Here is a 60,948-nt window from a genome sequence, read left to right as displayed (position 1 = left end):
ATCTGCAATCACCCTTGCTCCCATCATCTATAATTGAACTTGATGCCAGAAATCGTTCTTATCTTTCACACTTTAAGGATTTAAACAAACTCCATTAAGAATTCTAAGTTTGGATGGATGTGCCATGCAAGAAGTCTTCAAGGTATTCTCCTTGTATTTCATGTGCTTTAGACTTCAGTTATAAATATACGTTGTGCTTCTATACTGATGCAGAGTAATTAGTTTCTCCTTGCTAATTTGAGTATGGACTTGGTATGGACCATATTAACTTTTGATGTTCTATTGCATCTTTTGTAAATTAAACCCTACAAATGTGATCTCTCTAGTTTATTTAGTAGAGAACTTTTTAGAATTTCTCATTACAAGATGGGTTTTCAAAAGAATCTTAAGAATGGTATATAGTGTACCAAAACTTAGCAATTAAAAAAAAAAACTATTTTTGAGAAACAATTTGATCCAAACCATGTTGTCTAATAAATAAGTGGTGATAAACACATCATTGGATCAGATTAAGTAAAAAAGCATGCAACTAGACTTTTTGAAGTGGTCCACACTGGGTATGTATTCAAACTCGGGAGGATAGACCAATTACTACACTGATACATTCATATTTTTCTGATACAGGAGACCAGGTTTGAACATCTAGAAGAGTTTAGCATTTCGAGTGCCACTCAACGGACTTTGTCTTTTGTGTTTCCAAGAGTGTCCACAAGCAAGCCCTTGCACATCAACGAGTTGTCTGCAAATGGGGATTACTTTGAAGATGATCCCCTACTCCTTCGTATTCAAGTCATGGTAGGTAGCCAAGTGGTTGTCGAGACAAAACGGCAAGTTAATGTGGACCAAACAATTGAAGGAGGTCACCTTATAGCACGCTTTTGGCTCCTTTTTAAAAAGGATGATGAGGTCAATATGAATCTGCGGGATGGAAATGACAGCTGTGGGAAGGCATTGATACAAGTCTTTTTCAGAGATCATGTGTGGTAGACCACTGCTATGGGATGCTAGTATGCAGCTTCAGGCTTTTCAAATAAAGGATTCATTTTTCTCTTCTTTTCTTTTTTTCTCTCTTTTCATTTGGTATTTAGTTCCAGTTTTACATCCCAATTACCATTGTTGGTCTTGCCTCATCTTTTTTGTTGCCTTTGGTTTGCAAGTTACTTTGGAGAAGAAACTATACTTGCCTTTCAAAAAAAGAAACTATACTGCTGGATGGCTTTCTAGTTAACCATACTGGCTTGGTTTGCTCTCTCTCTCTCTCTCTCTCTCTCTCTCTCTCTCTCTCTCGTAGGGCCAGTAAACAAGCAGAATGAACCCAACAGCACTGCTCGGGCTAGGCTCGTCTAGCTCGTGCAAGCAAAGCTGAGTTCAAGTCCAAATACATTCATTTCATCATAGAAAAATGCGTTGTTGCCCAGGAATACCAGTCAATTTCCTTTCCTTTTGACCCTTGTGTTCAAGCTCCTCATTTTTTACTTTATTTTCTTCACTCGCTCTAATGTGTAATGTTGCATTCAGCTGAACCATTTTCCTTCTCTTTTTAGTCCTTGCAATGCATATGTTAAATGTACTCAAGGGCATCAACTACTTGCCCATCTGAAACTTTTCGGCAGCACTCTCTTATCGCTCGATGTAATTGTGGATTCCTTGGTGAAGCAAGGGTGTACTCCACATTTGGCTGGTTCAGCCTTGGGAAAGGAACCATACCATTGTTTTGTACCCAGCATGACTTCAGATTTGTTTCAGGTAATATGTTATTTCAACTATTGATTCCTCTGCTCTTTCATGAATAGTTAGGGCCATCTTGAGATTCTAATACCCCCCTAACCATGCCTATCAAACTGAAAAAATAAAGAAAGAAATATGTATATAATGCCAGTAAGAATAAAAACTGAGGCGGAAGGCGTAGCGTTTCTTAGTGACTGAAAACAAGCCACTGACAGTAAAACCAAACTGAGTTGAGCGTCAACTTCCAAAGTTCTATATGCCCGTGAACAAGTTTCAGCCCATGGCAAATCCTGAGCGTTAATACAGCCTCTTGACCAGCTCCCAGGTCATTATCCTCCACCATTTGCGACAAGGAACATGACCATGACCTTGATCACATGAAATGGCAAAGATTCCAGGAGACTCAAAATTCACTGGCCCAAGAAGTCCCGTGCCATAAAGCAGGAACATAGTTTGGTAATTAACCAAGTATTTCAGATATATTCCAGTATTTTTTAGATACATGATCAGCAATATTGAGTTATTCACCAGACTGTGACAAATCAACCAAGCTGCTGTGCTTCCTGAAATACCCAAGACTGCAGTGTGATTTGGATTTAAAAGATTGTTAAACTCAGGGAAGAAAGCAGACCTTCGATATTATAAATTCAAAGAAAAACCATTCAGCAAATATGACAAGTACAGCAGTCTCGTATGCCAAAGAAATACAACGGATATTATCAAAAGCCACAGCAATGTATGCTGCTTATTTATGTCAACAGAGTGCCACTAACAAACTTCACTACAACTACAACGTCACAAAACATTTGGTTAGGATACTAATCAAGCACTTATTCCTGCACAAGAAAGAGAAAATAAGATTGTCAAATACGTGAATAGAACTAGAAGTCATCTTAGCTAGGATGAAATAATACATGAAGAAAAAATAAATTTAAGATATAACGGCCATAGGCCCATAGAGCATCCTGATTATGGTCAACATAAATCAGTTAAAAACACCACAAAGAAACCACAGAGACAAAAAAGAGCAGCCTTCAGGCACTGACTGACTAGGGAACAAACATAAATATGGAGCATCCACCCTGTCAAATTATGACCATAAGACTTAAGGCACTGTTTGATTTATTTTTATTTACTTTTCAACAATAAACAGAAATCAGGTTCATAAACAAAATCTTGTTTTGGTTTAAAAACAAAACAAGAGCACTGTTTGGATGTAAATCATTTACAAGCAAAGAAAGAGAATAGAGAGAAACTAGGAGGAAAAAAAGGAGGTAGAATACAGGTGGTGGTGGAGGTAGTGGTGGTCATAGTGTATGGTGGTGGTGGATGCAGAAAAGGGTATTGTTGTTGAGAGCTTTCTCCAAAATAAATAAAAACAAAAAGAGGCCCTCCCATCCAAAGTTCCAAACATCAATTTACGTATTTAAAATAAATTAAAAATAAAAGTAGCTTGTTTAAAAACACTAGCATTTAAAAAGTATCTTGAGAACAATAAATCCTACGATATCAGCTTCATTTCATCCATCAGCATCTTATACAATGTGCTCAACCTAAAACATTTCCACTAAAGCATCCTATTTCTTTTCTTTTTCCCTTCTAACAATTTTAAGTAGAGTAGGTATGTGGATTTATAGCTTTCTGCTATCCTAATTCCACTAAAAATCCTATTTTTTTTCTTTTACCTTCTAACAATTTGAAGTAAAGTAGGTATGTGGATTTATAGCTTTCTGTTATCTTAATCAGGGGTGTAAGTTCAAAATCCCATTGGGAGCCACATATCCAGAAAAGGTAAGACAGTAAATTTACAACCTCAGTAGACCAGTACTCATCGCTAGTCTACTTCTATAGGAAAGTTTCATATTATTTAATTATTTAACATGCTAAAACCAGATTCAGTGAAAGCCACACATCTTAGGTATGTCGTATTGACAAATGATATGATAGTAACTCCTAAATTTACTGATTATCCCAGTGAAAGGCTATCTTGTGCCCAACTGTTTATTCCCATAATACCAACACACAACAAGCAAGATCAGAGTAGAACTCATTAGCTGGCAAGATAAAAACATAGTAACACCACAATGAATGAACATCTCCTTTCATTCCTCGATTTTCTTTAAGCTTAACTGTTGCATCACACCAACAAATTCCTTTCCATGGATCACATTTAGGAAAAAAAAGGGCCAAAAGGAAGATTAAGATCCCTTCAAGTGAACCAAAATAGTTTGAAGCAGCTCTTGTTTGTCAATGAGTGACACTAAGGGTACGCTTGGTTGCATCTCATGTGATTTGAAATCACGTGAGATTTAAAAAGTGAATCTCATTTGGACAAACTTTTTTGGCGCAGAACTCCGAAAGCAAGCCTCGTAAATAGTCAGTTGGCACAAACCCCAAAAGTGAGATTTAGAAAGTGGTCTCATGAGATTTTGAAAGTGAATCTCTTTTGAAGAGTATTTTCACTTTTCACCAAAAACACAACCAAACGTACCTTAAAGTTCAATCAAACTTTCAACAACGTCAGACCATACTACAAAATACTGGCAACAACAATGCAGGGTTTAGCATAGACAAACCCCAACTCAACAGAGAAAATCATCCCATCTGTAAAGTATCAGCAATCACTGAAAAGAAACAGGAGATTCAAAACTCAAAATATCTATAGATCGAGAGCAAAGAGTACATGAGACATCATGTAACATAAAAGACAACTTCACCAGAATTGAGCCTAGTTTTTTATAAATGATAAATCAGCTAAAAACTGCACTGTGAGCATGAACAAAACCAGGAAACTTTAGACTTAACTAACATGCAAACAATATCTCTTCATCCTCTCACAGAACGGTATGGATCTAAATTCTGTCAGCACCCAATAACAAGCTTCCTTTTTTACATGTTAAGTCATAAAAACTGAAGGCAAGAAAGTGAATTATTTTGTATTTCTACCTTTGGACACCATCAGGATTAGAACAAAACCAGACTGATAACAAGCCATTGGAAATCCACCACTAAGGATTTTAGGAAAGTGACTGATTTATCTAACCAATACAAGGTTTCAATGTTTCAAGAACTGCTAATCTATTTAAAGATGTCCCAACTCCCAACCAAATCAAGAGGTATAAAAATCAATATTGAGTGTATTATTTCATAGGATTGATTTTTGGCCAAAAGGTACAGGTTCCATAAAAATCTTATTTTTTTTCATCCACAATGAACAAAAAAACAGTGATTAAACTAAAAACTTAATGGACTATTACTATGCTACTGCTTATTCAGAAAATTTGGCTAAACTGAGATGTTAGATTGTGTCCTATAAATGCAATTTCCAAATTACCTATGGGACTGGATAAGTGGGTGTGCTCAAATGCCCTGAAAGAATGCCTTACCTCATCACTCGCTTCTTCGCCATCTTCTTTGGTTTGCTTGAGCCGAGTGGTGCCACCCTCCTTATTAAACGGCAACTTCATTGGTCCAAAGGGTGTGTCCACATCCAGATTCCCCTTCATGGAGTATCCAGTTCCCCTGCCCCTGATCATATCCCAGAGCGCAGATCCAAAGTCCTTTGGCCGGAACACGATTGGAATCTCCACAAGTGTGTTACCATTCTTGTCTATCTTTGTAGTCTTCTCGAGCTCTGCAACTCCAATGCTCACATCAGCAAGCCACATCTCATAGTCAAGCTTGTTGAGCCCCATATCAAAGTCATTCTTGTTCTCTACTTTCAAATGCAGAGTTGCAACAGTTTCTTCAAATGAAAACTTGTCGAATTTAATCTTCTCCAGGTCAACATCAGGCTTGTATGGCACTGGAATCTCACCAGTCTTCTCTAAGGGAATTGTCAATCGGCCAAAAACAGGGACATCAACAATGAGGGAAATCTTCACCCTGTAAGGAATTATGCTTCCAGGCTTGATGTCAATATAAGTCTGTTTGATGTCATCATACAACAGAGAGACAGGTATCTTGATTGTTTCAGAGCCATGGGCATGGATAGTCCCTGCATCAGGGATCAACCCAGAGACAAGCTTCCGTCCATCGCTCTCAACAAGGTAATCAATATCAATCAACGGAATTGGAATGGGGTTCGGATTTGTTACAAGCACATCAACAACAATGTCAGCCTTCTTAAGATTGATGGTGGGGATGTGAATCCCTGCAATATCCGCAGTTGGTTTTCCAAAACCAATGGTTTCTTCAATCTTCTCTCCAACCGTGTGGATGAAATCCTTGACCTTGTCAAAGAAACCACCTTGTTCATCTTTATCTTCCTCCTTTTTGTTATCTTTGACTTTCCTCTCAATGACTTTTGGTTCATCTGACGATGCCATACCTTGCAGGTAGTCATGGTGGTATATAGGTGAGCATCAATATCAAGACCAAAATCGGTTATGTTCTCCAATTAGAAGGAGAAAAAATAATACAAAATTAAACAAAGTATTTAGATGGTGATAAACGGAGTATTAGTATCAAGATCAAAATTGGTTGTGTTGTCCAAAGAATTAGAAGCGAAAAAAAAATGAAGAATATGAGAGAAAGTAATAAAGAACAATGGGTGACAAACAATTGCAGCCCATTGCACTGATGCAGGACATAAGTCCATTTTAGACTCTCATGGAAGATTCGGGGATTCGAGCTGCTCAATATTATGATCCATAGAGCTACCAAAGTCACCAAAGGTAAGAAAAGAAAGAGAAGTCATAAGACTGCAATGGCCACAGATGGTTTCTGTTGAGTCACAGCAATTGGCAGCTATTTTACTGAATCAGATCATAGATTTATAGCAGATTATAACTGAAGGTTACGTAAAACAGGACACCAACTGCTGTGATCCCACAAGCCAACATGAATAAATGAATCAAGCCAAAGCCAAATTCGAGTGGCCTCATGGTAGTTTGCAGCTCCATGAACTGAATCAGGTCACACATCCATTGCAAACTCAAATCGAAGATTCAGGTCCATATCACAAATCTCTCTGAAAAAACAAAACACGAGAAACTATCCAATTTCGTAGCAACTTTGGCGCCATAAAAACAATTTCTGCATTATTTTCACAGTATCCATACTCATTTATATTTTCCTATGCGGTTCTTACGCTTTTCACATGTTATCCATGTCAATAATCCCAAATGTTTTCCCAAGAAAAACTCGATTTTGCCAAGTTGTCGCGAGATTTTTGCCGAGATTTTCGGGGAACAAGATTTCTGTCATTGAATTTAAGGAAATGAGCTGCTAAGAGCGGCGATCCACACAGGGACCATGATCAAGAGCAACTCCCATTGTTGCACTGAATCAGATCATGGGTGGTTGTGGGTTGACTCCCTGCAGTTGGCAGTCCATTGCACTTAGTATCAGGCCATAGATCCGCATTGCAGTTGAAGATTCATGTAAATGGGGAGCAAGCTGCTTTGATCTACGCAGCCATCATAGCCAAAAAGAACAACCCCATAAAAGACCCAAGAGAAAAATAAGCGTCAGATAGGAACTGATCCGACCACCATGCACCAACTTGTCCAGAAAAAATGGGATAAACCAGTATCTCACATTACGGGTAAAGAACTGCAGTATCACCACTCATCCCAAACAAAAGGATATATATATATATATATATATATATATATATATATATAGAGAGAGAGAGAGAGAGAGAGAGAGAGAGAGAGAGAGAGAGAGAGAGAGAGAGAGAGAGAGTTACCTTGATCGTGTGAGGGGCGTAGGGATGAGACTCAGATACCAGAAGACGAGGAGAATGGTCTAAATTTCTCAGAGAGGAGCAATTGCTGCAGCAGATCAGATGGGTTGATCTTAAAGGGGGAGGGAATGGGCGCTCGCACGTCCCTTGAATGTTTAAGAAGTCAAAATGTATGTCAGATCTTTCATTTCCACTTTTATTAATTACAAAAATTTTATTTAGGTCCAATTATTTTCCATATTTTGAAAAGAGGGATTCACATCTTTGAATTTCTTGATGTTGTGTTGTTTTTTTAACTGCCACAACATATACTTATTCCTACCATTGGCCATTAACTCAGATTAAGTGACATTTAAATTGAGTTAAATGATAACAATAATAATACCATCAAATGAGTAAAATATGTAACTTTTTTTCCATGATGGTAAATAAGTATTTTTCAATTTCGAATGCGATATGGAAAACCCAAAAGAAGCTCCTTCCTTTGGAAGTTAAGGTGATGTTTCTGTTTGGCAGTTATCAGGAAACCTGTGGTCCTATCAAAAAATTAAGAAAACTGAAGTCTTGTCTTGAAATTAGGGCCGAAAGGTGGCCACCTTAAATAGAGTTTTTTCCTTCCATATTTTACTTTAGACCCTTTTCATTTTCTCAAAGACAGAAAACGCTTGCACTTCTTAGTCTACCTTTTTTCAGGTTTTTAGTTCTGTTTGGAAACTGATAGGTGGGAACGACAGTCACTGCATTTGACAAAACCTAGTCGAACTACCCTTTGTTCCATAACAGAGCTGGGCAATTAGGGCTCCCTCCTTTTTAGATAGGAGGCGTTTGGAAGCAAGACAATTTCTTATAGTAAAAGAAAATTTTGCTTATGAAAAGTTTTGATAAGATAAATTTTTTAAATGAAAAATGTTTACTTGTTTGTGTAACACGAGAAAAATTAAATGAAAAATGTGAGAGAGACATTAAAAAGTGGGGGTTTCAATTATTGACAACAATTTTGTGAAGAGAAAGATTGACTTACTCAGATTCATAAAATACTTTTTGAAAGATATGAGAATGCTGTTTGCAAGTCTTGACCGCCCTTTACTAGAAGAAAAGGTAAAGCTCTGAAAGGTCTACGCCGACCACTCCACATAAATGCCTATGTGAAAAAACGATACCCTGAGGAGAGAGATGGGGATCCTCTCTCTCTCTCTCTCTGCCGGACGGACGTGGATGGATAATGGGATAAGAACCAACAAAATATAAGGATGGTTGGCCAAGGGGGCGAGAGTTTTTTGTTTTTGCAGATTTTCATACCAATACCTGCTGTTTTACCCTTAATTCCTGGCAAGGTACCAAGTTTCTTACCATTTGATTTGCTTGATTGATTCATATATATATATATATATATATATATATATATATATATATATATATATATATATATATATATATATATATATATATATAAGTTAAATATCTAAACAGTTATGAATTGAGATTTTTATAATTTTTTATTTTATTTTATTGTATTAATGCGATTTAGATATATGGTTTTAAAGAAATAAACTCTTGTATCATCCTATTGAGATGTATAAGGATCTTTCAAGGCTTGAAAATCAATCCCTTAAATTTTTTATAAATATGTAAGCATAAAAAGTAGTATTTTTTTATTCGATTATGATGATTCAATTGTAGATTTCAAGCAAAATGAACTACGCCGAATGCTTCTTCAAGGTTAAATTTGCAAAAAAAACTATAAAAACCTCGGTTTATACCAGCTTACATATGTTGTTAGTTTATATATTTAAGTTTTTCTATCTATATATATAAAGGCACCAACGGAGGGCTTCACCTGATTGGTACTAGCTTTTAGTGCACGTCTCCCTGTGGTGGGATGGTGCAGGTTCAAAACCCAGTGGTATGTTGAATAATAACTGGTGGGGGTCGGTCTAACCTCGGCTTGCCTTTCAAAAAAAAAGTGTATATAATGGAACACAGAGCAGCAATTAAAATGGAGTATCAGTGTAGCATAGATAGGAACCTCAACCACCTCCTCATGAAACCGTTCCCATTAAGGTGAAGGACTCTGAGTACCGTTCCCCCCCTGTCCACTGAAAAGAGGTTCTCATTGGGATGAATATAGTCTTAATCATGGCATATCTGTAATTAGATCCATCTTCTTAGATGGCCATGGCTGTTGAGATTGGATCATTGAGTCTAATTAAACATTTGGATATATGCCTGGTCATTACCTTTTATACGAAACCAAACCAAGTGAGTGCCTACAATATGGACACAACCTACGTTTTTATTCGAGTGTGAAAAAGGAAATGACACGGTTCCATCTTAAGTTAGACCCGAATTTAAATCTAGATTAAAGAAGCCTAATATACATCAAGTGTGCCCGTCCATTTTACCAACCAACTTAGAAAAGCCTAATGTGCATCAAGTGGGCTTTGCCTTCTTAAAAATTTCAAGGTAGGGGGATGCATGGCTTAAGCTGATTCTCCATGTCAAAGGTCAAGATTGATAGCCCCAAGAGGGGTTGGCATAGTGGGGTGGAGACTTGGCTGCTAAATGGGCAATCAAGGTTCCATTATCATGGGGGTCGCTCCTCTGTGCAAGCCAACACATAGCATAGGCCCTCAGGGCAGGGCTCCTATAGCCTCGGAGTTTTATGCTTTCGGCGCGATGACTGTAGGTATGATAGGCTGAGCCCGCACGATCAGGTCTTCGAGCCGGGTGTGGTTTATTTGGATTATAAATAAAAACAAAAGTCAGGATTGATATATGATAGTGCTAGATTTGGGTTAGGTTGGGCCCGGTTTGGTTAAACTTGAGGCTAGCCCAACAACGACTTGAACCAAGTTGGGTTCGGTTGAGATTAATCTTGTCTTGCAAACCAAGACCCCAAACTGGACCCAGTTGGGTTTGGCCGTTTAATTAATATATTATTTCCTCATAAAATGCGTACCAATAAGCTCATGCAAACGAACTCATAAATATTAGAAGAAAATTCAAATCTTTGATCAGGTTGGGCTGGTGTCACCCAAACCCGTAACAAACCTGAAATTTGAATGGGTCCATAATTTGAATCCTTGAATCATATTGGACCCAGAACCGTAACAATCTTTCTGTACATGAATATGCAATAACTGGGTGCTGAGATCCAACCCCAAACCAGTATCCTAACTGGATAATGTAAACAACGCAACAAAGGTTGTAGGATCCACAAAAAGATTGGAAATGCCTTACCTGCACTGGAATGCCAAATAATCGGATCAGATCCACCCAAAGAAGATCATACCCTATTGAGAACCCTGTCACTGTGGCCCAAGACCATACTGGATCGGACCGGGTCAGGCCATAATCTTTGTATTGAGGAGGTCCATAAGAAAGTAGAGGACATCAATGTAATATTTTGGAATCTGAAGCATAAAAGCGTAATTTGGTACAGTTTACGTTGGCTGGTCAGTTTCATAGTTGCACTTCTGTACGTAGGAGTCCAGCTCACGCGAGGACCGAGCGAGGAGCCGGCACGTGACAGCTGTAGTACAATTAAATGACCTACCTATTAACATAAAATATCAATAACGCCACTACATGGGAAAGAAAATTTTCCCACCAATTGCTAGCTTCTTAAGACCCATGCAACCTAGCACACTTGACCGGGTCATAAGTCCTAAGCTCGAGATAAGAAGGTTCCACTGGGCTCGTCTCAGTCCTACCAAACCACTTGATCCCTTGTCAGGCTCTAGAAATCTGAAAACCGACCAAACTTAGTTGATGTCGCAAGTTAGCTGAAGTGCAGAGAAAATCGGTCAACTCAAGTTGCCATTAGTATCACCAACTTGGTTCATCGCACTTTGATCAATTCAATTGATTCTTACAGCCGGTACACATAAAACCAACCACGTATATTGAGTGAGTAAAATGTTGGTCCAAGTTAGTCCATTCCTAGTTCTAACCAAGTTAAGCGCTTAATATCAACAATCACATTCATAACATGTTTCGGTGAATCACAGGTGAAGAGAGCGGTTTGATCCCCATGATCACCAAAGTTCAAACCATTCGAGCTGAGTCAAAGTCAACTTTCCATCATCCCCATCTTTGCAAGTGTGGACCACTACTCCTTGGATCAAGCCCCAAGAGGCTAGTAGACCAGGCAACGAGGAGCACCAAGCAAAGCTCGAGTAGTGGCAAAACTGATATTTTGGGTAAAAGTAGGGGAATTTATGAAGCTCTCACATGAACAAATGTGGGAACGAAATCTGAGGAGGAAGAGGGGAGTTTCGCGGGCAATCGTGATTTGGGACACGGCGGGACGTCGGAATTCCGTTTCCCGGCACCGTCTTCTCGTTCTCGTGCGGATCTCCAAACTCAACCTAATAAGGGAAAATCGAGGCGTTTCGATTTTGAGGTTTCATGGGGTTCGCGATCTCCGGGCGCGAAATCGGGATCTCGTTCGTGATCTTGGACGCCGGGGTGGATGGGCACATTTGGCAGTGGGCTGCTAGGGTTGAAGGGGAGGAGCGAGGGATGTGATGGTGAGCGTTTGGGGTGGAGAGGAGGACGGATTCTCTGCGGCAACTCGTTTGGCGGATCTTCTTCTTCTTCTTGATTTTGTTCGTGTTCGCATGGTGGTGGTGTTTGGCTCTGCGAGATGTCTCGGCAGGCCACTCCCGCACAGTTTCACAACAAATCGAAGACTCTCAATGACAAATATGTGAGGAAGATCTCTCTCTCTCTCTCTCTCTCTTTTAGGGGGATGCATGCGTGGAAATTGGAAATTAGGGTTTGTGAGGAAGAATTTTGTTGAATTTTCCTGTTTTTTCTTTGAATTATGGGGAAAGGAAGGTTTTTTCGAAGTTCCGGATCACTCGTTCGGAACGGTTGGCTGGTGTTTGGTAGTCAGGGTTTAGGAATGTTGCGGAACTCTCGAAAAAGATAGTGATCTATTGCGGAAACGAAGATTTTTGGGGTGCTTTGATCCCTCTTTCTGAGTGTCTGACTGGTGTTTCATATTTATAGTAGCTGTTTAGGATTCGAGTTTTGTTATTCACAATGTGGCTGGATTCATGGGAAAGCTGATGATATTCTTTGTGGAATGGAAGATTTTCTAAGTTCTTCGATCCCTCTACTTGGATGCGTGGCTGGTGTTTGATAGTCGGGGTTTCGAATTTGAGTTTTCTTCTTCCTAAGGTCACTGAATCATTAAAAAGAACTATAATAGTCTCTTTAGGGAAAGGAAGAATTTTGAAGTTCTCCTGTTCTCTGAACTTTGGTGATCAGGGTTTAGGATTGAGTTCTGTTCTTCATAATATCGCTGAATTCAAGAAAAAAATAATGCTCTCTCTCTCTCTCTGTGCATTTTGGAGAACTTCATTTTTGATGACTTGTTTTTTGGAATTGGTTTGAAATAGATGCTTGGAGATGAAATCGGCAAGGGAGCGTACGGACGCGTCTATAAGGGACTGGATTTGGAGAACGGGAACTATGTTGCCATCAAACAAGTTTCTCTGGAAAACATTCCCCAGGAAGACCTTAACATCATCATGGTCGGTTCCTCTTAACTTAATACTTTACGCATTAAACTTGTGATGCGCATTCTATCGTTTGCTCATTGAGTTCTATAGTGTTAATGCTAAACAAGTCAGCCACATTAAAGCCATTTTTAGGTTTTAGATGCGTGTGTGGTTTCTTAGCTGCAAAATGCAAATGCTCTGCTGAAAAAAAGGAAAAAAACCCATGTCTAATTTGTTTATTTTCTAATAATTTGGTTTTCCCTCTCCCACTCCACTGCTAAATATACCAATTGCTCATTTTATTTCTTAAAATGTTAAGAAAAGCATGTCTAATCACAAGAAACAGTTTGTGTTGTGTATGAAACTCTTCTAGAGTTTAACTTAGAATCAATATAATTAATATGTGTTCTTATGAAGAGTATTTTCCTGGATTCCTCAAGTAAATTCATAACGTTTGGCAAATGTCAAACAGCTATATTTAGTGTCCTTCATCGAAACATCCTCCTAGGTTTTTCTAATACCTGTATGCCAGTTATCTGAATGGAAGCGGCATTGGCCTTTTGTGGATGGAAAGTTTTAAGCCTCTTTAACATTTGTCTGTTTGGCTTTGTGTGACTGCAAATCTTACATGGTTTTGTTTTTCTACTGTCATGATTCGTGGTGATGGTGGCTGTGATTGATGTGCTTCAGCAAGAGATTGATCTACTTAAGGTTTGTCCCACACTTTTCAGATGATAATTGCTGCTTGCAGCAGGAAATGTAATCAAATGTTTTCTTTTGAGATCTAATTTAATGATAGTACATTTTGGTGGCAGAATCTGAACCATAAAAATATTGTGAAGTATCTTGGATCTTTCAAGACAAAGACCCACCTCTATATTATTCTTGAGTAAGTATCTTTGCCATAGTCAATTAGTGTGAACTTAATAGAAGTATATGTCATATGTTATTTGCTTTTCCGATTCTCTTCCAAAATAGTATTTTTATGCTTTTGGGAGTTCACAAGGACTTTGGTTATAATTATGAACATTCTTTCACTTTCACTAGTATAGTAGTATATCAATTGATACTTTTCTATTTTCATAGATATGTAGAAAATGGCTCACTTGCTAGCATTGTTAAGCCGAATAAATTTGGACCATTCCCAGAATCTCTGGTGGCTGTTTACATAGCTCAGGTTTGTACAGGATTTAGTGGCTTTTATGCCTCCTTTTTTTATTTCTTTTTTTTCTCTTCCTCACTTTTCAATAATTACACCAAACAGGTATTGGAAGGCTTGGTATACCTTCATGAACAAGGGGTTATTCATCGGGATATCAAGGGTGCAAATATATTAACAACAAAAGAGGTAACCTTGAAATATGAGATGTCATCTGTTTCTTTTGATACTATTTATGAGTCAATTCCCTCTTGAATTTCATTTTATCTACTTAAATGGTACTTGCTTCCTGATACTCATGTTACTTGATATTGGTGTCATTGTTGTAAAAGCATATTCAAATTTCAATAATTATAATTGTTAAGGTTCCTACACTTGTTGTCGATATATAGAGAGATTCTATGGTTATTCCTCTTGGGAGGATGATTTGCACTCCTGAATGCAGATCCTGTGTTTTAATTATTGATACATGTTTCCAACTAGATGACGTGATGTGTGTGTGTGTGTGTGTGTGTGTGTGTGTGTGTGTGTGTGTGTGTGTGTGTGTGTGTGTGTTCATCAATGGGGCTATTTTACAGTACTATATAGAGTAGGAATATTGTAAGCAATGAAGGAGGGCCCATGATGTATATTTAAACATAAAAAAATGAAACTAGTCAATATTGTATCTGTTCTTCACGTGATGGATGCATGTAAAGCTTTAACCTTATAAAATCGTCTACATGATAGTCAAGAAATCAAATGCATTTGTTGATATCTCTATACAAGCCAACATGCCCAACAACAAGCAAAACAAGAGTTAATTAAGTTTTAATGCTTACAAAATGGATGCACATACAGTTTGCAGCAAAACCCATAAATTCCTTTTTCCATTGATTTGAAGCTTCAAATCGTGTTATTCATGTTCACTTATTCAAGAAAATAAGCTACGTTGATATTCAAGTCACAGCTTTCAACAAATATGTTCTCACTATGGTTGTTCCCATAACAGGTCCCTTACCAATAATTCCTTCACTTGTCACTGAAACTTCAATAATGTAGCTGTATCGGTATCTTATCATTATTTACCATGTCATGTTCAGTGTCATTCTTATTTTTTATGAAACTTGTATGAGCTACTGAAATTTCTTACATGTCAGCTGAAGCACCTTCAGGTTTCAACAACTCCATTGTTTCTGGTGATTTCTTGTCACCATAGCCCTACTTACCTGGGCACTGATATTGGTGTTGGTGTTGGACACTGGTACAGAATATCCGATACATCGAGCTTTAAAAAATTTGATATGTGAACACAACTATATAAATGTATGTATGTACATGGGAAACTATAGTGGTTTAAACCACAATACCACATGGTGGTGCACACTTTTGTTTGCATGGATTTAGCCACCAAATGGTAGATCTAACTGTAAAGATGTCTTTAATATGGTTTATATACTATATTAGTAGGTTTAATCATTATCCAATCTATAATAAGTTAATAACTAATAAGATACACTTTCCAAGCTGGTGAAAATTTGATGGCTTGCAATCCATGAAGATGAGGAATGAGGATGGTCTAACAATGACCCAAAGCACCATGTTGGAGTCAACTTTGACATGTGAAAATAGTAAATAGAACATGCTCAACATGATCGAAAAGGTAGTTTTTGTTTTTATAGATTAGATCTACGTAAATCAAGAATCCACTACCTCTAGTTATGGTAGTTCAGTACCACAAAATATTGACTCATTATTTCTGGTTATCACTATGTTATCAACATACAATAGAATGACGGTAGCCTCCAGAAACACTAAAGAATAGTCAACATTTCTACATATGCAACAATGAGATCTTAGAACTTTGCAGAAGCTGTCAAACCAAGCTCTCAAGTCTTGTTTTAGTCCAAAAATGGCCTTCTTAAATTGTAAGACTTTGAATTCGAGTTTCCTTCAACATAGCTCTGGGGTTGCTTCATATACACTTCTTTCTTGTGGTCGTTCCCATTGTCACATTGGAACTGAATATCATGCTCCTGAGTGTAGCTCTTTTGGAACCAATGTGGTCTTGATCGATTAATAATTGACTTGTCTCCCTGGATAATGTATTTAGTTTTCCAATCTAGCTTTAAAATGATGTTGATGCCCATCAACCCAAAGTGGTGATTTTTCTGTGGCAAAATCCTAATTGTTGCCACTGTCTTGCAAATCACATAACTAGATGAGTGATCTTGCCCTTTTCTATAAACTTTAAAGTTGAGTAATACATTAAACTGCACATCATCAACTAGCTTGAGGCAAAATGTGATGCACCGGATCATAAACTAGGTTCTTCCACTTAAGTCATGCACAATCACTGTTAATGTGAGAATGCAGTGAAACTCGAATTTGGGTTATTACTACTCTATGAAAAGGTTTCCCAAGAAATCCATTGTCTATTTTTTACTGATTGTTGTCCAAAATTGAAATATAATATTAGCATTTCTTTTATGTCTAATTTTTGGGCTACAATTATTTATCTTATTGGATCCATGCCTTGCAGAATATGATTAGGTATTTTTTCTGGTCTTCTTCATGGGATTGAAATTTCTTTTGGTGGCTTGTGTAGCATGTCTTATTTGCAACACAGTAAATCGGCAAGAATCAATGTTTTGATGTTTTAAGCTGGTCATGATAATAGCGTTGGACTCAATATCTCCATATGTATCCTGGACCAATATATGTATCTAATGAATTGATTATGTCACAGATATGAATTTGGTTCACAGTCTGACATGCCAAAGTTCTGTTCTTTTGTATGTTTTTCCATAATTCAGGAGGTTATCAAAGCCTATATGTAATATTGAACTGATGTAATACTGCTTAACCTAAAATGCACTGATTACATTCAGAAAACATGTAAATAAAATTGCTACAATTAGCAAATCTCCTGCCATCCTTCTGTTCCCTTGTATCCATCTTATTTTGAGTCAATTTTTAATTCCTTGCCTTCAATTTTCAGATGTTCTGCATACTCCATTTTGTTTGTCGTTCAATTAGATCCTAGCATAAGAAAATGCTGCTTTGTTTATGTGGTGTTGTCCATATTGATTGTTTGCTATTACTTTGCTTATTAATTGAGTTTTCAACTTTGTATTCATGTATATGTACAATATCTTTGATGTTCATATATCTGCAGGGTCTAGTTAAACTTGCTGATTTTGGGGTGGCAACAAAACTCACTGAAGCAGATGTTAACACACACTCAGTTGTTGGAACTCCTTACTGGATGGCCCCTGAGGTACATCTCCTTCAGTATTGGAATTTGACACAAAATAGGTTCTCAGTTGTGGACAAGTTAATATCTTTGTTTCATTAATATAAGAACTAATTTTCATATGCTTAGTTGGCATAATTGCATAGTCAACAGCAGACAGATCCGTACTGGATTTTGGAATAGATAATAGACCTGATCTGGTGCATGGTTTGTGGTTCCTTATGGGATAAGTTCTTTGGCACTTGTCAACCGGTTGAGGAACATTTGAACTGCCCACCATTGTATTAATGGTGCTTATGTGTGTGTGTGTCTCTAGAGAGAGAGAGAGAGATTAGTTCCTCTTGACATTTTTTTAAACTAACTTTAAAGATGTGATCTACATGGTCTGTTTAGTAGAAATAGGCCTTTGGATCATTTGATTATGACATGTAAATAGGTTTTTATAAGGCTTAAAAATCGACGATTCGGAATTCATAAATATAAAATCATATTTTTTTATCGAAAAAATATGAATCAATAGTCGATTCCTAGCAAATGCAATATGCTAAACCAGAGTTACCGGAAGCGCCTAGGTAAAAGGGGAAGCGCGAAACATCGCGCTTCCGAAGCATGCGGGGAAGCACCACTTTTAAATGGGAAGCACACTTCCCTTTAATGGGAAGCACATTTCCTTTTAATGGGAAGCACACTTCCCCCACGCTTGCCCCTCGCTTCCCCAATTTTTTTCAATTTTTTTGTATTTTTGTATTTTTATTTTTTTCGCTTCCCCTTCGCTTCCTAGGTCGCTTCTGCTTCGCTTCCTAGGTCGCTTCCGAGACGATTCCCGACTCGCTCCTAAGTGGTCCCACACTTCCCGCTTCCTAAAATTTTGAAAGTGCCTCGCTTCACGCTCCCGCTTCCTCAACTGGCAACCATGTGCTAAACACATCTGTGAGGTCAGATTTGCCAAACATGGCTTGCAACATAAGAAATCAACACTGTCCACACCGTATGGACGGTTAGGAGGATTGCCTATATATATAAAACTATAATTACTATTACAGTGAGAATGAGTCACCCTATGTAATGAGTCTAGTAGATTACAAGTTCATATCCTTTCGACTTAATGCATCCACAGGTGATAAGCATCTTTGCTGTGAGTATAGCCTACACTTTCTGTACTATGAGCATAGCCTAACAGTGAGTTTCATCTACGCGAAGCAAGCCCGCATGACACATTTATAGCCTATCCTGCTGCTTCACAAGCTGGAACTGGCTTTTGGCTGTATTGTTCAGGCGGTGACATCTCTTTCTCCTCCCTTACCACACTTCCCCAATAGCCGATTTGTTAAGATCCTGTCGGCCTAAAAAGTGAGGTGACAGTCTTAGTTAAGCAAGCAGCTCCTCAAACTGCACTACAACCAGCACAAGTTAACTGTGAAGATCCATAGATGATGCTAGACTCAGATAGAGGCCCTTTTTGGTTTCTTCAAGACTGAGCCACTTATAGGAACAAATCTAATTTCAATATTGATGTATATGTAAATATTATGAACTTATTGTTGATCTCTAATTGCCAAGCCAATTTTTTTATTGTCAATTGTTGCTAGGCTAGTTTGAGGGTGATGCCAGATCCATATGTAAAGGAGCTGGAAAGGTAGATAGGACTTAGAATAATTGTTAGCATTGACTAATCATAAGATCTTTTTGCCACAAAGTTTGGGTGCAGAGGTTGCTCCCTTTTGAGGTTCCTCTGAAGGAGTTGGGGAATTTGGTTAGTATGTTGATGATAAGATCTTTCTCTGAGGTGCTCGGTTGTAGAGGGATTGCAGCAAAGGCCTAACCTCCAAATCTCTAGATGGAACATTCTTAACCCGATTGGTCATCCTCTCTTGATTTAAAAGGCTATCCAATTATTCTCCTTTGGTTAGAAAAGGCTATCAATAAGAGAGCAATGAACAAGATTGATACTAGCAACTATTTAAGTGCCCATAGAGCCCTTTCTTCTTAGTAAAAAAAACTCATAGAGCCCGATGGTGAGCATGATGGGTTGCCACTTCATGGGACCCATTTGTTGCTTTGCGGATTATCCTTCACAACACCAATTATTGGATGGAAAGGGGGTCATGCTTGAAGAGTCACTCCCATTCATTGGGCATGGTTTGATATGGGCAATGAGGTGTTATCTCAGCTTTGCACGCCTTAGAGCCCTATTTCTTCTTTGATGACTGGACTAATAAAATCTCATAGAAATGGATAAAGAAGTACTGTGGAAATAAGAAAGTATTGGAGATGACATGAGCATGCTTATAGGAGATTCTATATAGGGTTGAACATAGGAAGGTGATAGAACAAAAATGGATCCTTGATTGGGACAAGTAGAAAATAATAGGAGGTAACAAATGGAATGAAATGCTATTCCACAGTATTTGGATCCCTCTCTCCTAATCCAAAAAGCTATTTGTCCTTTCCTCTTTACTAAGAAAAATCCAGTGTTCAATGCCCAATGGCATGGGAGTTGACTCGACAATTATGTTACTTGGACAGTGACACAAGTGTTGGTGCCGAACACAACAAGACGAGACAATTCGTCAAAATTGTGAAAAAGGAGAGTTAGTTCTTAAATGGGATTGAACAATGCTCAACTGTGGTCACAACGAGAGAATATTTTTACCAACTAGCTCAACTCCACAAATTTAAGAGAGAGAGAGAGAGAGAGAGAGAGAGAGAGAGAGAGAGAGAGAGAGACCTTTCTGTACAATAATGGGGTATGCCTACTCATTTTCGTGGAATTAGGACCTAATAAAATATATGGAGATAAAATAAGTTTAAACAAGGTTGATACAAAGTATTCAACATGAACACTTTGTGTTTAAGACACTCAAAAGTGTCGGACACATGATATGGAGTGTCAATTTTTTTCTTGGACCCTTATATGTTTTAGGGTTGGGCCTCCCTCTCTTTCTCTACTAATTTGGGCCAAATGGGGGCTTTGACCCCCATTTGACCCAAGATGCAAAAGGTATACGCCTCAAGTTGAAGTGCGCCTCGCCCTGAGGCATACACCTCATGTACGCCTCAGGCCTCATATGCTTTTTAGATGCACGTCAAGGCACAAGGGGCCTTGCCTTGGGGCGAGGCACTCCTTTTGCGCCTTGAGGCGTGTTTTTAACAACACTGACACCAAGCAATAATACTCTTACAATAAGGCCCACACCAGCAAGCTTAGGTAGAATTATAGTTGAAAAAGCAATGAGACAAGGAAGGGTTTAGTAAAAAATTTAAAATGCATCAAAATATTCAAACCATAGCTTTAATCTTAAATTATAAAAGTAAAGGTGAAAAAAATGCTGAGGTCATAACCAACTAAAGTAAACTTGTTGCCAACAAAAAGATGGGCAAGCCAGCACTCTTTGTGAAAAGATCATCTTGGAACTACAACATTGTCACACTTGTTGGTTTGGTTTTCATAGTGTATGATTCTGTAAATTGTTGCACTTCGTTACCCTTCTTAAAAAAAGACATATACATGGAATATATTTGGGAGCATTATACATATCATCCTATCCCTATAAGTATATTAGTTTCTAGTTATCCGAGTCTGGGATGCATTCTTGTGTTGCCATCTTCCTGTGTTGAACCCTACATGGCATCTCCTATCAGATATGCCCATGTCATCTCTGATACTTTCTTATTTACATACTTCTCCCTTATCCACTTCTATGAGATTCGTGACAAAAGAATTCGGCTCTAGAACGGACAAGACGAAAATGTTGATCATTCCCACTTCCTACTGCATCCAACTAAGAAGAAGAAGAAGATTCTCTCGTGTCTCTCTCTCATCTCATTCAACAAGTACTATCTCTCGTGTCTCTCTCTCATCTCTCTGTCTGGTGACATGTACTCTCCCTTGCTTCAAATCAGGGGCTTTTGTGTGTTCGTTAATTTTTTTGGTATTCTATTACATGTGTGCATGTGAAAATGTGTGCCGATCCTTTTGATGTACTGTTTGGTGAAGATAAATGGATTCTAGGGCTTTAAATTAGGGGATTTTGTGTGTTCGTTAATTTTTTGGCATTCTATTACATGTATGCATGAAAAAATGTATTGGCCGATCCTTTTGATGTAGTGTTTGGTGAAGATAAATGGATTTTAGGGCTTTAAATTAGGGGCTTTTGTGTGCGAATATTTTGGCATTCTTTTGTGTGTTTGTTAAATTTTTGGCATTCTATTGTGTATACATGCAAAAATGTGTTGGCTGACCCTTTTGTTAGTGTTTGGTGAAGATAAATGGATTTTAGGGCTTTAAATTAGGGGCTTTTAAGTGTTAAAATTTTGGCATTTTGTTACATATGTACCTGCAAAAATATAGGGTTTGGTCAAACCTGACTAACTCTATTATGGTGATGAAGCAGTCTTAAAATTGGCTCTTGCTTTGCTGTTTCAACATGGAATTCCTGGTGGATGTTTAATTGGAATTCCTGTGTAATATATGTTGATTCTTATTGAGTATGAATCTGAATTCATTGGATTATATAAAGCATCGACTCAAGTGTTTTTTAATTTTAATTTACTTTTTATTATCTACCTCCTTATTTGTGTTTTTATATGTAATTGTAATTGATTGTTTGTTTTATTGAATGCTCATATTTTATTTCTTAGATACTTACATAGGTCAAGTTGTTGCATTAATGCTACTTTTACATGTTAATCTCACATTTTTTGGTATTTATTTGAGATTCTATTTTTTATTGGTTGTTGCTTCATCAATAAAGTATTCTTTTATTTATTTGTATTTTTAGATATTTTTTTTAAAGTTTTCAAATTTGTTTTTTGAGGCTTACATCCTCAGTTTTTGGTGGCTTCGCTATGCCTCAATGCTTTTCACAACATTGCTTGGTATACCTAAGCATGACAACTACTATTTGCCGATGATATTTTACTGTTTGGACAAGCAATCTCAATTCCATTTTGTACATTTTATTCTTTTCAGAGGCTTTTGCGAGGCATGTAGGTAACTTCTAATCAAGCAAAATGCAAATTAATGTTATTCAATGTTTCACTGTTTGGACAAGCAATCTCAATTCAATTTTGTACATTTATCTCTTTTCAATGGCTTTTGCGAGGCATGTAAAGTAACTTCTAATCAAGCAAAATACGAATGAATGCTATTCATTGTTGACATGAATACAAGAGAGAGCTTGCTGTAGCTTTGGTTGTGAAGCCAGCCAGCTGCATTAAGGTACTTTTTGATGCCATTACATATCAGACACTTCAAAGAATTGCGTTGGGAGAATATGGAAGTTCAGGTGGTTAAAAGATTGCAACTATGGATAGAAAAATACCTTCACTTGACTGGACAGGTACATTACTAATGGACGTTTAGCTAGTATCCCAATTTATATGATGTCTATATTTTTTAGTTGCTAAGGAAATGGAAGGAGGTTGGTGAAGCAGTTAGGAACTTCCTTTGGGTAGGTGGGAGATCTTGTTGCCTACCATTAGTTTTGTGGAATATGGAATCAAAGCCTATTGAAATTGGTGGTCTTGATATTCTAAGGCCAAGTGTGGTTAGCAAACTCAAAACTTACCTCGATCGCCAAAGCTTGACTTGATAACTTTGGATATGATTTTCTTACTCGGGCAATTCCTGAATATATCAAGGCAGACAACCTGCCTTTAAGTTTCACCATTTTGACATGACTGCCCGGCATCAGAATCTGTAAGATCTGACTTCTCTTTTACAAAAGGAAAATCCTTTCCTTCCATTTTCATGCTCTCCATCTTCCTGGTACTGGAAAAGCATATCTTTTATTTTCATCTCCCCATCTTCAAGGGAACAAAGTGATTTCTTACGTGCTTGTGCTCATTTTTGATCAATCGACGGCTTCTGGCCACTGACTTGTGTACTTTATATTAATTATTTTTCCCTCCCTTTGCTTCAAACAATTTTAATTTTAACTCCATTATTTTTGTTTTGAAGAAAGAATCAGTCAATTAAATAAACAGTTATGTGTACGGCGATGTACAAGATGATAAGGTGTCATCTTCAAAAGATTAATTGCTTTTACTTGTTATTGTTTACATATATTTATCTGTATAATTAATTGTCTTCCAGTTATAGTCTACGAGTTGCGAACTTGTGTAACCGTACCAATTTCATGTTATTGGAGTAATTGTAGGATTTCAGAAATTTATTTGGAATTTCATGATGTCATTATGTAGTTCATGATCAATTATGTGTAATACTTGTGTTTTATTTTCCCTTGTACTTGAATAAAGTTCATTTTTACCTTAAAAAGGGGAAGAAAAGGAAGAAAAAAATGCTTGTATGTACATTAACCTGAAATTGGAACATTTTTCTCATCTTTTATTCATATCTTTATTTCTCCCTCTGTTTTTGAAGAATAGGTTGTGCCTGACATCACTTACAGTTTGCTCTCTAGATACTTTATTCTATGTTTCGTCTTTTCTTTGTTCAGTTGCAGGAATCAGAATCGTATTTGTATGTTGTGGTTGCCACAGCTTAAGGGACGTAACATAAGTTGATGGTTGTTTTGCTTATTCAGGTGATCGAGATGTCAGGGGTTAGTGCTGCATCAGACATTTGGAGTGTTGGCTGCACGACAATAGAGCTTTTGACATGTGTTCCTCCTTACTATGATTTGCAGCCTATGCCAGCTCTTTTCCGGATTGTTCAGGTTCCTTCATAACTACTTGTTAACAGAGCTGATTATTGTTAATGACTCTTTCTTGGTAGTAAATGCTTTTTCTTTTTCACTTATTATGGACTCCGCCCAACTTCTACTCTTAGATAGCCCTGATCTGCCCTTGTTTTTTTTTAATTCTTGAACACATTTGGCCATTTATAGAACATCCTAAATCTTTTCCATACCATTGTTTTAGTTTTAGGCTTTGTAGTTGACTTATTATAGTGTCGCAGGACGAGCATCCTCCCATTCCTGATTACCTGTCACCAGGCATAACAGATTTTCTGCTTCAGTGTTTCAGGAAGGTGAGAAAACATTAACCTATACAAAACATCTCAGACAATTTATTTCTTTTCCTCTAAAATTTACCTGGAAAGCGTAGACACAGTATTTTAGATATTATTTCATTGTTACACATTTTGATTATGATTTTGGAACGAGTCTTTGTATCTCTATGTGTTCTATTAGGTTCTCTTGCAATAGACATGTCTATGATAATGAAAATCACTTTTCAGGATGCAATGCAGCGACCAGATGCAAAGAAATTGCTAATGCACCCATGGATTAGGAACTCAAGGCATGCTTTGCATTCTTCTCTCCAGAGAACTGGTGGAATAATTAGGTAATTCTTGTTGCTTTATATCAGAGAGTCGATTTTATGTTTTCTTTCTGTGGCTAACAGACATTAGGGAATGTAAAATAGTCATTTGTGTTATTTATAGATTTATCAGTAATTCTTCCACACTGTTGTGTCTAAAAAAATCTAAACATAAAAAGAAAACCCACATGTTATGCTTAAACTAAGAATGCACAAATTTAAGAATTTCTAATGTTGTTGACTTGGGAATCTCCAACATATATGTGCATGCAAATAAGCATAAATGTTAAGGTATGATACATCTCTTCTTCTCGTCCTTGTCCCTGTAGTGAAAAACTATGATTCGGTGCATGAGATTTGTGCCTTAACGTGAGGGCCACAACGAGATGCAATATTGATTGATGTGTGCAAGTTCATGAGGTTTACAACTATCTACTTCAGCGCTTCTTGTATTTCCTCATGTATACTCTAGCATCTTACCTCAAGACAAACACATGTATGACTATGAACACAGGTGTGTACCACATGATTGACACCATATCACCTGTTTTAATATATACACAAATATTAGTATAAAACACAAATGTGAAAAATATAAAATTATAAGAAGTGTTCATGCATATCCCGGAACTCAACTGAAAGATGCTTGCACTATGCGAGTAGTGAAGCACATAGGCTAAAGGGAAAGGAAGATACTTATGCAATCAAATGTATAATAACATCATAGAATTCAAGATAAGATACCACACATCTTCTAATATACTTTAAATGAGCCCCTGATCAATCAAAAAATTGAAATCAATCTTCTAGATGACAAAAAAAATGACAAGTGCTTGCAAAAGAGAATGACAGACCCTAGTTGACAACAAGTTACCAGGGTAAGCAAAATAAAAAAATTTAAAAGCTGTTATTTGATTTCAAAGGATAGTAAAAAATGTGTATGAATTTGGTGGTAGGGCCTAAATTAAAACTCAAAATGCATTTCCATAAATTGGTGGAGTTATAAAAAATACCCTCTAAAAGAAGTACCACAAGGATTAGGTTTTTCCTGGGGATCATGCACATCCTTCTCACTAATGCATCCTAGGCAACTAAGGGATTGGCCTAGTTGGTCGCATTTTTCTAAGCCTTTAGCTGATTACTTGGGAATTGCCTATAACAAATCCATCATCATTTCCTCTTTTCAAAATGCTACCCTATTGGGTGTATAACTACAAATCTCAGACTGACTGCTATGTTTACACCTATGCTAGAGCTATTTATCCAAAAAAGCTTGATGTTGCTTGTCTTATTCTGAATGCAGGCTTAGAAATGTTCTTGTTTTTCTATCTTCCACGATAACCTTTTCTCTCAGTACTCAAAACTATATATTTCTTAATAATTTGGATTTGGATTTTGATGGAAGTGATTCGCCAATTCTTTTGTTGCAGCATCAATGATGCCCCCTCCCCCCCTTTTTTTGTTTTCTTGAAATAATAGTCTTCAGTTCTGTGGTTGTTTTTGTTGTATCTGAGTCCAACAAGTATTTAACAGGCACACACCTTCCATCTGGAAAATTTGCAGAACTTTATCTTCTTCCTATTTGCCAATTTGCAAGATTTGAACTCTTAATGCAACTTTCTTGGTATAAAAGTTTCATATCATAATCAAAACTAATTTTCACTCTTCTATGTTTTTTAGGAATATTTCTCAAGATGTTTCAACTGTGGTTGAGAGGTCTATTGGAGATGGTGAAAGAAGTGCTGGAAACAACTCTGTTGGGAACCAAAAAGTGGGCGCTTCTGAATTGGAATCTGTAAGACTTGATGTAGTTTTTTCGTTCGTATTTCAACTCTTTCAATATGGATAGACCAGGGGAAAACCACCTTGCTCCCCGAGTTCATTTGCATAAAACCCGAGCCCCCCCTTGCCTACTAGGGAGTACACCCAGCTTCGGCCTTGCGGCAAGGGATGTGCACCTGTGGGTTTTGAATCTGTGTATTTCCCATCAACTTGGTGACATTCACAAGTTTCCCCTACCAGATGACTGTAGCCTCATGGGCTGGAAATAATTATCATTCAATCTATCAGTTTAAACTGTTGAATATATTGACTTTGCAAAAAGCTGAATATCTAATTGTAAGAGAACTAAGTTTTGGTACCCAATTGTCCTTCTGTATGGAAGGATGTCAAACTAACTCTTTTGATTGCTAGGGTGATGCTGAGAATGATTTAATGCCAACTGAGGCAGCTGAAATGGGCGGATCAGATATGGATCATAATGCTCACATTGAAGGTGTTCCCAGCCCTTTAGAAAATGATTTCCAGTCAGATAATCTCGAGGCTAAGGAAAACTTGCATTTGGATCAAGACCTCACACTAACTTTTCATGAAGAGTCATTAAAAAGGACTGCTTCGGATAAGGTGTTATCTGCTGAAGATCATTTGCATGCGACTGATTCTCTGGATCCTGTAATATTGTCCACTACTGAGGAGCTTGACATGAGGTCCTTAAATGAGGAAGCAATCTCTCCCAAAGGGTGGAAGAAAAACAATTTGATTAATGCTTCACCTGGTGATGCTAAATTTAGAGAAGCCAAGAGAAATGAAAGTTTTAGACATGAAGATAGTGACTTTGTTGGCTTTGACCAGAATGTTCAAGAATACAGCCCTCAACAGGTACTTTTTTTTCAGTCATTCTTCCATTAGTTCTTGCTTCTTTTACTAGAAACTGATTTATTTTGTGGATGGACATCTTCTTGCCTGTTAGATTAGCAAAAGTGTTAAGTGCAGTAGTGATGTCTTCTCTGTTTTATTATTTTTGGTTGCCTTGCCATCTATTTGTTGAAACCTTTTTCTGTATTTCATGAATTGCTTTGGTATGGATGAATGTTGGATTAACTGATCTGCATTAAGTTATTATTCCACCGGCCTCTTTCTCTTGGATGGAATGGAAACCCTTGCTTTGGTTTTTGGGGAAGATTTTTATACTGCATTGCATATCACATCTCTGATCTTTCTGGCCCCATCTGGCCTTCCTCTTTGATTAGGCCATCCATTGTGACCTTTGTCACCGTTCTCCAAATCGTACAGTCAATTTTCTAACCTTCTGCCTAAGCTCTGTGCTGTTCTCCCCCTATTTGTTGTTTCAAAATAGGTTTGAAACAGACTTACCAGGAATGCTATTAGCATTGGGGAAGCACACTTACCTGAAATGAGTTTTGGAGGCACGAAACATGGCGCTTCCAAAACGCTTGGGGAAGCACACTTCCTCAATATTGGGAAGCATGCTTCCCATTTAAGGGAAACACAATTCCCAGAGTTGGGAATCACGTTTCCTGATATTTTGGGGTTTGGACAGTTTTACCCCTTAATAAACTGTTTTTACCTAAAAAACAACAAAAATAATGCTTTTTAAACGGGAAAAATGGTCATTAAAAATGTTTTGAAAAACCCTAAATCGAGTAGGGTTTGTGGTTTTCATTCCCAACTCTCTCTCAACCTACACCAACCTCTAAAGATGGATGTTCTCATATATTCTCTCTCTCTCTCTCTGTTTCTCATTCTCTCTCCCTCTTGCTCTCTCACTCTCTCTCGCTCTCGCTCTCTTTGTCTCCCTCTCCCTCTTTCTCACACTCTCTCCCTCCCTCTCCCTCTCCCTCTCACTCTCTCAGACCGTCTCTCTCTGTCTCTCTGACTGTCTCTCACTCTCACTCTCGCTCCCGCTCCGACTATCTCTCCTCTCTATCGCTCTCTCTGACTGTCTCTCTCGCTCTCTTTGTCTCTTACAACCACAAATAACAAGTCATTTGATTTATTTCTTGAAAAATGTACTCTTCTTGATCAATTTTTTTAGTTTTCTATAACTTATACTTTTACTACCAATAATATGCTAATGCTTGTTGTATGGATTATGGAATATGTTATATGAATTATGATTTTTTCTTGATGTATTATTTATTAATTGCTTGCAACATGATGCATTTGTTAAATGGTTGCAATTGCATATATGATTCGGTTTTGAGATTAATAGATCAACTTTATGTTATCTATTAATATTTTATTTTGTCAATAATAACATAAATCATATATTTTGGTAAATTAGGAAAAATATAACTACATTTTCACTTTTTGTTCGATTCCTATTCGCTTCCCACTCGAATCCATGTCACTTCTTTCTTCGTTTCCTCTTTAAATCTTGGTTCACTTCCAGTTTGATTCCTAGGTCGCTTCTCTTCTTGCTTCCAAGATGATTCCCAGTTCGCTTCTAAAACATTTCGTGCTTCCGCTTCCTAAAATTTTAGAAGTGCCTTGCTTCCTGCTTCCGCTCCCTGCAACTTTGGTTTGAAATGTATGATTGCAATTATGGTTTTGATTTAACATATCAAATTTAAACTTTACGGGAGTCTGTGGAGGCAAAAATGTCAAAGTCAGTCATTTACATTATCGAGTATATTTTGGCAGTGCTATACAACAACAAACAACAACAACTACGCCTTCATCCCAAAACAATTGGGGTCGGCGATATGAACCAACAAAGAAAATCATTCTGGGTCTTCCACATGAATCCTTCTCCTCCATTCATTTCTATCCAATGCCATGTCCTCGGTGAGGTTCAAAGCATTCATATCCTTTCCTATCACCTCCATCTATGTCTTCCTAGGCCTACCCCGACCTCTTTTAACTAATATATTTTCCCATTTCTCCATCATTCTAACTGGAGCATCATTAGGCCTTCGTCGAATATGTCCAAACCACCGTAAACGATTCTCTCTCATCTTATTTTCAATGGGTGCAACACCTACCTTCTTACGTATCTCCTCGTTCCGAATCTTATCTTTTATTGTATTTCCACACATCCATCTCAGCATACGCATCTCAGCTACACTCATTTTTTGAATATGATGTCCCCAACATTCCGTACCATATAGTAAAGCGGGCCTAATAGTCGTCCTATAAAACTTTCCCTTCAACTGCAATGGCATTCTACGATCACACAACACTCCAGTTGCACTCTTCCATTTCATCCACCCAACCTTTATCCTATGATATACATCTCCATCAATTTCTCCATACTTTTGAATGATAGATCCCAAATATTTGAAAGAATCATCCACCGATATTTCTTGCTCACCAAGCTTCACTACACTCCCATCTCTATTTCGTTGCTTACTAAATCGACATTCCATGTATTCTGTCTTACTCTTACTCAACTTAAAACCTCTTGCTTCCAATGTCTGTCTCCATAATTCTAACTTAGCATTAACCCCAGCTCTAGACTCATCAATCAAAACAATATCATCAGCAAACAACATACACCACGACACATTTTCTTGAATTGATCTCGTAAGCTCATCCATCACTATAGCAAATAGGAAAGGGCTTAAAGCAGATCCTTGATGTAACCCAACCGTTATAGGAAAATTGGTTGTCACCCCTTCACAAGAGCGGACATTGGTTACTACTCCTTCATACATATCTTTAATTATACTAATGTACTTGAGAGAAACACCTTTCTTCATCATTGTCCACCAGAGAACGTCCCTAGGTACTCTATCGTAAGCCTTCTCCAAATTAATAAAAACCATATGCAAATCTTTGTTCCTTTCTCTATTTCTCTCAATAAGTTGTCTAAGAAGATGTATAGCTTCCATAGTAGATCTTCCAGGCATAAAACCAAATTGATTCTCCGATATCATGACAACCTTCCTCAACCTAGACTCAATCACCCTCTCCCAAAGTTTCATAGTATGACTCATGAGTTTTATACCACGATAGTTTATGCAATCTTGTATATCACCCTTATTCTTATATAGAGGCACCAAAGTACTCTTCCTCCACTCATTAGGCATCTTATTTGTCCGCCAAATCTTGTTAAAAAGATTTTTCAACCATTCTAAACCTTTCTCTCCCAAGCATTTTCAAGTCTCGATAGGTATACCATCTGGGCCAACTGCCCTTCTTGATTTCATTTTCTTCAAAGCTTCTGCAATTTCTTTCTTTTGAATCTTGCGCATGAAGTCACGATTCATCTCATGAAAAGGAATGGAAAAGTCTCCAAGATCTTGAGCATGACTTTCATTAAATAGCTTATCAAAATAATTTTTCCATCTCTCCTTAATCTCCTCATCTTTGATCCATCTAACCATACCCAGATCCCTCGATTTCCTATCTCTCATTTTTGCAATCCTATAAATATCCTTCTCACCCTCTTTGGTATCCAACTTGTCATAAACCTCCTTATATACCTTATCCCTCGCGTTCCAAACTACTTTTTTAGCTTCCTTCTTTGCTATCATATACTTCTCCAAATTCTCATTATCACGACTTTTACTTAGATTTCTATAACACTCTCTTTTAACCTTAATAGCTAATTTGACATTCTCGTTCCACCACGATCTATCCTTACCTAGCGGTGCACCGCCTTTAGACTCACCCAATACCTCCTTAGCCACCTTTCTCATGCCACCCGCTATCTTATTCCACATAGATTCTAAATCCTCCTCGAGACACCAATCAACTTCCTTAACTACCCGCTCTACAAACATTCCTTGTTTAGCTCATTTTAGTGCCCACCACTTAATTCTAGGATCTATCCTATGTCTATCCCTTTTGCGGTATTGTCTAATTCTAAGATCTAAAATTAAGACTCTATGTTGTGTAGCTACACTTTCTCCCGGTATAACCTTATAATCGATGCAACAACCCCTATCTCTCTTTCTAAGTAGGAAAAAATCTATCTGACTCGTATTAACCCTACTTTTAAATGTTACTAGGTGAGACTCCCTCTTCCTAAACCAAGTGTTTGCTAAGATCATATCATAGGACAAACCAAAATCTAAAATCCTTTCTCCACTATCGTTTCTTTCGCCTATACCATAGCCTCCATGGATACTCTCAAATCCATCCCTACTAATGCCTACATGCCCATTAAGGTCACCGCCGATGAAAAACCTTTCTCCATAAGATATCCCTTGTACTACTCCATCTAAATCTTCCCAAAATTGACGCTTAGTGGAATCATCTAAACCTACTTGAGGTGCATAAACACTAATAATATTAATAATATCCGTACCTAATACTAATTTAATAAGTAAAATCCTATCACCCTTCCTACGGACCTCAACTACATTATCTATAAACTCACGACTCATAACAATCCCTACACCGTTCCTATTCCTATTTATTCCTGTATACCAAATCTTATATCCCCAAGGTTCTATCACTTTTGCTTTCTCACCTACCCATTTGGTCTCTTGTAGACATAAAATATCAATCTTTCTCCTACACATAACATCTACTAACTCTACCAACTTACCAGTTAAAGACCCTATGTTCCAAGTGGCTAACCTAATTTTATGGTCTTGGACTAACTTCTTTACCCCCACCCGTCCAACAAAGTGAGGGAACCCTTGCCTATTTGACACCACACCCGGGCGTCGGTGTGACGCGTCGCTTCCGGGCGACGACCTAGCAACCCTTGCCCATTTATCACTGCCTCCGGGCCTATAGAGTACAGCGCGTCGCTCAGTAGGGAACGCCCCAACGAAATTCTCATATTGGTTCATATTCATAGGGTATGACAAAGTTTTTATGCTGGCTGTCACAGGCCTACCGCAACCCTCCTCCTTTATCCGGGCTTGGGACCGGCAGTGTATAACTAAACAGTTATACACAGGCGGAGTTTGGCAGTGCTATAGAATTTGCAAAATGGTGGTTTTCAGATTTTTGGTCTACCCTTGAAGAAAGAAATGCATGATCTCATGAAGATTGATCTTGTGGGGCTCTTTTTCTCCATTGGAGGATCCAAAAAGACATTTTTTAATTTCCATAGTTGAGTGGCTGGTTTCTAGGGGTTTAGTGGGTTTGGCCCCTAGCTATTGGCTGGTTTCCATATTTATTGGCAAATATATATGTATTATATATTGTATATATATAAATGTATGTATATACAAATATATGTGTATACACACACACATATATATATATATATATATATATATATATGCGGATATATGTACATATATAATACCATACATGTGTAATTATATATGTAAATATATATACAATTTAACACTCCCCCTCAAACTTACGGTAAGATAACTGAAAGTTTGCTTAAAAAAAAGTGAAATCTAGGAGTAGAGTGTGGTATGGGAAAAAAGTTTGTCAACTGGTACTCTGATGTGACATAAGGCATATCGATTGTTCTTTGAAAATATTTCTCTCAAAACATAATGGCAATCCATTTTAACGTGCTTCATTTTTTCGTGAAAGTTGTTGATAGCACTCTTGTTGTCATAGCACATCTTTGAAGCTCCTACAGTCTTGGTTCTCATATTAGCCAACAGTCTTCTCAGCCACACTACTTTATGACTCGATACTCGGTTTCAGTTGAGGAAAGAGAGACCATATGTTGCTTTTTGCACTTCCATGAGATCAACGATTCACCTAAGAAAACACAAAAACCTATGATTGAGTGTCTGTTGTTTGGATCACCTCCCCTGTCTGTATCAGTATACACAAGTAAATCTAATGCAGAAGAGAAAGACATAAACATGCCTCTAAAAAGAGAATCTTTAAGATATCTAATAATACACAAGAATTCACATGCGAACCGATGTGGGAGCGTGCTGAAACTGACTAGTTGTGTGTACAATATGTGCTATATCAGGTCTTGTAATAGTTAGGTAAGAAAAAACTCCAATAAGTTTTCTATAAGGAGTTGGATCATCCAGAGTTTCCCCTTGAACTTCCTTTTTGTCGCCTTCAGTGATTATCATATGATCTACATCGAGCAATAAAATGACAATACCTGCATCAAAATCTTTAACAAACAATGTAGTGCAGTCAAGCAAGTTCTAAAACCAATATCAAACATAACTTTGTTGAATCTAGCATACCAGGCTTTGGGTGTCTCTTTCAACCCATATAGTGCCTTTTGAAGGCGAAGAATCTTTCCTTGAGAAAGATTCATATCAAGAGGTGCCTCAATGTATACTTCTTCCATAAGTAAAAAACGCTTTTGACATCCATTTGATATATAGACCAGTTTTTAATTGACACTATTGCAAAAAGAGTTCTAACTGTGGCCATGCAAACAACCAGAGCAAAGGTTTTTCATAATCAATGCCATGTACTTGCAAATATCCCTTTGCAATAATCCTAGCCTTATATTGCTAAAGAATTCCCACTCTTGGTTTTTATTTTATATATCAATCTACAATGTATGTGTTTCTTTTTTGGTGAAAGATTTTGATTAGACCAAGTTTGAGCCTTTTCTAAAGCTTCAAGTTCTACCCTCATAGCTTCAACTCATTCAGGGTATTCTTTAGCCTGAGCATAAGATGAGGGTTCTACATATGAGTGAATTAGGGCTGCATGCTTGATATTTTGAAGAAAAAGAATCATAGGATACAAAATTTGGATAAGGGTTTTGATATTCTAGATGATTTCCTAATTTTGAGATCGTCTTTACTAAGGTTAGAAAACTTTTCAAGTGCATATGGAGGGTTTTGATTTCTCTTTTTAGAATATTATATATAAGTTTGATCATTGTAGGACACTCCATCAAGTGAGTCAAAGTCGATAGATTCAATAGCATTGTCCAAATCATGCTCATAGTCACAATTATCAATATCTTGTTTGGAAACAAGGTCAAACAAAAAAGAATACTCGGTTACTTTCTTCGGTTTATCCTTATCAAAGAAATTTTCTTTTTCCAAGAAGGTATTTTGAGAGATATAATTTTACATTTTTAGAGTCATACACCTGTATCCCTTTTGGTTTTCGGCATAACCAAAGAAGACACAAGAAATAGCTCTAGGAGAAAACTTGTCATTCTTATTGGTAAAAATAAAGTATTTGCAACCAAAAGTTTGTAATCTTGAATAATCAGGAAATTGTTTAAAGAGTTTTTCAACAGGTGAAGTGTTGTGTAGAGAACATGATGACTAATGTCAACTTCTGCCCAAAAAACCTTAGGCACATAGCTACCAATAAGTAAAGTTCTTGAAGTTTCAATAATGCGCTTATGTTTTCTCTCGGCCAAGTCATTTTGTTGTGGTGTCTGTGGACAAGATTTTTGATCGTGATGCCATGTGAGTCAAGATAATTTTTAAATTATTTTGACAAAAATTCTTTCCCTGAATCAGTTTGAAATATAGAGATATTATTTTCAAATCTATTTTTGACCATCTTATGAAAACTTTGAAAATGGAAAAAACCTTCAGATTTATGCTCAAGGAAGTAAATATAAATATATATAGTAAAGTCATCCACAAATATGACATAATATGCATATCCACCTTTAGACATAATCAATGTTGGATCCCAAACATATGAATGAATCAACTCAAATGGTCCAGAGGAAATAAAAGTTCTATCTTTAAATGGTAATGTTTTCATTTTTTTCAAGAATACAATCTTCACAAGTGAAATCATCAATATTACAAAATTTTTTCAAACTTGGAAAAAATTGGATTTTAAATACATTGGGATCTCCTAATCTTTTATGCCACAATTTCAACTCTATTTTCTAAACATTACAACAAAAAGCATCTTTCGGTATCTCCAAAAAATCCATTTAGTAGAGGCTTCCTTCTCTATGGCTTTGCCCAATGAGTTTCTCTGACAGATGATCCTGCACTAAACATTTATTTGAAGAGAAGGAGATATTACAATCATAATCAGATATTTGGGATATGGATAAGGGATTCAAATTTAATTTAGGAATGTATCTAATTTTTGGAATGAGAATTGTTTTTGGAGTTTGAAAGATCTTTTTCAAAACTTCATATTCCTTTGATTTCAAGAGGCGTACCATCGATCATTAAAACTTTTGATACACTTGAGTTGCTAGAGCATTCAGATAAAATATTATTGTTTTGGGTCATGTAAAATGATGCATCGGAGTCAAGAAGCCAAGGAATCTTACCTATGTCCGAATAAGATGGTATCACGACTCTAGCTGAGGAATATGACCCTCTAAGAAGAGGTTGAAGAGCTTCAACTAATTGAGCTAGAAACATTATTCCAATAAATGATTCTTGAGATGTGAGAATGTTTTTGTCCTTTGACTCTTGAGAACAGTCAACCGAAGCCACCTTCTTTTCAAATGTCTCTTCTAGTTTATGACATTGGAGCTTAGTGTGTCCCGGTCAATGACAAAAATAACAAATGATTTTCTTTCTTTCATAGTCATTTCCTGGTCTTCTATAGTGAGGTGACTTATATGCAGGAACATGGTTTCCGGGTCTTGAAATGGCTCAAACCGAGGCATCTTCACCTTTGCTTACATGCTTTTTCAATCTATTATCTTCCATACTCAACTCTTCTATAGTGTGTTTAATAGAGGGCACTTTTCCTCTATAGAGAGGAATAAACTTGGTAGATTCAAATTTCAGTCTTAGACTGTTAATGAATTGATAAAAGTGCTCTGCATCTATTTGTTTTTTGCGGAGTTGTAAGACTTGGCGTGCCCCATCATCCACTCCTTCCACTTTTTCTCATAAGTGATTATGACTTTAGTTTTCTCATTTTCGGTTAGCCCTCTACCTTAGTGAGAACCGTAAGGAAACAACTTTGAATACATTAGGTTCAATAATGAACCAATACACATGCACATGAAGTGCGGATATACCCACTAAAGGGGAAAACACAAACACATAATGTGCTAACACATAAACCCACAAAAGGGGCAAAAATGCCTATAAGACATAAGTTAATATTATTGAAGAGAAGAAGGGTGTAACACCCATTACAATGGAGCAAAAGCTTTCAAGAAGTAAAAAATACAAGGGGGAAAGCCCCTATTTATAAGCCTTTGAGGAGCCACATAGGGGGCTCCCAAAGGAGTCGTTGGGAGCCCCCAACGGTCACATTTGTGACCGTTGGGGACTCCCCAACGACTCTTTTGGAGAGTCCTCCAATGTGGCGCAAACCACAAAAAACATAAATTTAGAAATAAAAAATAAAAAAAAAATAAAAGAGAAAATACAATCATATTCTAAAATGGAATATGCGTAAAATGACTAAACTACCCCTTCGGCTAATATAGGAAAATATATATTTTATATATATAATTAGGAAGATACATATACATATATACCATATATATGTATATGTATCATCTTTTTTATATATAAAATATATCTAATTACAATAATTGATGAGTACATTTTAACAAGCTTGGTTTTCAGATCGGATCCATCTACTAAGTCATCGTAATCCCTTTTCCTAAATAAGGTGCTTCATGATAGAAGCCCATATTACATAATTGAAATCATTGAGCTTTATGAGTTTCATGGTGACATTATCATTGCCTATTTTTACAAGGGCTTAAGAGGGAGAAAGAAAGAAAAGAGAATGAGAGAATAGAAAAAATGAAGAGGAGAGAAGAAATGAAGAAGAACGAGCATACCTCTATGATCACGTGAGCCAACAAGCCACACTTACACAATTCTGTGAACACTTGATTTATCAAGAAAGTCTTCATTTCTTCCGTTGAGCACGGAAAATGAGGCAACAAGCAATCTTCAAAAGTCAAGAGCAACCTTGCTCTGATACCATGTAAAGAAACAACAAGACTACAATTCATGAACTAAAGTGTTCCCTCAAAAAATCCACTTTCAACACTCACAAAGTGAACCACAAAGTGTTCTAAATGAACATACAGACAAACCCATAAAAAGAGAATAAAATATAATCTATTCAACAAAGAAGTGTGCCAAAGAGGCTTACAAATAAAAAAGGAGAACACCCCTATATATATACGAGGGTAGAGAAAAGAGAGGCTCTAAATAGAGAGGGAGCCAAGCTCCCAACGGCTAGAAATTCTAGCCGTTGGGAGCAGTCAAACCCAGTTTGAGTCTCCCTCTAACATATATATTTATTTGCAAATATATATGTATTATATATTGTATATATATACATATATATGTATATAATACCATACATGCATAAGTATATATATATATATAAATATATATGTACAATTTAACACTCTCTCCTTTACACCAAAGCTAATTACGTTTCTCACTCACTAAAACCGACTGTAGTTGCCTGTTATATTTCCTAGTTAGACTATTGCCTTATAACATCCCAAGGTGGAGAGGGGAGAATACCAAGGCTTGAACCCTTGACCAGTCCTTAAAAGTCACTATGTTTGAAGCACTTTTCCTTACAGAACAAGGCAAAGCTGATTATAACATACCAAGCTGTTCTAGTTATAAAATTAAATCTTCTTTCCCACCTTTAAATGCATGTGTTTGCGCCCTTAATTGGTGGTTCATACAATCTTCTTGTTTACCAGCTTATTGTTTATACTTGGCATTCACTTCTTTGACAGGACATGAAACCATCTGTTGCTTCTGGTATTGAACTGAGTAGATTCAGTGACACACCAGCAGATTCTTCCTTGGAGGACTTGTTTCAGGAGCACTTAGCTGAACCTTCAACTTCTGCATCTTCTGCTCAGTTAAGCCAACACAACAAAAACGTAAATGAATCTGGAAAAACTGACCTGGCAAAAAAGCTCAAGGCTACAATGGTTCAGAAACAAATAGAACATGAGAAATGCCAGAAAAGTGGAGGCGACCTGATGTCTCTCATGATGGGTGTTCTTAGGGAGGATGTAATGGGTATTGATGGTCTGGTAAGCAATCATGATAACTGTAACTGGCTAATATAATTTTCTGTTCCTTTTGTTCTTAATAGAACTGGAGCGCAATAAGTTGTACTACATATTCTGTTCAGAAACCCACTTTCTTGGGAAGATCTTTACAACTTTGATGACTGCAAGTGTTTTGACCTTTGGACTTGCAGGTATTTGATGGCAAGTTGTCTGGAGAAAACCTTTTTCCTCCTATACAGGTGCATGCTATTTTCTGAATATCTGAAAAATTACTTGTCTGAACTGTTTCACTTGTGAAGTTATTCGATCTTTTCGTAGTGATGAATGCTTCTTGTATAATTTTCTATTCTCAGAATCTTACTTTCTCCATAATAAAAAAATGTAATTATGTCCTGGATTCATTAGAAAGATTAAGCTGTTAATTGGTTGTAACTAGACTATTTATACCATGTACACAGCCAGAGGCATGATCACAGTGCAATTCCTAGACATTTTAGTTAACTTGTTTTTGTAAGAGACCTTGGAGTTGAAGCCAATGATGTGAAACTTCATTCACATCACAATCAGAATTTCAAGATTTATATGTAATTTTTATATTGATTTAAAAATGAAAGGTAATTTTTATATTGATCTAAAAATGAAAGGTAATTTTTATATTGATCTAAAAATAAAAACTAAATTGAAAATTTTTGAAATTTAGTCAAGATAAGAGAGATCTGGGAAAAGAAAAGAATAGATGTGAAATGGACCAGCTGCTTCCTTAGGTAAGTGTCTTTGCCACTTGGCAATGGATGACCCCTTGTTTTATTCATCGTTGTTTTGCTTTTGTCAAACATATGGTTAAATCTATATTCCTCATTCATTATTTTTGTTAACTAGTAAAGTAATTTATTGTATACTTAAGCTTGTGAAGGAACATGCTGTCTGAAATCTTATCGAACAATCTTTTCATAAAATATAACTAGTTAAAAGTAATGGGCATAAACTGCCTGAATGGTATTCATTTTTTTTTTACTTTTTTTTGCTCTATTTTGGGGTTGGCAAACTTGTAAAGCAATCTCGATCTGTTTAGGTCTCTTCAAAAAAGGTTAAAGTTCATGTGCGAGAGTCAATGTACTGTCCTATATAAAATGATACATGTTTGATCTCATTATGGGCAAAATCGGCATTCCTTTCCTGGTTTCTATATTCTACTCTCTTGCATGATTTTCATCACTGGTTTTAACTATTTTTCGTGATAATCTGTCCACAAGTGAATTATGTTTCTTATATTCATTTTGCTTTTTTCCCCTTTCATTCAGGCTGTAGAATTCAGCAAATTAGTTGGTTCATTAAAGCAAGGGGAGCCAGAAGATGTGATTGTCTCTGCTTGTCAAAAGCTTATTGTTTTGTTTCACGAGCGTCCTGAGCAGAAGCATGTTTTTATTACTCAGCATGGTTTGTTGCCTCTGATGGAACTCCTTGAAGTTCCAACAACTCGTGTGAGTAAATACTATTTATGATAGTTAGTTTACATGTTTGGGTTCTCTGATAATTGTTTGGTAGAGCAAACAGCAACCTGGTTTTGCAGGGGTCGGCCTGCAAATCATTTTGAATTGGTTTGCACACAAACTGATGATCTATATTCTATAAGTGCAGGTTATATGTTCCGTACTGCAAATTATTAACCAGCTGGTGAAAGACAATGCTGATTTTCAAGAAAATGCTTGTCTGATTGGTCTGGTGCGTGTTTTCTTAACAAGATACATTCTGTCTTCAGTGTCTTAGGTTTTCAGGCTTGAAGCCATGGTTGTCTTCAACAAAAACTTCTTAATATTATTTTTTAGCCCTCCTACCCCTGTTCTCCATTATTTCTGATGAGTGCAAGCAACTTGATCTACAGATTCCTCAAGTTATGGAATTTGCAGTGCCTGATCGGCCTCGTGAAGTTCGTATGCAGGCAGCATATTTCTTGCAACAGCTTTGTCAGTCAAGGTATTATTTTGGGTTTGTGTATACTATTCTCATGGAACTAAACTGCTTCAACTAATTTTTGACTCTTTTTTACAGTGCCTTAACTCTGCAAATGTTCATTGCTTGTCGTGGAATACCAGTTTTAGTGGGGTTTCTGGAGGCAGATTATGCAAAGTACAGGTATGGACTTTCCTGTGTTTATATTACAGATACCTACATACTTGATCACAACCATATATATATATATCAGATTAATAGCTGCTATTCTTGATTATCATCATATGTGTCATAAGAACAGATGACTTTTCTCTCCAATTTTCTTTCTCCTTTTTTCTGCCATGAAGTAACTGATATTTTCCCTTTGATATTCTCCTCAGGGAAATGGTCCATCTTGCTATTGATGGCATGTGGCAGGTCTTCAAGCTCCAATGTTCCACACCAAGAAATGATTTTTGTAGGATAGCTGCTAAGAACGGGATACTCTTAAGGCTTGTTAACACCCTTCATAGTTTAAATGAGGCTGCTAGATTGGCCTCCATATCTGTAGGTGGTGGGTCTGCCGGAGCTGATGGTGCAACTTCACGACCTCGTTCTGGTCCTTTGGATCCTACCAATCTTTTTTCTGTGCAATGTGAACCTCTTCCCTGCTCTGATGAACATGAACCTTCCAAGGTTAGACTTGGACTGAATGACTTTCCTCTGTTGGCTGGAGCTCTAGATTCATCTAAGGCTTTGGTCTCACATTCTCAAAGGCCTGATCAGCATCCTGAACCATCACTAGTTTCTAGGTCTCTGGAGACTGTAAATCAGGAAAACCATAGATCTTCAACAAGTAAGGACGGTGCAACTCCTATTTCCAAGGATTGGGATCAATTGGATCTGAGGAAAGCTGAATCCTCCAAGGCAGAGTCTGACACTCATAGACAGCAGCGTCTTACTAATCCAAGTAGGTTATCAGTTGATAAGCCTTTGAAGCAGCTGGATCGTTCATCAGACGGAATGGCTGGCAGCTCTAATACTCAAGCTTCTCATCATGAGCATGTCCAACCTCTCCTAAGCTTGCTGGAAAAGGAACCTCCTTCACGGCAAGTTTCTGGCCAGCTTGAGTATTTTAAACACCTCTCTGGTCTGGAGAGGCATGAAGGTATTTTGCCACTTTTACATGCAACTGCAGAAAAGAAAACGAATGGTGAACTGGATTTTCTAATCGCAGAATTTGCAGGTAACTCAGTTTTCTATGTGAAACATAGTTTTTTAATTAATACATATTCTAGGAATTTGTGATTTCATAATAAAATTTGCCTTGATGGTAGTCTTTTGATATTCAAATGCAGTCTATCTGTGCTAAATGCCCATAGCTAAAGTTTGGGATTCTAAAAAGTCTACCTTAACCACTTATTTTTCTTGAACTTCAAGATATTGGTGGTTAACGAGGTGATTACTCCAGAGTGAGAGATAAGTCTAAAAGGATGTTCACATGCTAAGACAATAGGGCAGAATTCCGTACTTGTGTGTGAGCTTTCTTAAAAAATACATTTTGTCTTTGAGATATGGCTAAAAGGATCTTCTCAAGCTAAAATAAGGGAAAAGATTTCTAAACTCATAAAATCTAGGATTCTTTAGCCAATCAGTTTCAAGAGACTAGATTGCCATTAAATATCTTGGGCTTGCAAGTTTGCTTCCCAGATACTTCTTCTGCAGGTCTTTCTATTCCTGTGTTTTGTAGGTTGAATTTGAAGTGTGATCCTTAAATTGGCAAATATGATTATTACTCATTAAATATCTTAAACTATTATGACCCTTGGATCCACTAAAAGGAAAAATAAGTGACATTTCTTTAAGATATGGAAATTTCTTAAAATATTTTCCCTTCCTGGTCCTCTTTATGTTTTACATTGTGTGCTCTTTTATATACCATGTTATTATTTCTAAAATTGCTGAAAAATCTGGCATAATTACAATTGCACACATGTTATTAAACCCATAAATCTTTGTCATCCATCCTACCATTAAGTAATTCATGTTTCTGTTCTGACATGATTTTCTTTGCTTTTCTCATAAGGTCTTCTTTTTCCTGCATTCTATCCTTTTTCACATCTGACTTTCTCCTTTTTCATGCTGCATTTTGACTATGGAATAGTATGATGACTTAGTCCACCATCAGTTTATGCCATTTACTATAATTGCTATATGACTGCTACCAGAAATACCTGGAGGAGAAAATGGTGTATGGACCCTTTTCATTGTATTCTGAAAATCTAGTTTCCAGTTATCCCTAGCAAGCTATGCTAGAAGGGTTTTGAACTTTCTTTTCCATTATGCAGAACCAAATGTAATGTGTTGTTCCACCTTGCTTTTCCTTCACAGCTAGTAGCTTCATCATCCTCTGCAATATCCATGACTTCCTGAGTCAATGTACTTAGCAATGCCATTATAAGAAATTAATGGTAGTAGATCATGTAAAGTTGAAAAATGTTGTATCCCTTGGGTGAGTCTCTTCTCAGTGAGATTGAATAATGTCATATGCATTTTTTGGGTGCTATTCTTGGCAACCTCATCAACCTGTGCATTAGAGCTGACTTCCTGTGTACGCTGTGACAAGCGTGCTACATAATTAATCATGTGAAGTTGAAGTAGAGGTCATGCTTAATCGACAAGGCAGGTCCCTTTGGATGATTCTCTTTATCCAGTAACATTTCAGTGATTTAAGAGAGTTCTTTCCACTTGTTTCTTTATAGTACGTTTTGAAGATACTAAGGAATTGAGCTTAATATTAAATGGTTTCATTTCACTTCTAAGTGAGTTCAAGTTTTTCCCTTCTAAGCAATGAATGTTCTAGGAACTTGCCCGTGAATGAGTGTGCAATGTTTGGCAATTTCAGCGATACAAAGGCCAATATAATTTTAGTCGAAATGATTGGCGTGATGGGGAGATTGAGATGCTTTAGTATCTTGAAGTGCTTGTAAGCAGAGTTTTAGAAGGCAAAAGGCAAGGCAGTAGGAGTAATTTGAAGTGAGGTATATACCTTGAAATATAAGAAGGTGAAAGCTTGAAAACTTAGTAGTAATAATCGACAATACAAGAAGCAGGGGGGTATTTGAAAGTTGCTTAAAGTTAAGGTAAAATGAAATTAATATCAAAATTGACATAGAAAAAAGGTGGAGTTGGAGTTGTAATATTTAGAGGTGACCGAAATTGCTTCAGAGAACACTCTCGCCACCCATAAAGTATGAATGTGTTTAAACCCAAAGTGGAGCTTTTTTGCCTTTAAAATGCCTTGAGACAACCTTTGAGGCACAGGATTTTTTGGAATTTTTCTTGTAAGAATCATTTGTATAAGCATTGAGCAGTGTTGTTAGTATGATAACTCATGGATGTTCATTCGGATATAGTCAAGGGGTGTCGATTATGGGATAAACTCAAGCTGTTACCTGTTGTATGATGGTACAGATTTGAATTTTTAGGAGCTAATCTGAATATTTAGGGGAGGCACTTTGGAAAGATTCAAGGGAAGTAGTTTTGAGGAAACAGTGTTCCTTTTTATTGTTTGTAAGGTACTTCAAGCATTATGGCTTCCAATTCTTCTTGGTTCCTGATCTTGTTCGGAAAAATGTGTTTGTGTAGGTGGTGGTGTGTGGAATCCGATGGTCATGAGGAGGTGACTTTTTAGGAGGCAGCAGTGGTGGATATTGGTAGTGGTGTGGAGGAGGACAATGCTTAGATAGTGGTGGTGTAATGAAGTATGCGGAAGAATCCAAGAATGCCAAAGCATTCACTATGTCCAACACGGACAAATGAAACAAGCATAAGAGAGGAAATCCACCAAGGGATATACGAAGGGCCTTATAATAAGGCTACACACATAAAAAGAATATCTCTTTTATTGGAGAGGAGCTCTCTAAAGCAATACCAAATACAAGGGGGGTTCCCCCTATTTATAAGAAAAGGGAGACCAAAGGGGGCTCCCAATAGAGTCGTTGGGAGCCCCCAACGACTCCATTGTGGGGCCCCTTTTGGTATCCCAAAACACATTTTAGAAAAAATAAAAATAAAAAACAAGAAAATAAAAGAAATAAAACAAGTACCCCTATTGGGTACTTGTGAAAAGACCATAATACCCCTATCGGGTATTATGGTGAATACATCTATATTTATATATATAGATGTATTATTACATATGTCTTAACACCCCCCCTCAAACTTTACGGGGAGATGACCGAAAGTTTGCCAAGAAGGAACAAGAAGCGCGGAGCAGACAGGGCTTTGGTAAAGAAATCTACAAGTTGATATTCTGAAGTGACATATGGCAGTGTAACTGTCCCACGAAGATATTCATCACGTACATAGTGACAGTCCATTTCAATATGTTTAGTCCTCTCATGAAGGGTATGGTTGCTGGCAATATAGATGACAGTTTTGTTGTCGCAACAAAGCTTCGAAGCACCGGTAATTTCGACTCCCATATCTTGAAGAAGACTTCGAAGCCACACAAGCTCCATTGTAGTAGTTGCCATAGCCCTGTATTCTGCTTCAGTAGAAGACAATGAGACTTTCTGCTGTTTCTTGCACCTCCAAGCAATTAGCGAATCTCCTAAGAAAACACAAAAGCCAGTAGTTGAGACTCGATCATTTGGGTTTCCTCCCCAGTCAGCATCAGTATAAGCCAGTAAATCTAAGGAAGAGAGTGAGGATATGAATAGCCCTTTAGTCAAAGTATTTTTGATGTATCGAATGATCCGAAGCACAACACTCATATGCACAGATGTAGGGGCATGCTGAAATTGGCTTGCAGAGTGCACATCATAAGCAATATCAGGCCTGGTGATAGTCAGATAGGTGAGAGAGCCAATGAGTTGCCTGTAGGGCGTAGGATCATCCAGCAGAACTCCATCCTCCAGTCGTAGTTTAGCATTGATAACCTCGGGAGTCTCCACCTTTTTTGTCATCTGAAATCCCAGATTTGGAACATATGTCTGCAACAAGCTTCATCTGTGACAATATATACCCTCGATGAGAGTATGTTACTTCTATACCAAGAAAGTACCTGAGAAAACCCAGATCAGACATATCAAAATTATGTTTTAACATATTTTTAACATTAAGAATACCACTTTCATCATTGCCAGTGATGATCATATCATCAACATAAAGCAGAAGGATGATGATACTATTACCTGCACGTTTAACAAAAAGAGCAGTGTCAGTATAACATGAATGAAATCCCAATTGTAACATGATAACACTAAATCTATCATACCAAGCCTTAGGGGCTTGTTTAAGGCCATATAAAGCTTTTAATAATCGAAGAGTTTGACCTTGGTTAACACTAATTCTCGGCGGAGGGTCCATATATACTTTTTCATTCAACTGACCATTAAGAAAGACATTTTTAACATCTAATTGAAATATAGGCCATTTCTTAGATGATGCTACAACAATTAGAGTTCTAACGCTTGTCATGCGAGCCACGGGGGCAAAAGTCTCCTCATAATCGATGCCATATTCTTGTGAATATCCTTTAGCACTAATCTAGCTTTATAACGTTCTAGGGAACCATCACTTTTTGTTTTGACTTTGTAGACCCACCGACATCCTATAGCTTTTTTATTTGGAGGAAGTTGAACTATTTCCCAAGTTTTAGCCTTATTTAAAGCATCTAGTTCAACTTTCATTGCTTCAACCCAATGAGGAATATTTTTTGCTTGATTATAATGAGAAGGTTCATAGTAAGAATGCAAGGCTATTAGACAAGCTCTATAGTTAGGTGAGAGAGTTTCATATGAGACAAACCTATTAGGTGGAATTGATTCTCTAGAAGATCGCCTAAGGGAGGTTTCTTCTAGGGGTTCATTAAGCCACAAGATTTTTTCTAAAGCACTAATAGGTTGTGCTTCCTCACGCCGAGTGTATACTTGGAGATTGTCATCATTAGTTGGTGATACATCATTATCATGAGAATCACGAGTATTTTCTAAAAATTCTGGATGACTCAAAGAGTCATCATTTGAATCTTCTAAAAGATCATTGATAAACATATAATCAATTTCATTTGGTTTTTCCAATATTTCAAATCCATTTTCATCTTCTAAAAAGGTCACATCTTTGGAGACATAACTTATTTTTTTATAGTCAAAGCATCTATAGCCCTTTTGATTTTCACCATATCCTAAAAATACGCATTCTATTGCTTTAGGTGACAATTTATCTCTTTTATGTAAAAGAACAAAGCATTTACACCCAAAAACACGAAAACGATTGTAGTCGGGTGTCATATTGAAAAGTTTTTCATAAGGAGAGATATTGTTCAATTTTGAAGATGGCATTCTATTGATTAAATAGGTGGAGGTTAACACGGTTTCGGCCCAAAAACTTTTAGGAATATTTTTAGAAATGAGTAAAGATCTAGTGGTTTCTAAAATATGTCTATGTTTTCTTTCCGCTAGGCCGTTTTGTTGAGGAGTTCTTGGACAAGATTTTTGATGACAAATGCCATGTTGTTTTAAATATGATTGAAACTCATTTGATAAGTATTCTCCACCCGAATCAGATCTAAGAATGAATATTTGACTTTGAAATTGATTTTGAACTTTTGCATGAAATTCTTTGAAGAAGTTAAAAACTTCCGATTTAAGGTTAAGAAAATAAATCCATACATATCTAGTATAATCATCAATAAAGGTAACATAATATGAATAACCACCTTTGGATAGAACCGAAGATGGTCCCCATACATCGGAATGCACCAATTCAAAAGGTCTTGTTGTCACAAAGGTTATAATAGGAAAAGGAATATACTTCATTTTTCTAAAAATGCAATCTTTGCAATTGATATCTTTTTCTTTACAAAACTTGTTTCCAAAAGGAAAAAGATAAATTTTAGAGTAACTTGGATGTCCAAGCCTTTTATGCCAAGTTTCAATATTTTTGTCTTGGACATAAGTACAAAATGAGGTATTTGGAAGCATTAAGTTATCCATAAAATAAAGATCTCTCTTCCTATGGCCTTGCCCAATCCGCTTCCCGGACCGGAGATCCTGCACAAAGCACCCTTGGGATGAGAAAGATATTTCACATCCATGGTCGGCAATTTGAGAAACGGAAAAGAGGTTAAGATTTAATTTAGGAACTATTCTAACTTTTGGAACAAGAAAATTTTGAACGTTTTTAGAATCAAAAGTTCCAATACCATTTATTTTGAGAAAAGTTCCATCGGCCGTAGAGACACAAGATATTTTTGAATTGGTGTGCACGTTGATTAATGCATTTTCATGAGGAGTCATGTGAAAAGAGGCTCCGGAATCTAAAATCCAAGAGTACGTACCAGGAGGTGATGATGAGGCAATGGCGGCACCGGAGGTGGAAGAAGTAGCCTTTAGAATTTGTTGGAGAGCCAAGGAGATTTGACCAAGAGTATCTTTGAGATCCCCGTTCTTGTCGTCATCTTCTTTGGTGGATGATTCCTCAACGGAAGCCACCTTTGGCTTGAATGCCCCATTTAGCTTTGGGCAAATGAGTTTAATATGTCCCGGCTCATAACAATGATGACATATAATCATTTTTCTTCCACCACTCCCTTGCTTACCAAAATGAGGTGGTTTGTATGTTTTAACATGATTGCCGGGTTTAGATACAACAAGAACTTCATCTATGCTTTTACTCATGTTATGCCTAGTCTCTTCTTGAGTAATCTCGGCAATAGCCTCTTCTAAAGGAGGAAACGTAGATTTATGGAGAAGTGAGGATCTAACTTGTTCAAATTCGGGACGAAGCCCAAATAAAAATTGAAACAATCTATCTTGTTCCATTTGTTTTTGTCTTAGTTACACATCCTCCATAGCCACCCATTTAGGCTCTAAAAGAGCCAATTCATCCCACAAAGGATTTAGAGCACTATAATAGTCTTGTATGCTCATGTCGTTTTGTTTTGTGGTTCTCACTTTTTCTTGCAAAAAATAAGCTCTTGCAAGATCCTTTTGGGTAAACATACCCTTCATAAAAAACCAAGCTTAATTTGCCCAGCGGAATTTTGCAATATTTGCACATACCTTAAGTTCGACATTATTCATAAACTATGTCACATGGGTGCGGGTGCGGGTGCGGGTGCGACACGGGTGCGGCGCAATTCCAAAAAATTTGGACACGGGGACTCGGCTATATATATATATATTAAAAAATATATATTATAAATATATATATTTTAAATATTATAATTATATATATAACAATAAATTAACACATAAAGATTGTAAATTTTAAAGCAAAAAAAAAGCAATTCTTAACAACACAAACTTACCAAAATATAACACATAAAGAAGCTTGTGAGTGTGATAAACAACAAAACTTATCATAAATCTGCCTCATCGTCTGAATTAGAAGGAAGAACAGGATCGAGGTAGTCCATGTTGAGAGTATGTAAATTATGTTCTCTCTCCAAGTCAAAATCTTCTGGATTTACATCCCAATTCTTGGATGGTCCACAACTGCATCAAAAAATCACTATATTAGTATCTAACTTAAAACTTTGAATACAAATATGAAATATTTAAATACAAACTTTGAATACAAAGAAAAAAAAGTACCTATACTCTTCTTTGGTGCGGCGAGAAATTAATCGTAGATTTGAGTGAACATATACCAAATCCTCTGCTCTTTTACTAGTGAGTTTGTTTCTTTTAATGTTGTGAATTTGAGCATATGTACTCCAATTTCTTTCACAACAAGATGATGTAGCAGGTTGGGATAACAACTTCATTGCAAGACGTTGCAGATTTGGTGTCTCTGATCCATATGTTGCCCACCAATTAAGGGGATCTTCCTCGTCCCTTGCCACAAGTGCTGCTAAAGAATCAAATCTTCCAGTAGAAAACTTGCCAAACTCACTATTTACAACCTTAAACATGTGAGGATCATTAAAAACTCTTCCCAAATATATCATTCTATTTCTTGATATCTCAGGATCTTCATTTGGAGAAACACGACCAACACCTGCTGTCAACCATTTTTTTGCATAGTATTTTGGATTGAGAGAGTGTGCCATGCAATGCAAGGGTGTATTGCTTTTATCCCATCTTCTCACTAAAACTGAATGTACATGATTGTAAAATTCTGAATCATCAAGTGCAATATCTTTCTTCTCATGTTTAAAAATGATACTTTGAACTTTTTCAATCATATTGTCCCACATTTCATAAATTCTATGAAGCATGGGTACATCTCTGTCAACTTCTCTCAGCATTTCCCAAATAGGCTCTGTAAATTCAACAAAATATGTAATTTTATCCCACCAAAAATCATCACAGATGCATTTTTTGATAGCTTGAGCCTTGACATCATCTTCAGTACGATAAAAATCCCAATCTTGATCAGCCACCATCATCATCAATGCATTCTTGAGTTGCTTAATTCTTTTTATCATAACAATTAGAGAAGCAAAACGAGTTTCAGCAACTTTCAGTAACTTGAGATCAGAATGCCTATTAAATATAGAAAGGGCATGATGATGGTTTACAACAAAATTTCTAATATTTCGAACATCATGCTCTATTTCCTCAATCCATAAGCACATTTCATGTGCATGTGCATCATCTTTTGATGGATTGCATATACTCTTAAGTGCCAAATTTAAACTGTGTGCTGCACAAGGAGTCCAAAAAATATGTGAATATGTATCTTCACTTGCCAAATTCATTCCTGCACGACTGCAAACTGGAGCATTGTCAGTAATGATTTGCACCACACTTTCTTCACCCACTTCTTTTATCACTTCAACAAATAATCTCTTTAAATATTCAGCATCTTTATACTCTCCAGATGCATCAACAGTCTTCAAAAAGATTGGCCCATTTAGTGAATAAGCAATGAAGTTTATCAGTGGTCGCCTTTGTATATCAGTCCACCCATCAGAAACAATCGACACTCCATGTCGTTTCCATGCAAATTTTTGGGTCTCTAGCAAGTCTTCAATTCTATTTTTTTCCTCTGCAAGAAGGACTGTTCTTAGTTTTTCTGAACTAGGAGGCACGTAACCACTCAAATTGCAATTAGCCAAAGATGTAATCATATTTTTCCAATATGGACTTCTAGCTACATTAAAAGGAATTGAGCTTGAGTAAAAGAATCGACCAATCTTTTTATCAATTTCTGCTCTTGCCATGTTTTTGAATGACGCTTGTATTGTTTTATTGCTTTCCATCTTTCTTTTCTTTAAAAGCTCTTCTTGTGTATCACTAGCAGTAGGAAAAGACAAATTAATCAAATCGCTTTTCATCTCTGCAATTTTCTTCTTTTCAGCTTCCTCTTGTTCTTTTTTTAATTGCTTTAACATGTCTTTGTCAACCCCAGAACATGCCCTAATTCCTTGACCACGAATATGCAAAAGATGTGCTTTCACACGCGTATAAGAACCTGTGAAAACAGTCTTACATAGATTACAATGAAACTGCACATTCCCACCACCACCACTACTAGCTTTTATCCCTTTTGTCACAAGTCTCCAAAGTGGTTGAGAAACATCTAATTCAGGGTTAGAACTTGAACCAAATGTATTGACACTACCGCTAGAACTCGCCATTATATCTGAAAAGTGAAAACTGAAAAGAAAATAATTAAATAAGTAAATAAAATAAAGTTAATAAAACAGGGAATATTGGAGGGGCTGAGCCCCTCTTCTGCGAGCAGAGGGTGCAGGGAGGGGGGGCGAGCCCCTCCTCTGCGAGCAGAGGGTGCAGGGAGGGGCCGAGCCCCTCCTCTGCGAGCAGAGGGTGCAGAGAGGGGCCGAGCCCCTCCCCTGCGAGCAGAGGGTGCAGGGAGGGGGGCCGAGCCCCTCTTCTGCGTGCAAAGGGTGCAGGGAGGGGGGCCGAGCCCCTCCTCTGCGAGCAGATGGTGCAGGGAGGGGCCGAGCCCCTCCCCTGCGAGCAGAGGGTGCAGGGAGGGGCCGAGCCCCTTCCCTGCGAGCAGAGGGTGCAGGGAGGGGCCGAGCCCCTCCCCTGCGAGCCGAGGGTGCAGGGAGGGGGGCCGAGCCCCTCCCCTGCGAGCAGATGGTGCAGGGAGGGGAGCCGAGCCCCTCCTCTGCGAGCAGATGGTGCAGGGAGGGGCCGAGCCCCTCCCCTGCGAGCAGAGGGTGCAGGGAGGGGCCGAGCCCCTCCCCTGCGAGCAGAGGATGCAGGGAGGGGGGCCGAGCCCCTCCCCTGCGAATCGAGGGTGCAGGGAGGGGGGCCGAGCCCCTCCTTTGCGAGCAGAGGCTGCAGGGAGGGGCCGAGCCCCTCCCCTGCGAGCAGAGGGTGCAGGGAGGGGGGCCAAGCCCCTCCCCTGCGAGCAGATGGTGCAGGGAGGGGGGCCGAGCCCCTCCTCTGCGAGCAGATGGTGCAGGGAGGGGCCGAGCCCCTCCCCTGCGAGCAGAGGGTGCAGGGAGGGGCCGAGCCCCTCCCCTGCGAGCAGAGGGTGCAGGGAGGGGGGCCGATCCCCTCCCCTGCGAATCGAGGGTGCAGGGAGGGGGGCCGAGCCCCTCCCCTGCGAGCAGAGGGTGCAGGGAGGGGCCGAGCCCCTCCCCTGCGAGCAGAGGGTGCAGGAAGGGGGGCCGAGCCCCTCCTCTGCGAGCAGAGGGTGCAGGGAGGGAGGCTACGAGCAGGGTCGACATACCTGACGGAGGAGGAACCGGTGGCTGCCTGTCGCCGGAGTTCGGATCGCCGGCGTGGTTGCAGGAGAAAGCTGCAGGGGCTGAGGGGGAGAGGCAAAATCGAGAGGGTAAGCCCCTCTCCCTGTCGATAAACCCCTTTTAGGGTTCGGCTGCCAAAAAAAATTGGATCTGGGTCGGGTTTGGACCCGACCCGACCCGGATCCAAAACAAAATTGAAAACTCGAACTGGACAATTTTGGACTCGGTCAAAGTTGACCGAGTCCAAAATGTGGTCGGACTCGGCCCGGACTCGTTGATCGAGTCCGACTCGGAGTTGACCGAGTCCGGGCCGAGTCCAAAGCCGCACCCGAGTCCGCACCCGAGTCCGTGCGTGTCGACGCGGGTGCGGCAACCCTTTAGCCGAGTCCGTGTGACATAGTTCATAAACCATGCTAGGATTTTTGCATGGTTGCTCTCCCAATCTTCCATTTGGTGATGATAATCTTCTATGGCCTTGAGACGAGCATCACCTTCAAGTGCTTTCTCTTGATCTTCTTCCATCTTTGTGAGCTTAAGTTGGGGTTTCGGAACGATTTTCATTACATAACCCCAAAGCTTCTTGCCTTTGAGATTATTCTCCATTGCGGATGCCCACATCATGTAATTTTTTCCATTGAGCTTGAATGATAGATCGATCTTGACTTCCATTGCTACAAAATGAAGATGTGAAAAAGAAAGGAAGTAGAGAGAGACACGATTTTACCTTAGAAGATCGTATGGCTCTGATACCATGTAATGAAGTATGCGGAAGAATCCAAGAATGCCAAAGCATTCACTATGTCCAACACGGACAAATGAAACAAGCATAAGAGAGGAAATCCACCAAGGGATATACGAAGGGCCTTATAATAAGGCTACACACATAAAAAGAATATCTCTTTTATTGGAGAGGAGCTCTCTAAAGCAATACCAAATACAAGGGGGGTTCCCCCTATTTATAAGAAAAGGGAGACCAAAGGGGGCTCCCAATAGAGTCATTGGGAGCCCCCAACGGTCACAATTGTGACCGTTGGGGGCCCCAACGACTCCATTGTGGGGCTCCTTTTGGTATCCCAAAATACATTTTAGAAAACAAAAAAAACAAAAATAAAAAACAGGAAAATAAAAGAAATAAAACAAGTACCCCTATTGGGTACTTGTGAAAAGACCATAATACCCCTATCGGGTATTATGGTGAATATATATATATATATATATATATATATATATATATATATATATATATATATATATATATATATATATATATATATATATATATATATATAGATGTATTATTACATATGTCTTAACAGGTGGGCCCCGGGGGGCAGGGGTGCTAACAGTTGTGTTGTTGGGGTGGTGGTGATTGCTTCAGTAGTGGTGGAGCGGCTATACTGATATGGAGGAGCCAAGGACTGCTTTGGTGGTAACCGTGATTTGCGGTGGCATAAATGTGGTGGGATGTGCAATGTGGTGTTGGTGAGTACTGGTAGGCGGTATGAAGGGTACAGGGAGCACATTGGTGATCGTGGGCAATAGTGATGGTATGGAGGCCATGAGAAATGGTCTGTTGGGAATGTGTTGAGAAAATGAACGTTGAATCTGTTGGAGACAGCCTGAGACCACCGGAATCCTTTAGAAACAAGGAACTGTAAATATCTCCTCAAGGGGCTCAAACAAGAGCAAATCAGTGATTCGGAAGCAGCAGACTCCATGCCTATTTTTATGTTTCATTCATTTCCCTTCCAAATAATTACCAAATCCTCTGTGGTTGCTTAAACTCAAATAACCACCTCCGACACCCTCTCAATTCCTGCAGCCTAAGGTAAAGCGTGTAAATCTTAAAAGCTAACAGAGGAATCAGACACTCAACTGGGTAAGTTGTTTGCAGTGCCTCAGATGCAATGCTGAAAAGATTCAGTTAGGTGCTGAGGGGAGGAGTAGGTCCTCCCTTGGATGAATATGTTTTGGCATTTGGCTGATTAAGGGGTATCCCTACTTGTCTACTCTTAAATAAACACAGACATATACATAGACAAGTGAGCATGTACACACACATAATGTATTCCAATATTATTAATTAACCAGATGTTTTCTGTGCTCATTGCTTATTTCATTTTAATATCTTTCAATTATTTTCTATGTGAAGATTTATTTAGCACATAGTTGAGATTGGAATCTTAAATTAGGTAAAATTCGATCTTCTTTAAAATGGATGTTTTGCACATATATAGTTTTGGCTTATGTTATGTACTTGTATTAGTTGGTTGTTTACAGTAAATGCTTTTTGTGGTTCACAGAGGCTTCTCAGCGTGGAAGAGAAAATGGTCCACTAGACTCAAGTTTGAGGCTTTCTCCCAAAGCAACCAAAAAGGTTGGCCCACTTGTTTCAGGGTCATCAAATACCACTGAAGGAGCTGCTTTAGCATCTGGACTTGTGTCACAGACTGCATCGGGCATATTGTCTGGTTCTGGTGTCCTCAATGCAAGACCAAGAAGTACAACATCGTCAGGGTTACTGTCCCATATGGTATCCGCATTGAATGCTGATGTTGCAAAGGAGTATCTAGAGAAGGTAGCAGACCTTTTACTTGAGTTTTCCCGGGCAGACACTACCGTGAAGTCTTACATGTGTAGCCAAGGTTTACTGTGTCGTCTTTTCCAGATGCTTATTAAAATTGAGCAGCCTATCCTTCTAAAGGTTTGTAGCAATCATTGATTGGTTAACTAAATGTTTGTTACTTTAGCTCTTCCAAATACTAACAATCTGTGAAATGGTTCTCATTGTGTTTTTGAGTGCAGGTACTGAAGTGTATTAATAATTTATCAACTGATCCAAACTGTTTGGAGAACCTTCAACGTGCAGATGCAATAAAACATCTGATTCCAAATCTTGAACTCCGTGATGGGCCCCTAGTCCCCCAAATACATACTGAGGTCAGGATTCATGAATTTCTTTGGCTTATTGAATATGTAAAGAGCTTGACATCATTCCTTGGATCATGGTCGCCGATGCTTTGAACCTCACCGAGGACATGGCGTTGGATAGAAATGATTGGAGGAAAAGGATTCATGTGGAAGACCCAAAATGAATTTCTTTTTTGGTTCATATCGCTGACCCCAATTGTTTTGGGATGAAGGCGTAGTTGTTGTTGTTGTTGTTGTTGTTGTATCGGTATTTCAAGTTTTGCGGATAATATCGGCAAATTATTGTGGTATTTTCAAAATATCACCAGAATAAATAATATTGGTGATATTATCATGTCATTTTTGAAAAAATATTTTTGTACATTTTAAGCCCAGTTTTGTATATTTATCTGTTTCTTTTGTGTTTAAATTTTTTTTCAAACTTCTTTCTTTTTATTTTTTGTGAGAAAAATAATACAAAACCTATTATTTTCTTATCTTTATTTATTTATGTTTTTTTAAAATTTTTAAGAGTTCCAAGATTTTCCTAAGAAAATCCACCTTTTGAAAAATATGCCGAGCAAAACCCTCGGCAAGAAATTGCAGAGAATGACACTGATGACTATACATTTTCTTTTTTCTGTGGCAAATGAAATATTGTTAATTAGGAAATGGCTTTAATTTTTTTGCTTATAGTTGTCAAGGCATAAGGATGTCCTCGTATCCTATGAACAATAAATTCATAAGCTAGTTCATCATGGAACAACGTCAATTGTGGGAACTTCATCATATTATTGGTTCCATTTTTTGTTCTCTTTTCATCATAATATGTTGATATGTGATTGTTGTTGAAAATTTCCATATAACAAGTTAGTCCCGTTTCAGTGTTCTATGTTAGCTCCTGCATTATGCATTTGATTTGTGTTCCATGCCATGTTTTGGTTTCAAGTTACAAAGAGCTTTATTTCTTTGAAAGGTGGAGTTTGGTTTTAATTTGGGAATGAGATCTGGAACATTACCCTTTTTTTCATTCTTTCCCCTATCTCTGTTTAAGCTGCATGATATATACTGATTCTATTTCTGATATGTTGGTCGTTGAAGGTTCTCAATGCACTGTACAACCTTTGCAAGATAAATAAGAGAAGGCAGGAACAAGCAGCTGAAAATGGAATCATTCCACACTTGATGCGGTTTATCATGTCTGATTCTCCACTGAAGCAGTATGCCTTGCCTCTGTTATGTGATATGGCCCATGCATCACGTAATTCGAGAGAGCAGCTAAGAGCTCATGGAGGATTGGATGTATACCTTAGTCTATTAGATGATGAAGTGTGGTCGGTGACATCACTGGACTCTCTTGCAGTATGCTTAGCACATGATAATGATCATAAGAAAGTGGAGCAAGCATTATTGAAGAATGAAGCTGTCCAGAAACTGGTGAAGTTCTTCCAGTGCTGTTCGGAGGCATCCTTTGTACACATTTTGGAACCATTCTTGAAGATTATAACGTAAGTTCTGCCTTATTCTTTGGATTTATTTAATATGTTAATAAAATATTATCAATAATTTAGTTGAGTACGGTGGCTAAATAAGTCATGGTTGCAACACAGAAAATCACCACGGATTAATACAACATTGGCTGTTAATGGACTGACACCATTGCTAATTGCAAGACTCGACCATCAAGATGCTATCGCTCGTCTAAACCTTCTCAAACTGATAAAGGTAAGATCTCTTTTCTAGGTATACGTTTTGATTTGCTTTATAGATATTTTTGTTCAATTATAGCCACCTAAATAGTTGGAGGTGGGAAGATGTCGAGCATCCATATAAATGCTCAAAGCATCTATTTTGCACAAGCTGGTCAGGCGTCACCATTTGCACACACACACACAGAGAGAGAGAGAGAGTATTCCAGAGCCTGATTTACTGCTGGACAATGGGTTGCAAGCATACGTGTATTTTCTTGTGCTCATTTATCTTGATCAGTACTGATAATATATGTTTTTCTGGGCAGGCTGTGTATGAGCATCACCCTCGGCCGAAGCAACTCATAGTGGAGAACGATCTGCCACAGAAGCTACAGAATTTGATCGAAGAGCGTAGAGATGGAGAGCGCTCTGGGGGCCAAGTCCTGGTTAAACAGATGGCGACGGCGCTGCTCAAAGCTCTCCACATCAACACTGTTCTATAGCACAGTTATGGCGTTTGTAAAATTTGTGATTGAGCCATTATGTAATTAGTTTTCCATATTTTGTATAATAGGAATTCTTACGGGAAGAAAGGTTATTGGGATAAAGGCTGCTTGTTTTTTTTGTCTGGCCTTTCCATAAGCTGTAATTTAACCACTTTTTTTTTACCGAGTTAGTGTATTTTTGTTTTGTGAGAGCAATAATTCCTGTACTAGTAGCATTTTTTTTTTCAATGAGATTTTTTTTTTCTATTTTTCAGAAATGAAAGGTGACGAGAAGTCAGCGGAGGACAAATAGAGATAGGCGATTCCATCCAATACGGGATTGGCCAATCCCATACAAGTTTGTGTTTGGCCAGTACAGAGAAACGTCAAAAAACGTCTGCTTCAATTTGTGAAATAACGAAGATACTGAAGATTCAGCTCCATGGATTAGCCTGTTGCGTTCCCCACCATACCCTCCACTAGGGCTGTCAAGGGGTTGGGTTTGTATGGGGTACCTGACCCGAACCCGAATTCCTGGGTTTGATCATTTAAAATGCTGTCTAAAATAATATTCGGATTGACCTAAACCTGAGTCGAGCAATATGCTGGCTCTATTTGGGTCATGATTTTTGCAGGGTACCTGAACTGACCTGGCTTTTTGGCCGGGTACCGACTTGATCTTAGTATTTTTAATAATTTTTTTTTTCTGAAATTATCCAGGTCTGGGTTTGGGATTCTGTTTTCATGACCCGATCATTAATTATATAGGCGGGTGTGGGCCCGCTAAATATGCCGAATTTGTAGAGAAGCCACTATATTTTACAATGACCCACTTAGGCTCAACACCATTGTTGTCATGATCAATCCATTGCTCGAAGAAATCAAGAAATTTGGCCCAGCGCTTAGAAATGAAAGAAGCCTCGTGCCGCGATCTGCAGAGAAGAGCTTGATTCAGGTCCGAGAGATTCCAGATGCCAAGGCCTCCCCTAGAGCGTGGTTTGATGACATAACCCCAAGGAACGTGATCCTTGGATGGGCCACTACCACCCCATAGGAACTTCCGGAACAGCTTGTAAATGCGTTGCTCGTGTTTCTTAGGCAGATGAAACAAGCTTAATGCATGCATGGGGAAAAGGCCTAGAGATTGACGGATGAGAGTTGCTTTACCAGCTTTGGAGAGAAAGTGACTGCCGTGAATCCAATTTCCTGGAAAATTTATCTTCAATGGAAGCCCAGAAGGGGCTCCGAATGTTCTTCTGCAATCCAAGCATCATTCAGCAGCAAACTGAGATTAGCACACCCAAATAAAATTTCAGAGGGGAGGGCGTTAAGTATTGTGAGTTTGCCACTTTTGTTCACTGATGGACAGTGGTGTCCTGTCGCAGCCTCAAAAGCTTTAATAAGGAGTCGGATACGGGACATTTGCTGAATTGAGGCAACTCCCATAATTAAAAAATCGTCCGCATAACAAAGACTTCGCCAACAAGATCGAAAAGCATGGGGGTATGACAGGCAGCCCTGACGGAGTCCTCTAAAGATGGAAAAGTTCCTGATTTCCCCATTAATGGATACCACCACTTTGTCAGTCAAGATGAGGGCCTCAATCCAATTTCATGTCCTCCACTCCATCCCCGGTCCAATCGGGGTGAGGCAGGGGCGGGGCACCTTTTTCTCCCGGTCCACTGCCATCCCTAGGCAGCAAGTGGAAGTTCGTTTGGAGGGTGTGGGTATACATACTCAGCTTGGAACTTCATTTTGGCATGAAAGGAACCATCTAAAATTCCGACAGGCCCTAAACGTCCCCGCTATGATTTTTGACCAGCTGAGATGGGAAGACTTCGGTGCCACCCTTCACCGATTCAGGGCTGCTCCCTTTCATGTTCATTCTTCTGTTATTCTAATGTAGCCTGTATGTTTGCTGTTGTGCTGTATTGTTTCTCCCATTCGAGTGGTTTCCTCATCTCCTACTGTTAGTTGTTAATTCTACTGCAATAACGTTTTACTTCAAAAAAAAAAAAAGCAAAAAGAATGGCGGAAGTCAATGAATAAGAGAGTGGACGGACTCCTTTGCGAGAAGAGTGCAGTTATGAATGGAGCGCAATGCATACTGGTTGGGAGAGACCAAAGTTGGAGGTAATGGCATTAACTGATTGGCCAGGATTTTTGCCAAGATTTTGTAAATGCTGCTCAAGAGTGAAATTGGTCGAAATCTGCTAACATCTTCAGCATGCGGGTCCTTTGGGACTTATTATAGATTTCAATACTGCAAATAACTGCTCATCATCATCGACAAAGATCAGTATGAAATTTCTTTTCAAGATGCTTCTGAGCACCTAAAATAAACGACACAACCAATCAATGTCGTAAGAATCGTCTTGGGCCACGAATCCTATTCCAAATGATTCAGGTGAATCAGGCAATACCGATTCAGAGCTGATTCGGCAAATTTTAATCAGAGAATGACACGTGTCATAAAGTTATTAAAATAATATTAAATATATAAAAATATTGTAAATTAGTTTTTGATTTATTTGGAAATTAGCCATTCAGGTCTGTTATGATCGATTTTCTGTCCATATGACACGTATCGGGCGATTCAAGCCGATACTGACAACATTGCAGCCTAGTATCAAGCAAATTTCCAGTTGTTGCATAACCTAGATCTGGTTGGTTGGAACAGCCAGGGATAAAAAATCAGCCATGTGTAAGAAGGATTTCGAGAACATAAAAAATCAGCCTCACAATGCTCTAAAATTTCACGAGATAAACTTTAAATCAGCGACCCCAAGGGTGGTGATACTGTGATAGGTTTTTTCATGATTCATTTACCACAGAACAAAATTCTTATCAATAGACTTAAATAGTTAAATATGTTTTAAGAATAGAGAGACATGATTCATGTTGCACCAAAATCCAATTGTCAAAAGAGAAAAAAGACTTCCAAGTTTCTAAGATGTGAAAGATGATTTCTACTCAACAAATCATGATAAACCCATGCATATAATTTAATCAACCTGAAGATACGCAAACAGTCGGATTCTTCCCATTGATATCAACAGTTATCATACCTGTATACCAGTACTTCCCAAGGGTTAATTCTAATTTTTCTGTATAGGGCAGTTCTGCATAAGAAATGCACAGTGGAGGACAGGCTAGTAAATGACATTCAAAGGTTTTTTTAGTCGAAAGTATCTCCCTAGGGTATAGGGAGTGTGCCTACCGCTGCCCTGCGTCTGCTTTTGGGCTCTACTGTCATCCAAAGATGGAGTGCATCAGGGGGCAGCTAAAGTGTCTACAGTTCAGGTCTACCCGGACCAAACCCTACAGGGTTCAGGTATGGCGAGAAATAAGAAGACCCGATTAAGACCAGGGCTTGACCTACTTTGTACATTTGTGTCTAGAGTTTGTTTTGCTTTGGTTGAGTCTTGATGTCAAGTCACTTGTAACTTTCTATAGGCCACTCTTGTACTTTGATTTAGGTTGATTAATACCCTGAAGGGTTAGCCCGTAGACCTGAACTGTAATGTGACTACAGAAAAATTTGTTAAATAATTCAAATGCATTGAGCTTTCTTTTATTCACCCTCGTTGTGACTCCTTTCGAGTGATTGCAATTTCTCTCTCTCTCTCTCTCTATTCTCTCTTTTGCACTCTCAATTATCAAAGCTCCTGCAGCAGCAAGCGGGCGACCGAAAGGCTTGCGTTAGTAAGGAATGGCTGACGCACCACATTGACTTAATTATTGAAGAAATAGGCTCGTGACAGACCTAAAGGCTTGATTAATACATGGATTCAAGTATAGTTTGTGATTTTTTAGACCAAACCCGGGCTTGACCCGAGTTCTAATTAAAACCCACAATTTTTCAATGTAAAAATGATAAAAAAATATTGTTTTACCGGGTATGACCTCAGGCTAAATCAGAGACCTAGTTGTGCTGGTTATGCTTGCTGTACTTACGGTCTGTGTCCCGGTGGTGTAAACCCTTGGTGCACCCCTTGCCCCAAGAGAGTTGCCAAGCTTCGACATAATGCAAGGGGAT

The 60,948-nt window shown here is 38.1% G+C and overlaps 2 protein-coding genes across 4 annotated transcripts; one reads left to right on the top strand and one right to left on the bottom strand.

Moving 5' to 3' along the window:
- Positions 1-2,297: 2,297 nt before the first annotated feature.
- On the bottom strand, positions 2,298-7,559 carry LOC149834055 (desiccation-related protein At2g46140-like). Of its 3 annotated transcripts, XR_016432745.1 has the most exons (4): positions 7,421-7,559; positions 5,115-6,058; positions 4,220-4,352; positions 2,298-2,564 (listed from the first exon to the last, which is right to left on the bottom strand). XR_016432745.1 is itself a non-coding variant. In XM_090011195.1 (3 exons), exons 2-3 carry the CDS (start codon positions 6,054-6,056, stop codon positions 2,551-2,553), a joined length of 1,008 nt encoding a protein of 335 aa, XP_089867321.1. In that variant the 5' UTR covers positions 6,057-6,058; positions 7,421-7,559; the 3' UTR covers positions 2,298-2,550. The 3 variants fall into 3 exon arrangements, 2 of the variants coding, with proteins under 2 accessions (XP_089867321.1, XP_089867322.1); XM_090011195.1 differs by lacking the exon at positions 4,220-4,352 and having other exon boundaries at positions 5,063-6,058; XM_090011196.1 differs by lacking the exon at positions 4,220-4,352.
- A 4,118-nt stretch (positions 7,560-11,677) lies between these two features.
- Positions 11,678-57,143, top strand: LOC149834054 (MAP3K epsilon protein kinase 1-like). The gene is made up of 24 exons (XM_090011194.1): positions 11,678-12,128; positions 12,826-12,960; positions 13,618-13,638; positions 13,743-13,816; positions 14,014-14,104; positions 14,192-14,275; positions 17,244-17,345; positions 23,870-24,001; positions 24,244-24,315; positions 24,526-24,632; positions 26,289-26,403; positions 26,802-27,266; positions 37,933-38,238; positions 38,409-38,456; positions 39,519-39,698; positions 39,856-39,939; positions 40,100-40,191; positions 40,267-40,350; positions 40,548-41,392; positions 54,127-54,527; positions 54,629-54,763; positions 55,835-56,241; positions 56,344-56,458; positions 56,751-57,143. Exons 1-24 carry the CDS (start codon positions 12,066-12,068, stop codon positions 56,925-56,927), a joined length of 4,335 nt encoding a protein of 1,444 aa, XP_089867320.1. The 5' UTR covers positions 11,678-12,065; the 3' UTR covers positions 56,928-57,143.
- Positions 57,144-60,948: the final 3,805 nt, after the last annotated feature.

Source organism: Nuphar pumila, chromosome 6 (assembly GCF_984573655.1).
Source record: "Nuphar pumila chromosome 6, dmNupPumi1.hap1.1, whole genome shotgun sequence".
In the NCBI taxonomy this organism is placed as follows: domain Eukaryota; kingdom Viridiplantae; phylum Streptophyta; class Magnoliopsida; order Nymphaeales; family Nymphaeaceae; genus Nuphar; species Nuphar pumila.
Note: the sequence above shows the minus strand (reverse complement) of the source record. Positions and strands in the feature narration are given on the sequence as shown.

What these genes read in the sequence shown, in the direction of transcription:
- LOC149834055 (XM_090011195.1), bottom strand. Translation starts at nt 6,056, where the DNA reads ATGGCATCGTCAGATGAACCAAAAGTCATTGAGAGGAAAGTCAAAGAT.
- LOC149834054 (XM_090011194.1), top strand. Translation starts at nt 12,066, where the DNA reads ATGTCTCGGCAGGCCACTCCCGCACAGTTTCACAACAAATCGAAGACT. An exon ending in CTTACTGGATGGCCCCTGAG is followed by an intron (nt 17,346 to 23,869) that starts GTACATCTCCTT and finishes TTGCTTATTCAG; the next exon opens with GTGATCGAGATGTCAGGGGT. An exon ending in CTCTTTTCCGGATTGTTCAG is followed by an intron (nt 24,002 to 24,243) that starts GTTCCTTCATAA and finishes ATAGTGTCGCAG; the next exon opens with GACGAGCATCCTCCCATTCC.